The sequence below is a fragment of the Arvicanthis niloticus genome, chromosome 1, assembly GCF_011762505.2.
Source record: "Arvicanthis niloticus isolate mArvNil1 chromosome 1, mArvNil1.pat.X, whole genome shotgun sequence".
NCBI lineage: Eukaryota > Metazoa > Chordata > Mammalia > Rodentia > Muridae > Arvicanthis > Arvicanthis niloticus.
Window position 1 is genome coordinate 140,664,639 of NC_047658.1, and position 72,089 is coordinate 140,736,727.

The 72,089-nt window shown below is 37.5% G+C and overlaps 2 protein-coding genes across 2 annotated transcripts in view; one reads left to right on the forward strand and one right to left on the reverse strand.

Moving 5' to 3' along the window:
* Window positions 1-4,746, reverse strand: part of LOC117694810 (tear acid lipase-like protein) — an 11,749-nt gene extending 7,003 nt beyond the window's left edge. Inside the window, exons 1-4 of the mRNA XM_034485846.1 lie at window positions 4,648-4,746; window positions 2,839-2,956; window positions 1,904-2,102; window positions 129-238 (exon numbers count right to left, since the gene is read on the reverse strand). Coding sequence (XP_034341737.1) covers window positions 129-238; window positions 1,904-2,102; window positions 2,839-2,956; window positions 4,648-4,746 — 526 coding nt within the window. The remainder of the gene's footprint in view (window positions 1-128; window positions 239-1,903; window positions 2,103-2,838; window positions 2,957-4,647) is intronic.
* An 8,385-nt stretch (window positions 4,747-13,131) lies between these two features.
* LOC117694890 (tear acid lipase-like protein) lies at window positions 13,132-41,689 on the forward strand. Its single transcript, XM_034485925.1, is given in 10 exon segments — window positions 13,132-13,225; window positions 30,106-30,246; window positions 30,249-30,303; window positions 31,747-31,856; window positions 33,047-33,183; window positions 37,940-38,083; window positions 39,336-39,407; window positions 40,666-40,737; window positions 41,389-41,476; window positions 41,529-41,689. Coding segments are annotated over 10 exon segments (1,074 nt in total).
* Window positions 41,690-72,089: the final 30,400 nt, after the last annotated feature.

Here is a 72,089-nt window from a genome sequence, read left to right on the forward strand (position 1 = left end):
GACATTTTAAAGCAGGCTACAGTTGTCATCTGTCAGAGCTTCTCTGTGTTTTACAAAGCTATGCAATTTATACATATATATTTGTGTTTTTCAGGACAAAATTTCAACATTGTTCTTTTCTCGCATACCAATCAGGGTTCCTTGAGAATGGCCAATATAGTAAATCTGCTCTTGTCCTGTTTTCTCCAGAATAAAATTAATGGTGGCCGGAAGGTCATATTTTATCATTTGATCATAACTGCAAGGAAACAGAATGGAGAGAAGGTGATTTAGTTACTAACCAATACATAGTTTATTTCTGTTTTAAATGATATCTCTATGTGACCTATGTGAAGGGAGACATGGTTCACAAAGTGGTGTCAATTATCAATAACTACCCGTATGTTCACTATGTTACCACCTTAGGATCACCATTTCTCTGTGATCACAAATTTCCCACGACATTTGTCCACAATTATACACGTTGCACAGAATTGAGCTGGCATTACTACGTTTACAGTAAATGAACTGTTAGACTTAATTCAGAGCACTTTTGCTCTGGTGCCAAATTTTCAAAAATTCTAGGTTGTCCAAGTGAGCATTATATGATTTAAGATTGGGAAGTAGGTTACAAAATCTCCCCCAGGCTCACACTGGGGGAAAGAGAGGGAGAGGGAGAGGCAGAGGAAGAAGGAGAAGGAGAATGAGAGGGAGAGGGAGATGGAGGGGAAGAAGGAGAGGTAGAATGAGGGAGAGGGAGAGAGGGAGAGAGAGAGGGAGAGAGGGAGAGAGGGAGAGAGGGAGAGAGGGAGAGAGGGAGAGAGGGAGAGAGGGAGAGAGGGAGAGAGGGAGAGAGAGAGGGAGAGGGAGAGAGAGAAGGAGAGAAAAGGATTGCTAGAGGTACAAAGATGAATACGTAAAGGAAGTTGATTAAACAAATTAATAAGATAATATTCTACTACTCTGTGACACAAAGTAAACATATATACAATTAACCTTCTCTCTTCTCACATGCCTGGCAGTCTTTCCTCTAACAAAGTATCAACACTATCAGCTGAGGAGGCAGTTCAGTGAAAAACAATTAAGGAGTGAGTTTGATCCACACTGTCCATCTTAAAAAAAAAAAAAGCCAGGTATACCATTGCTTACCTGAAATTCCAGCAATGCAGGAGCCAAAATGACTAATTTGGCTGAGCACTCAACCTAACCTACTTAGAAATTCCCAAGCCAGGCAGACAAATCGTGCCTACGGAATGACACTTGAAGTTTTGCTCTGATCCTCACATGAACACCTGTACATGAATATACATGTTTCATACACACAAGCGTGTATACATACACACACAAATCAGAATACAAGCTTAAATAATAAGTAATTGAGAATGATTGTATGCCAATGTCTATGTTTTCCAAATCATTGTTGTAAATATATCAAATTTACTTCAGTGAAATTATTTTATACAGACATGAGTGAGCCCTGTGATAAGACTCAGTGAGCAAAGTCACTTGTTACCAAGCCTGTTGTACTGACTTTATCCCCAGGATCAACATGGATAAAGGATGTAGCCAACTTGCTTAAGTTGTTTCCTGGCCTCCGAACATATACTGAAGTATTTACACACATGTGCGCATGCACGCATGTGCGCGCACGCACACACACAATGCATAATTTTTAAAATAAATGGATTGATTAGAAGACTATTTAGTATTTCAGGAAGAGAAAATAGTCTATAATGAGAATTTCATTATAATTATTACGTGTGGTAATCATAATACAAAGGCCCAGACTATATCACCCAAATCAATCTTCTGAAATCACTCTAAGTGAAATGCCTTCAATTCTGTTCCACAAAATTATTTAGTCATTAAAATATTTGACATTCTTTTAGGGCAAAAGTAGAAAACACATGGAATTGTTCCCTACCTAAAATCCCAGAATTCTTCAGAATCTGGATTGAGAGTCACATGTTTCTTTGCCCAGGTACTTCCTCTGCTGTTTCCCAACCACACATCATACCCAGCATCTGCTAGGATGAAGGCCAGGCTGTTGTCAGGAGGATTGGAAACCCAAACACCAGCAGTTGAAAACAAGCCATGGAGACAAAATACTACCATCTTTGGGGCTGCAAAAACAATCATGAAAATGCTTTACACCATTAGCATCTACTGAAAATGTAAGCAAGAGCATCATATACTCATAATGGAACCAAAAGATTTAAAAACTAGCACACAGGGATGTGCTAAGACGTCGTTTCACTTATGTTATGTCAGCCAATGTTAATCAATATGGAACTGTGCGAAAGAAGAGTCATTTCTACAGGATCTTGGTCTCCCTTCTATCTCACCCTCCTCCTCAACCATGAATTTCTTTACATCTGTTAATCTTTTAGGTTTTATAGTTTGTAGTTATTTAAAAGGAATGCTTCATACCTTATAAAATCCAAGAGGCAAATATACAGGAATACGAATGGCTAAACATCCAAAGATTAATATGCTGTTTCTTTTAAAACTCACCAGACTCTAAGAACATCCAGGGCTTCTAGATGGATACGAGGAATGAACCAGGTCTCACGTATTACCATCTGGAGCATAAACTGTGAATGCTCACAACAGGAAACTAAGAGATCTCCCAGATGCAGTGTGCTTCAAAATTATCTAGGGAATCAGGGCCCTTTCTAGAAACACAGCGTGTCCTCATAGTGATCAATGAAAGCTGGGTTCCTTTAAGCCCCAGTTCAGCTATGGGAGTCAGGGAGCACCAATTGCTCTTTTGAAATGACTCAGTTTGGAGGTAACTTTTTAGTAAGTCATTGCCTCAGGGTGCTGATGGCTTCAGTATTCATCTTACTCAAATCTTACCTGAACTATCAGCGTTATTCTTCCCATGAGGAATGTGGTTAATTGGAAGAATGTAGCCATCATCAGTCACAACCTTATATTCTTCACTTGGATATCCCCAGTGTTCAATAATCTCACTCTACAAGAGAAAACACACAATAATGATTCTCATGAATTTTTAAAATACTTACTCATTTCTCATGATTCTTAAAATAGAATTATTTCTTCTTGGTATTAAGTCATCATTCTGATAACTGTTCAGATTGTAAGAGATGCAAAAATTTAGAAGGGATGAAATAAACTAATAGAGATAAAGCAAATGCATTTAATTTTATTAGTGATAAGAATAGCTTAGAACATTGTAGCTAGATCTACTTGAAGACCTATGTATACCACTCTTGGGCATATACCCAAAAGATGCCCACGATGGGCACACATTCCATTATGTTCATAGTAGCCTTATTTGTGATAGCCAAAACTTGGAAACAACCCAGATGTCCCACAAATAGAAGAATGGATAGAGAAATTGTGATTCATTTACACAATGGAATACTAGTCAGCAATTAAGAATGAGTTTTTCAGGCAAATGGATGGAACTACAAAATATCATCCTAAGTGAGGTAACTCAGACCCAAAAGAAAGTGCATTGTATATATTCACTAATAAGTGAATATTAGTCAAAAAAGTACAGAATGTGGATACAATCCACAGAAGTCAAGAAGGTTAACAAGCTGAAGGGCCCAAGTGAGGACACCTCAGTCCCACTTAGGAGGAAGAAGAAAGCAATCTCACGGAGGGACCTGGGTAGGAGGGAGAACAGGGAGGGGAAGAAGGAAACATGATAAGGTATTGGAGGAGCAATAAGACTGAAGCAGGGAGAGTCAACAGAAAGAATGGAAACAGGCAACCTCAGGAGGTAGGAGGTGGGGGGACCCTCTAGAATGTACCAGAGATCTGGAGGTGAGAGACTCTCAGGACTCAAAAGGAAGGACCTTAGATGAAGTGCTCTACAGTGTGTGTGTGTGTGTGTGTGTGTGTGTGTGTGTGTGTATGTGTGTGTGTGTGTAAACGCATAGAGTTCACTTCCAGTGGAGGGACAGGACATAAAGTAGAGGGATGGGGTTGCAATCCCACAGTTAAATCTCTGACACACAATTGTTCCTGTCTGAAGGAACTTCAGGGACAAAAATGGAGAAGAGCATGAAAGAAACAATGGCCAGTGACAGGCCAAAATTCGGATCCAGTTCAAGGGAAGGCCCTAGGGCCTGACACTGTTATTATTGTTGTAGTGTGATTGCAGGCAGAAGCCTTAGCATGGCTGCCCTCCAAGAGGCCCAACAAGTAGCTGAAAGAGTCAGATGTAGATATCAGCAACCAACCAATGGACTGGATGTAAGTCGGAAAAACCTGTGGTTGAACTGGGGAGAAGGTGGAAGAAGCTGAAGAAGAGAGTGGGCCTCATGGGAAGTCCAGAATTCTCAACTGATCTGGAATTGCCCACCCCCTGAAGATCTCTCCAACACTGAGACACCAACCAGGCAGAATACACCAGCTGATATGAGGCCTCTGACACATAATACAGCTGAGGTTTGCCTAGTCTGGCCTCAGTGAGAGAAGATGTACCTAACCCTCCAGAGATTTGATGCTCCACTGAGTGGGGAGGCCTGGTAAGATGGAGTGAGTGGGGTAGGGGGTGGGGACATCCTCTTGGAGACGGGGCAGGAGAGGAGGTAAGGGGTGGGGAGCAACGGGAGGGGGGCAGACCAGGATGGGGATGAAGTCTGGACTGTAAAAAATAAAGAATAATAATAATAAAAAAGAATAGCTTACAACATTCATGTGAGCTTCAGGATTCTTGTTTAGTTCAAGTAAACAAAATACCTTTCCAAATACATGGATAAGGCACATTGTTCTCAGTAGCCACTGCATTTTAAACCTGCAGGGAAATAGTTATTGTTATGAGTAGCTAAAGACACAGCACCAACTCAGCTTATTACATATATAGTATATCCATATGTTACTTCCCCTAACTGAAAGTTTTCATATTATATAGTAAGCATCTTAGATGAATTCAGTAACTTTAAAATGAATACTCACAGCAGTAAACTAAGGTACAACAAAAGCTTAGATATAATTAAAGTTCAGCATAGATATAATTAAAATTGACAGTATTTTTCAATAAAAGCTATCTGTCTGTCCCTTAGCTGTTCCTAAAAACAAAATAATTCTAACTAATATAGTGATAAATCCTCACTGGTGATGATTTGAGATTTATCCTAAAGGACTAAGATTAGTATATATTTTATTGGTTAATGATTTAAAGAAGTGATTTAATTCACAGCCATTTAGATGTTTGGCCACAGAGTGGGGATAGGAGGAAGGGTTAAAGAATGATAGCAGAGATGGATGAAAAGCAAGCAGAGTGGATTTCCACATGTAGAAGACGTGCGTTCCAAATGATCCTGTCTCCATATCTTTCCTTGCCTTCTTTCCTATGTGTAGCTCATGTATTCCACCACTGAATTTCTAAATTATGTGCTTAAAAAAAACAATAGTCATAAGCCATAAACATCACTTTTCCATCCCCTATAAACATTATTTTAAAGTGCTATTTGAACACACAATTTTAATAATCACAAGTCTGTTAATTTATGTGGACTCCACAGATAAAGTCCCTGTTTCTGTTCCAAGCACAGGATATGGCTTCCTGTCTTTCTTTCATTTTACTTTATGTTATTTTAATGTTCAATTCCCTAATATCAAGATACCAAGTAAGCTTAAAGAAATAGAGCCAAATAATCTTAGTAATAAAATCAGTATTATAAATGTCAAACTTAACATTGCACCCACTGTCTAAATACCATCTAAATAACATCTTTCTGTTTTAACACCTGAATCTAAAGCAATACAATTTGTAATCTTAGAGTATCATACTCACTTTTACCATATATAATTATTTTGACTTCTTGAAGTCCGAATGCAATTTTAATTGCTGCTCACTATAAATATACCATGAATGTATTTTTTGGATGACCTTTTCTGGAAATGGACAGGGTCTACTTTAACCATGAACTTGGATGCTTGTCAAAACGGAAGTCAAATGTTGCAAAACTCTCACAATTGACATGTTTTCTTAGCTCTGGGCTCATCTTTATCCTTGGTGTGAATATTAAAGCTTTCTTTAGATTTTAAGATGGACATACAACTCATAAGCTGTATTTTCCTCAAAATTATAATTGTAACCGTATCTCCTTACTGAATATTTTTGAAAACTACTATATACAGAATTACAAAACGAGTCAAGATACAGATGCCGATTGTGAACAAAGCTACTTTAAAGTCATTTTCCCCTGTAACTGACTTAAGAGCAACATATGTATAAATTTTGGAGATGATATCTTCAGAACCTGAAAATGACAAAGCGTGTATAGCAAGAATGTTTTAAAACAACCAAGGATACATAAAAATTTCAAGAGGAAAAAAAAATCAAACTTCTATCATGAAAAGATTATGAGAACACCTACAGGTGTATACTTACATTACATGACAGTAAACTGGAATAATATCTTGGGAAAATAAATTTCATTGTCCAGCAAAATTAATATATAAATTTGTTCCTTCACAACTGTCTACTCGTATGATTCTAAAAAAAAAATCTGGTGTATTGATAGCAGGAAATGCATACAGTACTGCTTGAATGTGACTTGTGTCTCAGGGTTTATTGCTGGAAGGTTGGTGTTCAGAGTTACAGTGGAAACACAGTGGAAACTTTGAAAATGGAACCTTGCTGGAATTACTAGGTCAGGAGGACCTCACCATTAAATGGATCAATGCTATATTTTAGAAGTAGGTCAGGTATGGGTAGAAGTGATGTTTCCAAAGGAAATTTTCTTATAACAATAACCAAAAAGTACATCTAGCTTGTCTCTGTCACTTGACTCCTAGATGTCTATGTGACCTGTTCTCCATACACTTCTTACTGTGTTTGTTGTCTGGCATTTTACACAGCCCCACCAGAACTGAGCACCCACCATGTTCTAAAATCTACAAAAGATTGAGCCACATGGACCCCTTTTTACAATGCACCCAATGTGTGGTATTTTCTTTCAGACTCAGAAATTGAGTAAGATCATTGTTCAAATCTATTCTAAATAAATATTCTTACTTAGAGTAAACATCTTGAGCACAATTACAGCCACTTGTAAACTACATGTGACAGCCAATGGCTTATAAAATTATTATATAAAAATTTAAGTAAAATGTACTGTCTCACAGGATAGTTTTACTATTGTTAACATTTCTATGTGTTACATTAAAGGTCTATCTTCTGGAGCATCTCTGTAGGTTTAGTTCACAAGTTATCTCTTGATGCATTCTCTCCTGATTTCTAATCTCTGCAGTTAGTCTCTTGCTCATAGCCAGTGACTATGAAATTTCTGAATTGCACAAACTACTTATTGGAGTATCATTCTGCATAAGTTTGTCTTCCTTGTTTATTTGTGTCCTCTATTTTGAAGCTACCTCTTCATTGACAGTTTCACTGACTGTACAACCACAGTATAGATTCTCAGTTGGTCTATATCAATGTTGCTGTTTAATCTAATTAAAATTTGTTTCAATGTGAAGCATTCCAACTTATTTTTGAAGTGGGTTATTTTGAATTTTATTTTATAATATATAGTTTTATATGGTTCTACTTTCTCTTTGTTTTCTTTAATATTTCCCTGTTATATAGGAAAAGCACCTGACCAAAAGGGTCCACAATGCTTGCAGAACAGAAACCTAAAAGTAGAGTGGTCAATAAAAGTATGAATTGATATTTTATCACAATGGAAATATACTATTCCTTTTATTAATTAATTCAGGGGACTACAGTTAAGATACTGGTCTAACCTCTTGATTCCCTGTAGGAATTAATTCTGAGAGCTGGCATGAGGAGTCTAATCTTCAGAGTTCTGATTTTTTTTAAGACAAACATATTTCTCTGGTATACATGGTATCAATAATTTCTCAGATCAATTATTATCACAAGCGATCCCACTTCTGTTTTGGAAACTTATCATCTCTGCCTTTGGTCCATCTGCTTTATACATATATTGGTAGGAATCTGGTTAGATAATAACTTAATCATGGACAAAATTTATCTGGCTTGTAAAATTGCTTTTCTGCCCTTTATTCAGAAGTTAATATAGAACAATTCCATCCTATGTCACAGAGAAACTGATAGAAACTGCTTATTCTACTATCAATATTTCATGTTTTATTTAAAGTGTTTCAGCAAACCATGCAGTCCAATAAAACTTAAAATGCAGTTGGATGAACTAATTATATCTTAAAAATAATCCATGGAGAAATATTGGAGGACAAAAAGTAAAGCTGATCATGGTAACTCATGCCACACTTAGGAGGTAAAGATAGGAGGATCACCCCTGGGTTCATTAGGGGCTTCACTACACAGTGAGGTCCTGAGTAACTATGGTCATGTACACTCATTCCTGCAAATAGGCAATAGAATATCTAAGACCCAAACTTTACGGGGCCACAGGGCTCATGGAATTTGTTGTTATAATCAACCTATCTCAAGAGTGTTTTCCTTTCTTTTTCTTTTTTTTTCCTGAATGAATAGATACTTTATTTTTTTTAATTTTATTTACATTTCAGATGCCATCCCCTTTCCCCATTTCCCCTTCCTAGAAAGCCCTATCCCATTCCTCCTCCTCCTTTTTGCTTTTATACGTTTTTTAAAAAATGTTAATCAAAGGCTTTATAAGTTTGGTAATGCTCAATCAGAAGTGTAACCCAATACCCAACCTAGATATATAAACTATCTTTGACTGGTGGAGACACTTGAACATCTGCCTCCATGTCCCCCCTCTCTTTCTCTCTCTTTCTCTCTCTCATACCCTAGCTTTACCCTTCCTGTTAAAATAAAACTTTTCTTAGATTTTTGTTTCCAGTAGAATCTGACCATGTCTCTATGATTGTGCCCAGTTCTTATATACAGACTTGTCTATGTTTTCATATATATTCTCAACTTCACCAAACATTAGTTTTATATGCATATGCTGTATCTATAGTTAATATTTGTCAGGAAAAGAATGCCACATAAAAAATACTACATCATCTTCTAAAATCAAGGTTAGCATACTCAAAACTGTTTATCGATATATAGGAAAATTTTATATATGTTCAAAATAACCCAATGAGGAATGAAAGATCATGCCACAATGCTTCTGTGGAACTATATATTGCCAGAAGTGATGCCAGAGTCTTGTATGACAGAGATAGGAATTGGGAGAAAGTGGGAAATACAGAGTAAGGAAATAAAATTCCCCATGTACCTTCAGCTAGGGTCAGGCATGGTCAATGCTATACTCTTGGCTAACTTAGTTAAGTGTAACTAAAAGCAGTGTGTGATACAAGATAATGTTGCCACTCTTATAACAACTGAGAAATATGGGTGGCTATCTTCTTTTGGAATGGTTGGAAGAGGATTACTTTCTTGCTCTTTCTAGGGTATAATTTCCCTACTTGTATTGGAGCTTTCCCGCTATTATCCTTTGTAATGCTGGGTTTGTGGAAAGATACTGTATAAATTTGGTTTTGTCATAGAATATCTTTCTCCATGTATGGTAATTGAGAGTTTTGCTGGGTATAGTAGCCTGGGCTGGCATTTGTGATCTCTTAGGGTCTGTATGACATCTGTCCAGCAGCTTCTAGTTTTTATAGTATCTGGTGAGAAGTCTGGTGTAATTCTGATAGGTCTGCTGTGTAGGGTGGGTGTTACTATTGAGGTTAAAGCTTGGGCCGAAGATCTACTCAGTGCTCAGATGCAGACAGGAAGGATTCAGTGCTCTGGGCCAGGAGTGACTTCCTGGGTCCTAGTGGGTTCCAGTTACTCCCTGTTTGGGTCCACTGTTGCTTTCTCCTTACCTAAGATACTGCCCAGGTTAGGACTCCTGGGAGGCCTGCTTCTTCTGGGTTCTGTGAGATTGGAGGCAGAGATGCCGCCTGGGATCTGCTAAGTGCTCGGGCCCAGACCGGAAGGAACCCGAGTATTTAAAATATTAATAAAGTATGTGGTTCTCATATGTAGCTACTCATTAATGCTTATGTGAACAAGTTCATTTGTATTCCAGCAGACTTTAAAACAATTTTAATAGAATAAAAATAACAACATTTATTTTAAGCCAGTAAAATATAGATAATAATAATTCATATGTTCAAAAACTAAAGTTATTTTATTATAAATAGACATTAAGAAGTACTGAAGAAAATGAGAAAAAAAGAGAGAGAGCAAATTTCAATTAAATGGATTGATAACAGAAAATTGATGAAGTGGACATAAAAGAAATTTAAGCTTCTTGTCACATCTCCATCTCTGTTTATTTATTTACACTATAGGACATCTTTTGCATATTTATTTAATCCATCTTACCCAATACATCACTTAAACATTGGTTTTTATTAGCCTATATCATTTTCTTTAAAGTGATTTTTAACATGAGCATGCTTTTCCAGTAGCACATCTCAACTTCACCTTGTCATGTTTGATGACTCAGTAGCTCCAAAAGATTAGTTTATACCAAAATCGACAATTGTTGAATTTTCAAAATGGAGGGGAGGATGTGGTATTTGAGATTCTCTGATTTTTTTTTTTTTGTCAGCTCTGAAGAACAGAAGATGCAGTGAGACATGTGCATTTAGGTCATGTGTATCTATGATGGAAGACACATGAGATTAAATAACCATGGTACATTTCCAAGTCCCAGAGTAAATATTGATTTTTGGGTGACATGAAACATTACCATTTTGTATAAGCTCGGAATTGACGCAACTGGTGTTCTTTAAGTCAATTGTATTGTTTAACCACCGGCTAGAGCTTACTCCTATGTTTTTCCAGTTGCTAATTGCTCATTTCACACTTCTTATGCCAACTTGAAAGAGACTAATGTCTATAACTGTCTCAAATATGCATCCTAAAGTTTTAAATTTATATATCAACATTAAAAATTTAGTATTATTAAAATTGCCAACCAATTCAAAACATGCTGGTCAAGTCCTCAGAAAGACTGTGTAGTAGAATACTGCTGAATGTCATGTTGAAAGCAAAGCCAATACCTTCCGTACACTCTAATAACCTGGCTCTATTCCATCTTCAGCTAAGTTCAACATAAGAAACCTGAATGTCCCTAAGGATAAGTTTGTGGCAATTATGAAAATAATCTTTTGTCAATGAAACAGTTGCCAACACCACTTTTGAAAAGCATTGTTAGTTATTCAGTTTATTAATGAAATAAAATATTTCAAATCATGAAAACATGGTTCTATTTCCATCCACTACTGAGTTAATATATTTAAACTACTGAATTTTGAAATGTGCATATTATTTTATTTTTGTACAATGTAAGATGATTTTGAAATGAGTAAAGTACTTGTTTTCCATAGAGTGAAAATATTTTCTCCATCACTACTGAAGGGATCACTGTAAATTTGTAAGCTATTATCTACCTGAAATTTTTTGAGGTCATTCCTACATATTTAAAATTTACACAGTTTAATGATGTTAAATACAAGATATTATTTTAATGTAATATAAGTAACTATATCACATAAAAGTATATCTTTCTTATACAAATTGTCATTTAAGGGAAATGGTAAGGTTTACATGTTGAAATAGAGATATTAAATTCAATAAATTGTTAAATGGACAATTGGAATATTACTCAACTGTATGCAATTGTCTTTAGTCTCAGCAGTCTTTCACATGTCCATGAAGAAGACATGAAGGTAAAGTGCCATTCTTAAACATTGCTCTGTTCACTAATTTTGATGATGGTGAAAAAGTCAGCTGAGGGGTATTTACAGTAAGCTAATAAAAGGTTATATCTTAAGTCACCATTGGAAAATTACTTAGGATAATTTCTTCCTGTTTGTGTTATACATGTTCAGTGAGCTCTGTAAAATACATGGGGACTTCAATTCTAATAAATTTGGAATGAAATTAATTCCTTCTATTATTCCACAACCACCTCCACCATTACCAACAAAATAAAATACCATTCTTTGTTTTATGGAATTATTCCATTGCAACTCCTCTTTTTTGAGAGGTCTTTTTATCATCTCTCTACTCAAATGTACCATATGTGCTAACCTACTGTGATGGTTTTCTCCTGATGATCATTATCATCATCATTATTATTATTTAATCTTTTTTTATAGTCCAGTCATTATTCCCCTCCTGATCTGCCCTGTACAGTTCCTCATCCCATTCTCCCCAAGCCCCATCTCCAAGAGGATGTCCCCTGTCCTGCTCCCCACCCCATCCCACCAGACCTCTTCACTTCCTGAGGCCTCAAGTCTCTCCAGGGTTAGGTGCATCTTCCATCACTGAGGCCAGACCAGGCAGTCCTCTGCTTTCTATATCAGCTAGTGTATGCTGCCTGCTTGGTGGCTAGGGAATACAGATTCTTAGTCTCCTGCTGTTCTTAATGGGTAGTGAGAAATGAACTGGAAAGAGATTCTGAGGTTTTTTTCTATCATGAGATCTGGTTGATTCTGATACCATTGCTTTTTAGCTCTTTGCTTGCCTTCAGTCACATAAAAATATAAATACAAAAGATGATAGTTTGCAACATTCAGAACACACATGCAAATGACTTTTAATAACCTGGAGCACAAAAAATGCATTTCAATGACTAGAACAAAAAAGCTACTGTACCAGAGTCAACTGTACCAGACAGGGTTCTCATATAGCATATTTGGTAATTGAGAAATGTTTATCCAAATAAGTTTCTTTAGTACTGTCATGAAATAAATGAACTAAAATTTTAGAAAAATGAAAAATTCATACTGTTAAAAATTGAAGAAGGACAAAAATAAGAAATATGGTCAACAAAATTAGAAAGAATCACACAAATGATAAATATGGTGGAGTTCTGGGAAGGTAGTCACAAGGAACAGGCAGGAGCAGATGATTTTTGAAAAATAAATCTAGAACAGAAACAGAAACCTAATAACTTTCCATTTATTCATTTAATTTATGTTATATTACACATAAATTACTTATATATATTTTAGTACATAAATATTATTTTAAAATCTATGCATGGTTAGTGGTTTTCAAACTTTTGTACGTATTTTATGATTTTTTTTTTAGATTCAAGTTTTGGTGGCTATTTTAAAGGTCTACACCAAAATTCACGGTGAAATTTATCTACATTTTAATATATTAAAATTTAGGCTATATACAAGTTAATTAGGTCATGAGAGTTCTGTCATCTTGAATAGAATTTTCCTATTATGAGTTAATGAATGGATAGGTCAGATTTGGACTATAAACTCCAGCTGGCTTGTGTCTCTGGAATGTACCTCTTTTACCGAGGAATCTGCCTTTCCTTAGAACCTGGTAAGTACTACCACCACCTGGGGTTGCCTAGCTGCATAAAAATGATTCTATGTTGAAGTCTCTTCCCAGAACTTTAAAGCAAAAGCCAAACAACAACAACAACAAATACAACATCTCTCTGTTCATCTGTCCGTTTGTCTGTCTCTCTATTTCTCCTCTGTTTCTCTCTGTGTCTCTTTCTCTGTCTCTGTCTCTCTGTCTCTGTCTCTGTCTCTCTGTCTCTGTCTCTGTCTCTCTCTGTAACAATTATTAATGAAATAGAAATTATGTATTTGAAAAAGACAAAACAGATTTTTTTTTTTTTTGTTTTTTCGAGACAAGGTTCCTCTACATAGCCCTAGCTGTCCTGGAACTTACTCTTTAGACCAGGCTGGTCTCAAACTCAGAAATCTGCCTGCCTCTGCCTCCCAAGTGCTGGGATTAAAGGCGTGCACTACCACTGCCCAGCCAACAAAACAGATTTATGTGGGTGAGTTTGGAGGTTGAAAGGCAAGGAGGGAGTGATAAATTTTGTAATAATCTCAAAAATAAAGAAAATAAATAGAAAATAAAACAAAATAGTAGACCTCAATCCCTTTGTATGTTTTAGTGCCTTGTACAGACATAGGAAAATTACCATCCTTTCTCCATTTATAAAGAGAGAACCTGAGTGGAACACACTGGAGATTTTCAGTTCAGGAGACAACTGCTTTCCAGATGTTTTCCCTAGGCTTTCATATGAAGATAGAATTAAAGAAAAGATGATGCTATGTAGAGTAACCCTTCTCAAATGTCAGTGTGCCTACAACCCACCAGTATTAAAGCACATATGCCAACAGAGTTTTCTGAGTGAGGTCAAGAGCTGAAAGCTTCTATCTGCCAGATGAGAAGTCTTTTGTTTCTCCCCTATTCTCACACCAAGCCAGAGGCAGCTTTTTAGAGCTGAGTAGTGAACTCAGATGAGTGTTTTCAAGCACCATGGAGCTCTCTCTTCTTGTTTCATTCCTGTATTAGTCTTGAATACAGAAACCTTGGAGATAAAAAATTTTGTAACAAAAACATCAAGGTTCTCTGATAAGCTCAGAAAATATTTGCCAGGCCACCCATAAACAAGACATACTGAAGGACACAGTCAGCATTCGTCACTAGCAGATTTAGGTAGGTAGGTAGGTATGTCCATGAGACCTATCTCCAAATGATAGGATGATTTTTAAGCTTGTTGAATGATGCTATGGTTGACTTAACAAGATTTTCAAATTGGCAGGTTTGATTTTAGTCCTCTACTTTGTTTGTTTCATGCTCTGCCTATTATTTCTTCAATACCATCATTAAACAGCTCATCTTATGTTGCCCTAAATAAACCAGTGGTCCAGTCTAGCCTTCCTGGAATCCATATTCAATTATTACAGATTGGCAGCACAAAATCAAGAATAGTTCCCATCTTTCTTTCTTTCTTTCTTTCTTTTTTTCTTTCTTTCTTTCTTTCTTTCTTTCTTTCTTTCTTTTTTTCTTTCTCTCTTTCTTTCTCTCTTTCTCTCTTTCTTTTTCTTTCTTTTGATATTATCACCTATGGTTTCAAAACAAAACTAAACCTTCCTCAAGGTTGGATTGGTTGGTTCTATTCCGTGATGAGATAAATCCAGAACAAACGAAGTCAAATGACTATAGAGTAATGTCTTGACATCTATAAAATACTCCTATCAATAGAACAGGGTAACAAAGTCATTAGTGGAGAATACTGGAGGTTGCCTAGTGTCTTCCTGTATAATACGCTTCCATTCCCTCTACATGCTGTTGGGAACTAAATTCCCTAATGAGTATAAATCCATATCAACTGTCTTAAAAACATAAGGGATGTTAAAATCTTCCAGTTAATAAACTATGGTGATCTTTGTATAATGAAAAGGAAAAAAATTTAAATGATTTCCACATGGAGAATTATCCATCTCCCTGCAAGTCACGTATCTAGAGACCTATTTTTCAGTTTATCTAAATTTAATTTTGTGTCATTCCTATATATTCTCAAAGAATTTACTTAAAGCTATAAAGTAGAATTCAAATAACTATTTTTAAATACTATGTATGTCAAAATGAAATAACACAGGAGATAATATGCTTTGAAATAGATTCTTTGTCTCTACACACACACCCACATCCACACACCCACACACGGGGGGGGGGGGACGGACTATGTTAGTGAACTAAAAAAGAATTAAGATGGAAAGATGGACTTAACATGACCTTCAGTGATCAGTGATACTGCATGTGAGAAATGGTACCCTAGATACCAGAAGGCTGCAAGATCTCAGAAGTTCAGAAAAGGTGTATGCCCTGAATCTAGGAAGCCAGAAAGATACTATGACAACCCAGAAAACTTCCTTCAGTGCTCCTTTCTAACCTTGGTGGTCTGTAAGAAAAGTGGATGACATATGGCTGACAACATCAATTCTTGGCCATGTGTAGCCACTGGAAACAAGACTGCAGTCTTTACAAACTATGAGCCTATTCTCAGGTCCCAAGAACTGCAAGCTGTCTCCATCACTCTTCCCATCCTCAGAGACAAATGAATAAGAGATGAAGGTTTCTTCTGCCAAGTCTTAAAAATAACTTATAAAAATAGCATGTTGAGCTGTAATAGATAAAATTGTAGCTTTGATGGATAATTTTACAGTTATAGATTATATATATAATATACATATGTACATATGTATGTATATGTAATATACATATGTACATATGTATATTATATATACATATACAAATAAAATATGTATATGTACATATACAATATGTATGTATACATATATGTATATATACATATACAAATATACAAATGTACATATGTACATTATATGTACACATGTAATATACATATGTATGTATATTATATATATATAACATGTTATATATCTAATATATATTATACTAATACTGTTAAAAGAGTAAGACATCTTAAAGAGACCCAAACAGTGGTTATTTTTTATGTTAATTTAATGCAAGAAACTATGCAGCTATGAGGCCAGAAATTCTAAACGTTTGTTTGTCATAACATCTGAACCTACCCAGGTGCAGGAGTCAAGGTCCCTTTCTCCCTGGCATCTATGACTCCGTTTTCTTTTCTAAAGATTTTTACAAACTTTAAGAAAATGCCACTTACTGTTATCTCGAGATACATATAGTATAACTCAATTTTGCATATTATTTCATTATTTTGAGAACCAAGCTGCCCCACGTTTGGGGGCCAAAAATGTTGCGGAGCACTCAGTCATTGTTGGAACCCTCACTGCCAAAAGCCTTGGGGCTAAGTTGTTAGAACCCACACTGCCCCAAGCTGCTCAGGTCCACAGGTCAGGGTTCAGCAAGAGAGAGAGAGTGAGGAGGGACCTGAGGAATGGAGACCAGACAGAGTGTGATTCCATCCCGTTTATTCTTCAGTCTCTCTTCTTCTCTCCAAGTCCCTAGTTTCTAGTTCCAAGTCTCAGGTCCCTAGTTCCTAGTACCAAGTTGCTAGTCTCCTTCCCAGTCACTAGTCCTTTTCCAAGTGTCTAGTTCCTAGTTGCTTTCTTCTGGTCTCAAATCTCAAGTACTCTTCCAAGTACAAGTGTCAAATCCCAAGTGTCTAATAATTTCTTCTGTCTGCCTCTCACCTTTTATATGTCTCACTTCTAAGCCACACCTTTACGCCTTTAAGTCATGCCTTTAAGTCTTATCTCTAAATCACACCTCTAAGTTACCCCTTTAAGTCTCGGTTCTAAATCTCACACCTTTAAGTCTCACACCCAAGGGAAGATCCTGGGTATCTAAAACAAGATGTTATCAGAGTGTGCTCAGCTGTTGTAGGCTATTGTAAACAATTCTCTTGTCAGCATATATGGCTCAAGATGGCTGCAAGGATAATAGCTGCCTTCTGTCAGCTCCCCACATCATTAGTTTTTTTCTTAGTTAATTCTTAATATCCAAAAAATTAGTTCTAGTGAGTTATTGCATTTTCGCCTTGGTGACAGCCTTTTTGAAGGGGGCAAGGTGGAATCTTGGGTTGTTTTGATTTACATATTTTTGGGCCAATGAGAGTGAATGCTCTTTCATGCGAGTTTTGGATTTTGTGCTTCTTTTCAGAAGTTTGTTCATTTTGTTTGCCTATGCACTGATTGGATCACTTGATGTACTATGGAGTTTCTATAGTTTTTTCTATTTTGAACTGTATCCTCACCAGGTACAGGGCTGGCAGCAACTTCCTCCATCCTTAAGATGACTTGTTACTTGCTTCTTTGTTCCTTTGCTGTGCTGGAACCTTGCAGTTTTTTCAATCCCCTTTGTCTATTTCCTGAGCTATCCTCCTCCTCTCAAGGAAGTCACTACCTGTGTCTGTGCTGTAAAGCTTTCCTGTGATTATTTTTTCTAGTCATTTACAGGGCTTACGTTAGGGTCTTTGAATTACAGGCATGAATGAAAGAGAAGAATCTCAGGTCAATGGCATAGGCCAGATTTCCCCTAACTAAGGAACTACACCATGGTAGACAAATACACAAAGCTAAAGAAGAAACTTTTGTAACATATTAAAGTTAAAAGTCTAAAAAATAAAAAAAAAGAGAGAGAAAAGAGGTGTGGGGTAAATGGAAATCACAAGTCACATATGAAGGAAAACCTGCTCTCTCAGTATTTATATCCTTGAGCTAGGTGCCATTTTCTCTATAAAGAAGACCCTGCCACCCTCACAATGTCCATGGCCTAATTATCCACTGGTCTGTGCCTTTGGTGACATGACTGCCATATCTGATTGTGGGTTTGGGGATAATCAAATTTCTTTTGAATATGTGAACACTTACTAAGGGGCAGTATAATGTGTTTATCAGATATTAATAAAACTGAATGACCTTTAAAGTTTCCCTGAAGGAATGCCTCAGGGATGTGATGACATCACTCACTTATGTAATCCATATTCTCCAAAATGTCACCTCCTCAGGGATGCGATGACATCACTCAATTATGTAATGCATATTCGCTACCATGTCACCTCACAAGCTCCATTTCATTCTCTGTGCACAAAATCTTTTTTTAAATTTTTTTTATTTTTTAATTAACTATTTTATCTATTTGCATTCCAAACATTGCTCCCCTCCTGGTCCCACTCCCAGAGTTCTTCAACAATTTCCCCTTTCCTTTGCCTTTGAGTGCTCCTCCATACACCCACCCACTCTTACCACTTCCACCCCTGGCATCTCTCTTTTCTGGGACATCAAGTCTCTATATGATTAGGTCCATCCTCTCCCACTGAGATAAGTCAGTCCTCTGCTACATATGTGCCAGGGGCCAGGGACCAGCTCATATAGGCTCCTTAGTTGGTGGCTGAGTGTCTGGGAACTCCCAGGGATCCTGGTTAGTTGACACTTAGTCTTCCTATGGAATTGTCACCTTGTTTTCCAAAATATTACAAGTGTGGTCTTTAATCCACTTGCCAATAGTGTTCTCCTCTGAGAGTCCTTGAGCTGGGCCTCCATTGTCTCCATATGTCGGTCCATGTGATGAAAAACAGGAGCAGCAACTGGCTCATGAGTTTAGCTTTCTGGACTGAACAAGAGGTCAGAGTCCCTGTCTGCATAAAAAGCCTAGGCTTTTTAGGTTGCCTGACTCTGTGTGGTGCTTTAGTTACTGTAATAAGAGTTCACCAGCATTATCTTGGTGACAATAGCTGACCCTAGTTCTATAGGTCTAGACTCTTATGCTCTACAGGTAACATTAACATTTCAGGTTTTGCTGTTTTATAGTAGTTATCCATTAAATAATCTGAATATTATTTTGTACATGTATTTTTATTTTCATAACTTTGAATACTTTAGAACTCTAGCTTGTAATTTTTATAAATCAAGAACACCTAATAAGAAACTTCATGTTTTATTCACATAATAGGAGGAAGAGTAGAACTAAATATATGTGATGATGCTTCCACCCTCAATAGAGAGGGATATATACTGACACCAGGTATAACATAGTTTCATCTATACAATGATGACTTACAAATCATATTAAACTTTTATCAGGAGAGTGGTAGGGTAAAAGAGAGAGTAGTATATGTGAACAATAGAATATTTCAATTATACATCAATATATATGTATATATACATATATATATTACCATAATGAGCCTTATTATTTGTGTGCTTAGAAAGCAGTAATAAATTATAAACATTTTCTTGTTTTCTTTCAGCTACAAAACCAGCCCTCATTTGCAGCACAAGTTGACGCTATCTCCTTCAGCTTGTATTCTCAAGCCCCCCCCCCCCCAGAAGAACCCTGGACTATCTTCTTATAGATTCTGTTTTGATGTGTGGCAGGGGAACAAGTGGGGGCAATAACTATGCCAAGAAGCATCTGCCTAGATCTAGATTCTAAAGAATCATGGGCTTTTAGGGACTGGTTGGGGAAGATAACTTTTACTGGAGATTTTTGTTTGTGTGTGGTTATTTTATTTATGTACATCTCAAATGTTGTCCTCCTTCCCAGTTTCCCCTTCATGAGCCCCCCTTCACCTTTGCCTCTATGAAGGTGTTCCTCCACCTACCCACCCACCCACTCCTGCCTCATTGCTCTAGAATCCTCTTGCGCTGCGACATCAAACCTCCACAGGACCAAGTGCCTCCCCTCCCATGGACGCCAGATAAGACAATCATCTACTACATATGTAGCTGGAGCCATTGATCTTTCCATGTATAATCAATCTTTGATTGGTGGTTTAGTCCCTTGGAGCTTTGGGTGATCCCATTAGTTGATATTGTTGTTCTTCCTATGGGGTTGCAATTCCCTTCAGCTCCTTCAGTCCTTCCCTTAACTCTTCCATTGGGGTCCCTGGTTTCATCCCAATAGTTGGCAATGAATATCTCCATTTGCATTAGTCAGGTGCTGGCAGAGCCTCTTGGGGACAGAGCTCTATCAGGCTCCTGTCAGCCAGCATTTCTTGGCATCAGCAATAGTGTCAGGGTTTGATGTCACCTCACCGGATGGGATGGATCCCTAAGTGGAACAGTCTCTGAATGGCCTTTCCTTCAGTCTCTGTTCCTTTTTTTTTTTTTTTTTTTTTTTTCACCTTACATCTCCTTAGACAGGAGCAATTCTGGGTTAAAATTCTGAGATGAGCAGGTGGTCCTGTTTCTCAACTTGGGGCCATGCCTATCAACTGGAGGTGGCCTCTCTAGTTTCTATCTCCTCTTTGATGGATTTTGCAGCTAATGTCATTTCCACTAGGTTCTGGGAGCCTCTTGCTTCCCTGGCATCTGGGACTTTCTATTGGCTATCCCTTGTTCTCCATCCCCTGCTGCTACATATTTCTATTCAATTTCCTGACCAATAGTACTTCTCTCCTGTCTCTTCCCATACCTGATCATGCCCCCTTTTCCTCTCTCACTCCTCTCTCCCTCCCAAGTCTGATCATCCCTCTACCTCCTGTGATGATTTTGTTTCCCCCTCTAAGTAGAATTGAAGCATCTACACTTTGGTCTTCCTTCCTCTTAAGTTTCATAGGGTTTATGAGTTGTATCCTGTATATTCTGAGCTTTTGGGCTAATATCCACTTATCAGTGAGTACATACCATGTGTGTTCTTTGTGTCTGTGTTACCTCACTAAAGATGATATTTTCTCCCTCAATCCATTTGTCTGCAAATTTGATGAAGTCGTTGTTTTTAATAGCTGAGTAGAACTCCATTGTGTAAAGGTACCACATTTTCTGTATTTATTCTTCCACTGAGGGACATCTGGGTTATTTCCAGCTTCTGGCTTTTATAAATAAGGCTGCTATAAACATAGTGGAACATGTGTCCTTGTTATATGTTAGAGCATCTTTTGGATATATGCCCAAGAGTGGTATAACTGGGTCATCAGGTAGAACTATTTCCAATTTTCTGAGTAACCACCAGATTGTTTTCCAAAGTGGTTGTACCAGCTTGCAATCCCACCAGCAAGTAACTAGTCATCCTAAGGATGGAGGAAATTGCTGCCAGCTCTGCACCTAATGAGGATACAGTCTAGAATTGAAAGAACATATAAAACTCCATGTGCATGAGCAAACAAAGTGAACATACATTTTAAAAGAAGTACAAAATCTAAAACTTGCATGAAAGAGCATTCACCATCATTGGCACTCAAATATGTAAATCAAAACAACCCAAGATTCCATCTTGCCCCTTCAGAAAGGCTGTCATCAAGGAGAAAATGCAATAATCTCACCAGAAGTAATTGCTTGGATCTTAAGAATCAAAAAAAGTAAGGAAAAATATCAAATAAAATAATATGCAAAAAATGAGGTATTCTGTATGTAATTTAAGAAATCAATAAGTGGAATTTCCTTAAATTGTGTTAAAACCTTTAAAATAAAAAAAAAAAATAAAACAAAGTGTTGCTGGTATGCATGCTAGAAAGAAAGAGACCCTGACTCACACATCTGGGTAGCTTTGGACATTCTGACAAACAACCGGTTAGAATGTCTGGCTTCTCATTGCATTGACTTAAAATGAAGCAAATCTTTTTGTATCTCTTTTAAGTTTTCTCACCATTTTATAGTAATAGTTCCATTACTACATATTTTTAAATGTCCTATAATTGCAAAATTATCCACTGAAGGATAATTTTAACTAAAGGAATTAAAGAGGTTATTAATATAGATTATTTTTAAGGGTTAGGAAAACTGCATCCTTTATTCATTGGACTCTGAAGCGGAAAAGATGGCTCTGACGGCGGCAGCTGCAGTTCTTGCAACCTGAGCGTGAGCTTGTAGTTTGTAAAGACTGCAATTTTGTTTCTAGTGGCTACACAGGGCCAAGGATTGGTGTTTTCAGCCATATGTCATCCACTTTCTTACAGACCACCAAGTTAGAAAGAAGTGTGTAAGTAAGTTTTCTGGGTTGCGATAGGATCTTTCTGGCTTCCTAGATTCAGGGCATACACCTTTTCTGAACTCCTGAGATCATGCAGCCTTCTGGTATCTATGGTACCATTTCTCACATGCAGTATCACTGATCACTGAAGGACATGTTCAGTCCATCTTAATCCTTCTTTACTTCACTGGCATTCTCTCTCTCTCTCTCCCCCCCCCCCCCGTTTGTGTGTGTTGACTTAGAATCTGTTTCCATAGCATGCTATCTCCTGTGTTATTTCATATTGTATTTAAAATATTTATATCTATTCTACTTTATAGCTTTAAAATTCATTCTTTGAGACTATATAGGAATGATACAAAATTAAATTTGGAAAAATTGAAAAGTAGGTCTCTAGATATGTGATTGCAGGGAGATGAATTACTTTCCATGCAGTAATCATTGAAATCTTTTCCGTTTTCATTATACAAAGATCAACATAGTTTACTAACTGGAAGGTTTTAAAATCTCTTATTTTTTAAGGCAATTGATATGGATTTATAATCATTATGGAATTAAGTTCCCAATAGCATGAGAGGGAATGAAAATGTATTATATAGGAAAAGACAGTGGGCAGCCACCAATATTCTCCACTAATGACTTTGTTGTAGTGTTATTTTGATAGAAGTATTTTAAAGATACAAAGACATTACTCTATAGTCATCTGACCTTGTTTGCCCTGGATTTATCTCAAGATGGAACAGAACAAACCAATTAAACCTTGAGGAAGGCTTTAGTTTTGTTTTTAAACCATAGGTGATTATATCCTGTGAGCAGTTTCTATTGAAAAACAAAAACAGTTTGATCTATTCTTAATTTTGTGTTGCCAAACTATAATAATTGAATGTAAATTCCAAAAAGGCTAGATTGAACCACTGGCTGATTTAGGACAAGCTAAGGTGAGCTGTCTCATGATGCTATTGAAAAAAACAACAGCTAAAGCTATTACCAGTTCAAGCTTGAAAGAAAGTGGAGAAATAAAAATCAAACCTGCCAATTGAAAAAAATTCTGTAAAGTCAAACATTGCATCATTCAACAAGATTAAGACTCATCCTAGCATTTGGAGATAGGTGGCATGGACATAGAAAATTCATCTAATAGTTCAGGTGACTGTTACTGCATGTGCCCTTCAGTATGCCTTCTATGTGAGTTGACTAGCAAATATCCTCTGAGCTTATCATAGAAAGTTGATACTTTTATGTCAAAATTTTTCAACTCCCATATTTCAGTGTTCATGATAAAGATAGAAATGCAACTGGAAGAAAGACTTGGGGCTCTGGGAACCATGGAGCCCCATGATGCCTGATAACCCATTTGAGTTAATTGCTCAGCTCTAGAAAGAGGATTCTGGCTTGGTGTGTGAATCAGGGAGAAACAAAAGATGGCTCAGCTAGCTGATAGAGAAACATTGAACTTTCTACCTCACTCAGAAAACTCTGTTGACATATGTGCTTAGAACCTGGTGGTTTGAAGGTGCATTGAAGTTTGAGAAAGGTTATCCTACATACCACCATCTTTTCTCTAATTCAGTCTTCAGATTGTAGAGTGAAAAATTATAAAGGCCATTTTATGAAATATGTGTAGATTTTTTGCCTTACAGAACTCGGAACTGAAAATAAGATTTCAGGCCTTCACATTCCAGGTGAAGGACACTTGCTGGATTACATTCCTCAAGCCTCTCCCACCTATGGGTGGGAGGGACCCAAGGCAGGAAGACACATTCCTGACCACAGATAAAAGATGCTGCCACCTAGGTGGGGCTATAGCCGGAAGATAGTTAATCTGAAATAGTTGGTAAATGGCAGGATAGGACACAATAGCATGGAAAAAACCACATTTTTGAGAAGAATGAGTGTGCAGTGATTTTCATATGACTCTAGATCATTTGGGCTAGATTATCTGAAATGTTCCACTGTTCTTGGTTACCCCTCCCTTGGTCTTCCCAGTGCTATGTTCAAAATTTGTAAAACAACCAATCATGTGTAAGCCCGCGAAAATGCAACCATTCATGTGTAAGCGCGCGAAAATGCCTTCCTTCCCCTACCCCATGCTATAAAAGACCCTTTAACCCACCACTCGGGGCCAAAACCTTGCTCTTGGAGCTAAAGAGCTTGTCGTTTTGACCTCCGGCTTACTTCCCTAATAAAGCCTCTGCTGATTGCATCCAGGTATGGTTTCTTGTGATCTTAGGGTGGTCGAGATTTCCAGAGGCTTGAGGAAGGGTCTCCCGAGTATGGGGGTCTTCATTATCAACATCCCCGCCCCCCCAAAAAAAACCTGGAAAGCAGCTGTCTCCTGAGCTGAAAATCTCTAGTGTGCTCCACTCCCATGCTCTTTGTAGATGATAAAAGAACTAGAATTTACTAGGTCAGTACAAGGCACCAAAATATAAAAGGGACTGTGGTTTATTATATTGTTTTATTTTATATTTACATTCTTTATTTTTGAGATTATAATAAAATATATTGTAAGGCTCGGGAAGCCCCCAAAGGGGACCCCACTCGAGTCACAGGATGGCGCTCACCCAAAGGAACCACGAGAGACCAACTTGCTGCAAGAACATGAGGTAGTTTAATGGTGGAACGTTCCAGGCCAACACGTGTCTCAATGTAGGAGACAGGGGCATCAACCTTGTGGCTCTGGGGTTTAGGGTTAATATAAGCTCTTGGTGGGGAAAAGGAGAAACTTTCACTCGGGTGCACACGATTGGTTGTTTTCCAATTTTTGAACATCTGGCCAAACCGGTCCATGGGGGCGGGGAGCAGTTCCTGCAGGAGGATGTTTATCTCTTATCTTCATTCCTGGGATGACTCAGTAGCCTATTGTCCTGTAACTCTGCATTCTTTGTTAACTGATTAACTGACCTTTGGTTGGCAAACCCCGAAAGTGGCAAAGTGGCGGCTTTAGCTACTCAGGTTAGGGAGAAGGAATCTATAAGGCTCTTTTCTTTTATATATGTTTTTCATGGGACCCATAAAATTTTCTTTTACTACAAAGAAGAAATACTAGTTTAAACTAATGGTGCATAGATTGCAAATTAATATACATACTAAAATATACATACATAATTTATATGTAATATAACAAATTAAATGGATAAACGGAAAGTCATTAGGTCCCTTAAATGATCATTTTTTGTCTGTTCTAGATTCATTTTCTACATCCCATACCTTCTACTCACCCCTTTTCTCCACAAGGATGTCCCCACTAACCTCCCCCACCCAACCAGACCTCTAAGCTCCCTGGGCCCTCCAATCTCTTGAGGGTTAGGTGCATCTTCTCTGACTGAACCCAGACCCAGCAGTTCTCTGCTGTATATGTGTTGGGGGCCTCATGTCAGCTGGTGTATGCTGCCTGGTTGGTGGTCCAGTTGTCTGAGAGATCTTGGAGGTCCAGGTTAATTGAGACTGCTAATCCTCCTAAAGGGTCACCCTCCATCTCAGCTTCTTTCAGCCTTTCCCTAATTCAACCACAGGGGTCAGCAGCTTCTGTCCACTGGGTGGGTGAAAATATCTGCATCTGACTCTTTCAGCTGTTTGTTGGGTCTTTTGGAGGGCAGGCATGATAGGTCCCCTTTTGTGAGTGGTCTATAACCTCAGTAATAGTGTCAGGCCTTGGGGCTTCCCCTAGAGCTGGATCCCACTTTGGGCCTGTCACTGGACCTTCTTTTCCTCAGGCTCTTCTACATTTCTATCCTTGCAGTTCTTTCAGACAGTAATATTATGGGTCAGAGTTTTCACTGTGGGATTGCAACCCTCTCCCTCACTTGACACCCTGTCTTTCTGCTGGAGATAGGCCCTATAAGTTTCCTCTCCATACTGGAGGGCACTTCATCTAAGGTCCCTTCCTTTGAGTCCTGAGAGTCTCTCACCTCTCAGGTATCTGGTGCATTCTAGAGCCCCCCCCCCACCCCCCCAATCTCCTACCTCCTAAGAAGGTTGTCTGTTTCCATTCTTTCTGCTGACACTCAGGGCTTCAGTCCTTTTCACTCACCCAACACCAGACCAGGCCCCACTATTCCCCATCCACTTTTTCTCCCTGGTCTCTCCCTCCTGCCTTGTGATTGGTTTTTACTTCCTCCCAAGTGGGGCTGAGGCATTCTCACTTTGGCCCTTCAGCTTATTGACCTTTTTAAGTTCTGTGGACTGTATCTTGGGTATTCTGTACTTTTTTATTTTGACTAATATCCACTTATTAGCGAGTACATACTATGCATGACCTTTGGGGTTTGAGTTACCTCACTCGGGATGATATTTTCTTATTCTATATTTTATCATTTAAAATATTTTATTTCATTACTATCTTAAATATTACACATTTTTTTTTCTTTTTGGACAATGGTATTGGCAACTGTTTTAATGACAGATTTTCTTCATAGTTGCCATGAACTTATACCTAGGACCACTGAGGTTGCTTATGTTGGACAGATCTGAAGATGTAACAGAGCAAGTTTGTTAAAGTAAGGAGGGCATTGGCTTTGCTCTCAACAGGACATTCAGTGATAGCCAACTAGGCACTCTTTCTGAGAAGCTGACAAGCATGCTTTGTATTGGTTGGAAGTCCTAGACACATGTGACCTAAACTACTGTATTGTCTGTTCTTCAGACTTGGCAAGAAAAGAATCAAAAAATCAATTACTACATCCTCTGCTCACTTTTGGAAATTCAAAACTTGTTATTTTTGGTAGAAGCTAAGCTCGGTGGCTATTGAGTTACCAAAACATAACAAGGTCAAGTCGAGATGTTCTACAGAAAAAGGCACACTCACATTAAAAATTATTTTATATTAAATGACATAGAATATATAACAATTGATATGAAAATGATATATTGGATAAAATTAGTTAAATAAATACATAAAATATGTCCGACTATAAATTAAATAAACACAAATGGAGACATGACAAGAAACCTAAATTTCTTTTATGTTTATTTCTTCAATTACTTGTTATCAATCAATATAACTGAAATTTCTCTCTCACTTTTGTTCTCATTTCTTTTAGTACTTTTTAATGTGTGTTGATAATAAAATACCTTTAGTTTTTTGAGCATATGAATTATTATTTTAAGTATTTCACTGACTTAAAATTTATGTTATTATTTTTATTCTCTTAAAATTGTTTTAAATTATGCTGGAATACAAAGAACTTTTCCACATAATCGTCAATGAAGAACTATATATACTATATGAGAATCACTTACATTATTAATATTTTAAGTACTTATTTTAATTTTATGTGTTAATATTTTGCCTACATTTTTGTATGTGTGCCACTTGGATTTCTGGTGCTCACTAAGGCCAGAAGAAGATATTGGGTACTCTGAATCAGGAATTGCAGGTGTTTGTAATCCACCATCTGAATGATGAGGACCAAACTCAGGTCCTTTAGAAGAGTTCTTAACTGAGATTTGTTCCTTTAGCTGAAATCCATCCATCTGCTACATCACATAAAAAAGAAACACAGGCAGATGTTACCTCTTGAAAATGTTAACATCTTGCACCATAGTTATAATTGTTTAAATGAAAAGTAAGAAATAGCGAAGCTGAGAGCCTTTATCAGGGATGGGGAGAACAGGACCTCTAGAGCAGTTCTGTTCTGCCTCACTCAGAGAATAATCAGGGAGAAAAATGTATCTGTCAGTATTAAAACTAGTATTCTTGAGGAGGCAGGAGACATTACGATTTATCAAGGAGAGTTCTGTGGTTTGAAATCCTATTTAGTTCTTTTTTAAAAATAGAACTAAGATATTCTACACCTTAGAATGAGTGACGTTGTGCTACTTAACTTATCAATGGGAGCTCATTGTACTGTTTTCTCTTGTAACATAAAGTAGCAAAGTGGATTTAGACATCGTTAGCTCCAGTGTCATCCATGCTATACAGTGACCTCTCAGACTTTAGAGGAAGTCTCTCTTTCATCTACCCATTAAATTTTTTGATCACTTGTGTATATCTAGAAATATTAAATACATTTCTACACTAAGTAAATTAATTCAATTTAATGGAGCCATTCAAAATAACAGCAATTGGGCCAAGGGTACACACTTGACAAGTCAGTATTCAGAAAACTGAGGCAGGGGAATTATGAGTTCTGGACCCTGCATATGGCTCTGAAGACACTGGAGTATCTTTCATTCCTCATTGGCTTATTTTGAACATATATAAAATTCTCCTATGTATTGATAAGCTTTTTTTGAGTGTGTTAACGTTTTGTTTTAGAAGACAATGTTGGCGAATCTGCACAATCTCAAAGATTATTAATACTGCAATGAATTTGTCAATCACAAGAGTTTTGCAACATTTGACTTTTGATTTGACAAGCATCCAAGTTCATGGTTAAAGTAGGCAGTATTCATTTTTCTGAAAAGTCATCCAAAAATACATTTCCTGATATATTTATAGAGAGCAGAATGGGAAAACTAATTAAAATTTCATTCAGACTACTAGAAATCAAAAACCTTTATATCTGGTAACAGTGAGTATGATACAACTGTGAATTGTATTGCTTTAGGTTCAGTATTCAAACAGCAAGAGATGAAGTTATTTAGACACTGGGCACACCATGATTGTTGAAATTTACAATATTAATTTTATTGCCATGATCATTTGGCTAATATGTATTTCCCCCCTTTCAGCTTACTTGGCATCTTAATATTAGGGCATTGAAGAAAAGTAAAATAAAATGAAAGAAAGAATAGAGGCCATATCCTGTATTTTGAACAAGAGCAGAGAAGCTATATGTGGGGTCTATCTCTTCTATAGCAACCTAAATTGATAAATATGTGATTATTAAAATGTGTGATCAAATAGCACTTTAATACATATAGAGGGTGAAAAAGAGATGTTTATTGCTCATGTTTGTGTGTTTTTAAAAAACACATACTTTATAAATTCAGATGACATTGGTAGAATACATATCTACACATAGGGGAGAAGGCAAGGAAAGATATGGTGGCTAGACAGGATTCATTGGAATGTTCATCTTCTACACATAGAAATCTACTCGCCTTGCTTTTCATCCATCTCTGCTGTCATGTTTTAACCTTTCCTCCTATCCTCACTCTACTGCCAAACATCTAAATGGCTTTGAATTAAATAAATTCTTTAACTCATTAACCAATAAATTATATACTAATCTTAGTGCTTTAGGATAAATCTCAAATAGTCATTAGTGAGTATTTATCAGCAAATTTAGTTAGGATTATTTTGTTTTTAGAAACAACTAAGGGACAAACAGATAGCTTTTATAAAAATATTGTCAATTTTAATTATAACTAAGCTGATCTTTAATTATATCTAAGCTATTCTTTGTCCCTTAATTTACTGCTGTATTTATTATAAAGCTATTGAGTTCATCTAAGATGCTTACTTTATAATATGAAAACTTTCAGTTAGAAAAGGTAACATATAGACATAATATATATGTAATAAGCTGAGTTGGTGCTGTGTCTTTAGCTACTCATAACAATAACTATTTCCCTGCAGGTTTAAAATGCAGTGGCTACTGAGAACAATGTGCCTTATCCATGTATTTGGAAAGATATTTTGTTTACTTGAACTAAACAAAAATCCTGAAGCTCACATGAATGTTGTAAGCTATTCTTTATTATTATTATTGTTTATTTTTTACAGTCCAAACTTCATCCCCATCCTGGTCTGCCCCCTTCCATTGCTCCCCACCCCATACCTGCTCCCCTGCCCTGTCCTTTTAAATAACTACAAACTATAAAACCTAAAAGATTAACATTTGTAAAGAAATTTATGGTTGAGGAGGGTGAGATAGAAGGGAGACCAAGATCCTGTAGAAATGACTCTTCTTTTGCACAGTTCCATATTGATTAACATTGGCTGACATAACATAAGTGAAACGACGTCTTAGCACATCCCTGTGTGCTAGTTTTTAAATCTTTTGGTTCCATTATGAGTATATGATGCTCTTGCTTACATTTTCAGTAGATGCTAATGGTGTAAAGCATTTTCATGATTGTTTTTGCAGCCCCAAAGATGGTAGTATTTTGTCTCCATGGCTTGCTTGCAACTGCCGGTGCCTGGGTTTCCAATCCTCCTGACAACAGCCTGGCCTTCATCTTAACTGATGCTGGATATAATGTGTGGTTGGGAAACAGTAGAGGAAGTACCTGGCAAAGAAACATGTGACCCTAAATCCAGATTCTAAAGAATTCTGTGATTTTAGGTAAGGAGCAATTCCATGTGTTTTCTACTTTCGCCCTAAAAGAATGTCAAATATTTTAATGACTAAATAATTTTGTGGAACAGGATTAAAGGCATTTCACTTAGAAGATTGACTTGGGTGACATAGTTTAGGACTTTGTATTACTGGTAAAACACATAGTAATTAAATTAGCATTAGAGCCTTTTTTTCTGCTCTTGAAATACTAATTACTCTTCTAATCAATCCACTTATTTTAAAAGATTGTACTCATTCATTTCGTGTGTGTGTGTGTGTGTGTAAATGCTTCAGTATATGTTTGGAGGTCAGGAAACAACTTAAGGGAATTGGCTATCTTTTTTATCCATGTTTGTCCTGGTGATGAAACTCAGGGTAACAGGCCTGGTAACAAGTGCCTGTGCTCACGGAGTCTTCTTACAGACCTCACCCATGTCTGTATAAAATTGCTTCACTGAAATGAACTTGATATATTTAAAACAATGATCTTGTAAATGTAGACATTTGCATACCTCCATCCTCCATTACTCTTTACTTTAAGCATGTATTCTAATTTGTGTGTGTACACACAGTTGTGAATATGAAATATATGTATATTCATGTACATGTGTTTAGTGAGAATCAGAGTACAAATTCAAGTGTCATTCCTTAGACACACTGTGCCTGTCTGGCTTGGGAATCTCTAAGTAGGATAGCTGGGTGGTCAGTAAAACTGCTTATTTTTACACATGCATTGTTGGGATTTCGGGTGAGCACCAGCAGAACGTTTTTTGTTTTTGTTTTCTTTTAAAGGTGGATCCTTGGGATCAAACTCACTCCTCAATTATTTTCCAATGAGCTGCCTCCTCAGCTGATACTGTTGATATTTTGTTAGAAGGAAAACTGACAGGCAATGGAGAAGGAAGCCAGTTAATAGTACATGTGATTACTTTGTATCATAAAGTAGTAGCATATTATCTCATCAATTTGTTTAATCATCTTCCTTTATGTATTCATCTGTGTACCTTTAGCAATCTCTGTCTCTGTTTCTGTGTCTGTTTCTCTGTCTCTCTCTCCCAGTGGGAGCTTTGGAGGAGAGTTCCTATTTCTCAATTTTAAGTCATGTAATGTTCATGTGGCAAACCTAGAATTTTTAGAAATTTGGCTCCAGAGCAAAAGTGATCTGGATTAAGTCTAACAATTCCTTCACTGTGGACATAGCAATGCTAGCTTAATTCTGTGCAACGTGTATAATTGTGCACAAATGTCATGGGAAATTTGCGATCACAGAGAAATGGTGATCCTAAGGTGGTAACATAGTGAACATATGGGTAGTAATTGATAATTGACATCACTTTGTGAACCATGTCTCCCTTCACATAGATTGCAGAGAGACATCATTTAAAACAGAAATATACTATGTATTGGTTAGTAACTAACTCACCTTTTCTCTATTCTATTTTCTTGCAGTTTTGATGAAATGATAACATATGACCTTTCGGCCACCATTAATTTCATTCTGGAGAAAACAGGACAAAAGCAGATTTACTATATTGGCCATTCTCAAGGAACCCTGATTGGTATGCGAGAAAAGAACAATGTTGAAATTTTGTCCTGAAAAACACAAATATATATGTATAAATTGCACAGCTTTGTAAAACACAGAAAAGTTCTGACAGATGATAACAACAGTAGCCTGCTTTAAAATGTCAAATGTTGATGTCATAGTCTCTAATGCATAAAATATTTAAATAAAGAACATATATGAGTTATCCTAGGGTTCGCTATACATAGAACTTCTGAGACCAATAACTCACTGAGTCTCTCTCTCTCTCTCTCTCTCTCTCTCTCTCTCTCTCTATATATATATATATATATATATATATATATATATATATATATCTGTGTGTGTATAGTGTGTGTGTGTTCTTTCTCAAATGGTATTGTATGTGTTGAAAATCAGAGTGTTCATTTTTCTTAGAAAACACTTTATGAATCTGTCTCCACTGTCTTGGTCAGTTCTCACACAACTTTGATTGATATTGTTTGGGTTTGGACAAAGTATATATTTTCAAAGAACAAATGTGACCAAGGATAGATGGGTCCAATGGTCTGTCCGGGAAAATATTTCTAACTAATGCAGCCTACTAAATACTATACTAAATACTATAAATGTTCAATTTATAATGTAGCAGACAGAATGATTGTAAATAGATGAGTAGATAGATTTGTATATAGGTGCACCTGCATGCATGGCCAGGAGATGCTACATAGAAGGCATGTGAAGTTACATCACTAAAAATCTAGAGATCATTAAAACCAATGTGTGACATTTTGGGTAGGTGTCTCTTCCAAGAATCAGGGAAGGTTTTATTTTTTAAAAGTTCTGAGCTGATCCTTAATTACAGTCAGTCTCAAATATGTGAGCCAGCAGTCAAAAAAATCAGAGGCCATCTGTAAGTCTTTCATAAATGTCAATAAGCTTCCCATTGGCGAGAAGACAAAACAAAATAAACTAGGTGAAATTGCCCAGAGCAGAAAATGCCTAAGTAATGGAATTCCAGAATTTATTAAAGGCAGAATATTTTTCTTCTTCCAGACTGGCATTTTCTAATGGCGAGTCACAAACAGCATCATTTACAGTAAGTGGTGGGTGTGACAAGCAAATTGAATGGAATGTAAAGAGTTTAACATCTTAGCACTGCCATATATATATATATATATATATATATATATACATATATATCATGATATATCTCATGTCTTTCAGCTATTGGGGCATTTGCGACAAATCAAGTGCTGGCTGAAAAGATTAAATTCAACATTTTTCTGGCTCCAGTCTATAGTGTTCAAAATACCAAAGGTTCTGGACACCTTGGATCTTACCTCCCTCCGACGACTATCAAGGTTTGTGATGAGCTCAAAGTGGTATATTTACATTTTTCAAAGTTAGATTGCTAAAGAAGAGATCTAGCAGTACAGTCTAGTGCTCACTCACCCGCATTACCTCCCTTGATGGCTACAGTGAGTCTCCCCTCAACGCTGGGCAGCCTGCATTTTGTCCTGTGCACTTTCTCTAGCATGTATGTAATTTTTAAATCTATATTTGGTCTTTTATCTAGTTCTTATTAATTTAAATTTAAATGTTTCAGAATTTTATACGTTACTACTGTATCTATATCTTTCCCATCCCTCCCTATGCTCTTTCAACTCCTCTGTGACCCCCTTCCCTTTCAAACTCATGATTGTCTCTTTAGTTATTATCATTACATACATATATACATGCTGCATGAAGAATATAAAAGGCATCCACACTAATGTCGGCTAGCACCGGCAGACAGCCTCAGTCTGTTTCCAGCCTGGCGGACAGGCCAAGACCACATTCCTTCCTTTTAGCCAGGACTCTCTCTCCTCCAGTATCACTAAATTCCCATTGCTAGCTTTTGCCACACACGCGCTGTGCTTCCAAATTCCAATGGCTAGCTGGGATGTACCCTTGCACACTATAATCTACTGCCGTACCTTTCTCTGGAACCCACTTGAGTCGCTGCATGAAGGAAAACATCACACAATCTTAGTTTAGAATCAACAGGCAACACAGTATGGGCACAGAATCTAGCATCCTAATTTTACAAATTATTCTATGTTAGAAATCCTCACGTGCTGGATCAAGGTGGATCCGCCATTAGAAACAACAGCCTCTGGCTTCCTACATTCTGTCAGCCTCTCTCGTTACCGCCCTCCAAAAACCAACCCCCTTCCTCTCTCCTCCTCTTCCTCTTTCCTACCTAGAAGTCCCGCCTACTTGCCCAGTGATTGGTCCCTTGTAATGTTTATTTATTATGGGGAGATCCTGCCACATATACATGGGATCATCTTTTGACATGTTTCCTAATGTAGTTTATCTTATATAATATTTCACTTTCAAGTTTTCTACCACTGTCTTCCTATAACCTGCACACTAAATTTTATTTATTGTACATTTTCCTTTATACTTGTCATTGTTTTGCCTCTGTATAGACTAAATTTTCTTCATTGTTCTTAGTATCATTATTCTAGTTACAAAGCTACTGCTATAATATTGTAGAACCATCAAGATATATTTTCATTAAAGATAAATAAAGTCATTACAAATATCACTCCTCAAGTGATAGAGGGCAGCTTTCCCTTTTCTCAGTTTGGGTTTGCTCTTATGACAGCATCTGTCTCTGATATTATTTGCCACCATCAAAGTACAATGGTAAAATTCCGGTACATCCTTGCCATCACTTAAGGTTCTTAAACGCTTTTCACTGTCTGCTTGATTTAGAGTGCCAAGTGCAGTTTCATTGACATTTACAGTGAGATTGCAGGTAAAGCATCTTTTCAATTGTAACCTTAGACTTGTGCCATCAACTTCTCTTTAGAATGAACAACTTCATTCACTTCTTGTTTATGTTTTCATGTATTTTAAAGTTTTTCATATAAAAATTTTTCATTTAATTTTAGGATGATTAATCCATACGTATAAATGCAGAAAAAAAAAAACCCAAAACAGTTGTGAATTTATGGTCAGGCTGAGCTACATAGGCAGTGTCAGGCAGGCCTAGGATACACAGCAAAATCAAATAAACATCAAATAAGAAAAACAGGGAGAGATTAAATTGCCATGTGCTTGTTGTATTTTCTTTTTTATAATAAAAAGTTAAATCTGTGCTTGGAAATATCATTAACATTAGAAGCAACTACTTTCTTTTCTTCAGTTGTAACTCTCCTGGCTTTTTAAGGATTCTGAGAAGGCTACTTGGGCATTCTATGCTATGAAAGTATGCACAGTATTCCTGGATGGCAGGTGTTCTGAATCACATTTGTTTTGTTTCAGAAGTTAAACCAGGATCCTAATTTACATCAAGCATACAAGGAAAATAAAACAGAACAAATAACTTGTTCATTTTCTCTGTCATTCATCTTTCCAAACCAGAGTGCAACTCTACTCAGGGTTTTGTTTTAAATGATATCTGTTGTTCATTACATCTCAAATGGTGTGTGTGTGTGTGTATGTGAACGTATGTGTGTGAGAATGTGTACGTGTGTGTGTGTGTGTGTGTGTGTGTGTGTGTGTGTGCTTGGTCCTGTACCCTGTAAATTTGCTCAACACAATGACTGATTTGAGACAGTTGTTTTTTGTGCTTTTGTAGATTCATTACCTTTGATATATAGATTATGTTTATTATACAGTACAGACTTCTCTTATTCCCTATTCATTTGACTACTTCATTCATGTTTACAATGTATTGATTATACTAAACCCATTATCCTCTCATATCCATTCTCCTGCCTCTGAATGACACATACTTTCCAACTCTACTTTCATATCTGCCTTTTTGTTTGTTTGTTTTGTTGTTGTTGTTTGGGAGGTTTTTTTGTTTTGGGTTTTTTGTTGTTCTTTTTGAGTTTTTTTTTTTTTTTTTTTTTTTTTTTGGTTTTGTTTTTGTTCTTTTGCTTGTGATTCACACCCTATTTTAGTTTCTGGTATGAACATGAGAAGGGGCTGTGTAGAGATGGACAAGTCACCACTAAAGAAAATGGCTCCCATTCTCATGACCACAATTTTTTTAAAAAATTGGCTCTTATATTTGCAGTCTACTATAGAGTAAATGTTCATAGATGTAGGAAGAGAAGTGTTGTATTATACAACTATGTACAAAGTATTTAATCTGTGAACTTTCCCAGATGGATGGTTTCATAGTCACAGGATGTTAACCTTTATTGCTAGCTGTCAATGAGATATGGTGGACAGACATTGCTGTATGCTTTCTCTATATCTACCAAGATCCTGCATTATTTCTTTTATAGTTTGTTAACAAGTGAATTACAAATTTTCTGAGAATTAAAACAACTTTGATTCCAGAGACAAACCTCACTTTTTTCTGAATTTATATCCTTTCCATAAATTATTTTCTATTTTTGCCAAGTAGGCAGGACAATTGGGTTCACACTTACTATTTTAACATTTACATTTATTCTCTATTTTAATTTATTTCATTTGCTTTTTGAGATGCAGTTTCATTATCCTAGGCTGGCTGTGAATTTGCTGTGCATCTCAGGACAGTCTTGAACTGTTCGTGATTCTCCTTCCTTTACTTCTTATGCAGTGGTACTTTAGGTGTTTATTACTATGTAGGTTTTATGCAGTGCTAAGTAACAAACCATCTGAGCTGCTCAGCCAACTGTCAACTTTCTGAGTGTCATTTCTGAGTGTGTTTCCTTTTTGTATGCTCTTTTCTAAGTTTAGTGTTATAAAAATGCTGACCTCATAAAAGGAGTAGCAAAATATTCTGTTATTGCATTTTTTTAGAAGATAAATGTTTGGTCTATTTCGCCTGTAAAATCATGTGACTCTGAGATTTTCCTAGGAGGAAGCTTAATTATAATATATTTTTCAAACAGAGAGAGAACTGCTTAGATTATTCATTTTAAAATTATTAAAGATACAATTTGCCTAAAAAACATGACTCTATTTTATTTGTGTCACTGGCTTTATTACCATAAAGTATTCCCGTATTATTTTATTAATAAATACAGAATGCCAGAGTATAAAGTTTACAGAAGTCTAATTTTACCCTCTAGGCTAGTTACAGTCTAATTACTACTAAAACATTTAATTCTTGGGCTGCTTGGAGACAGCCTCCTCGCAAACCTTTAAGCACTCCTGTATCTCCCCAGTTGTTCATTGCCTGGCCTTGAGTTTGTTTCCTCAACTAGAAGTGCAGTTCATAGAAAGCTGAAAATCAGATTAGTTTCTCTATAGATCTTTGGATTTTAAATCCTTCTTTTTTGACAGAAACTTTAGCTGCCTTGGACTTCTCCAAATCTTATTTGTGTATAAAGAAAACAAAGCTGGGAATTATCTTTGGGTAACAGATGTGTAATGTAACACTCAGCTAGTTAGTCATATTTTTCATGTTACGCTCTCTCACAGCCTGCCTAATATGCAGTGTTTGAGAACTCTTGTTTTGTATGTATTTTGTATGTGTGTTTCAATTAACACTATCCGTACCATTTCTAAATGAAGCCGACACTGTCTCCTTCCCACAGCATCTCAAATCATCTGTGTGTCTATTAAAGCTGTTGATCTTAGTCTTTTCATCTAGATGGAATCATGTGCTTTGGGGTCCTCTATCTTGGCTATCTCAGTTGGTATAAATATTGTTAGTTTGCCTATGGTGTAGCATTACAGGAACTTCTTCTGTGAAAGAATAATAATCTCTTGTGTAAATGTAACACATCACTTAATCTGTACACCACTACTGACAGAGTTTTCAATGTTTTTTTTTTGGTTTGCTCATTTGCAAGTTTTTGGGTGGACCCGTTTTCATTTTATGCTAAGCATATTTCAAACTATAGCCATTTCTATACAGTGTTCAACAAACCCACCAGGTATTAACCCTGAGTAAAACCTCCCCAGTAAAGAAACAGAAAGATTGCTGTCACCCCATGATGTTCATGATTCTCAAATCATGTACTCAAATCGTGTACTGAATATCATAATCAGTGAACTAAGGCAATCCACCCTTCAGTAACAGTAGTGTTCTCTTATGTCTCACTCCCTATAAACACCGTTCTTCTAACAGACAAACACTTTCTCACACTAAGAGCTGCTCTTTACATTTGTCAATTTCAGTTTCTTTTTGGTGAAAAAGAATTTTTACCTACAGTAATTTTCAGTAAGCTGGGTGGATATGCATGCCATATTAACTTGGTCAATGCAGGATGTGCTGCGGTAATAGGATCGATAGGTGGATATTCTCCAGAGCAGCTAAATATGGTAAGTGTTGTTTTCTTTCAAATTCAGTGTGTGTGTGTGTGTGTGTGTGTGTGTGTGTGTGTGTGGTGTGTGTGTGGTGTGTGTGTGGTGTGTGTGTGTGGTGTGTGTGTGGTGTGTGTGTGTGTGTGTGTGTGTGTGTGTAGTGTGTGTGTGCTGTAGAGATAACAATTCTATCTGGTAAATTAAACTTTAATTCATTTGGTATGGTATACATTAAAATCAAAGTGTGCTGTGCATACGATTCCAAGTTCTCTATGTGAGAACACAGATCTGTTGTCCACCAGTTAAGAATGAATAGCTGAGTATCAGGTTTGGATGAGTTCCATCTTTTCTCCCACTCAGTTCAGTGAATGCATCTGCTGTCGTGCATTAAGTAAGTGATCACCCAGTTCAGCACTTGTGATCCAGAATGAAGGCTAGCTCCATGTAAACCACCACACAGAATATGAGTCATTAACAAAAAGAAACTCTTTAAGACATGAAAAATAAATGAAATGGCTTAGATTTTGTTAATATCTAAGCATTGCTAAATCTTTTACCCTCATAACAAATCACATCCTCCGAACTACTTAACAACAAAACATACAAAAATATATATGTAATGTTAAAAGAACTGGAGTCAACTCTTGAGATAAGCTCACACCAAACTATTGGTGTGAGTACCATTTCTACTTAAATCAACCCAGTGGTGAGCCCTGAAATCATAGACATACAAGTAACATTTTATGGCTTAAGAAGATTGTATTTGTGTATTTAAGAATATGTAACAAAAATTACAGAAAAAGACTTCATAGTTCACAAATTTTAGAGAGAGCAAAGGAGTAGAGATGGTAGGGGTTGGAGGAGAAATAAAATGAAAATAATGTAATTGTATTTTTGTTTCAAAAAAGTAAAAATGAAAATCTTTCGTGTTGAAACAAGAATATTTAGATTCCTTACTGAGGTCAAAATCTAGACTTTTTATTATAAACTGATTGGAGATACATAGCTTTTTTATCTTTTTATTTTGTGTGCATGAGTGTTTTACTTGTATGTGTGTCTGTTCACATTCTGTTGCACATAGGGGTCACCAAGTACCTGTGAACTGTGGCTGTGAGACTCCATATGCATGCTCAGAATTGAATGTGGGTCCTTTGCAAGAACCACTGTTTTTTCTATATGAAAGTAATACAGCCTCACTCTTTGGAAGATTTGTTTGTGTGGAAGGAAATTAAATATTTACAAATATATATTGTGTCTGACTTTCCCCTAGAGCTGCATTGATGTGTATGTAAGGCTCAATCTAGCAGAAACATCAGTAAAAATTTTAATACATTATGGGCAGGTACGCCTTTTACAATATATCTTTCTTTCCTTCTGATTTGGAGATTCCCCTACTTTTTAAATTTATATTCCAATTAGTAAAAATTTTAGTAATTAATTTCACAACTGATGCAAGATAAGAATTGTAGATGCCCTTGAGGTCTATGAGTAAACTGTGATAGATTTTATATGTACATGATGTGATTGGACTAATGTTATTTGACAAGATGTAAACTGGTACCTCCACAGAGCACAAGCATCTTACAAGGTTCTTTTGTTTTGTTTTGTTTTCAATTCTATTCAAACATATACAACTTAAATTATATACATGAGGGTGACTACTGAATATCCTGTGTCTTTTCTGGTATGAAAATTTTCATTCTATTATCCATTAACAATTAGTCAGAATATGTCACATCCTAAGGGATGCCACTTTATATTGCTTTGTTGGTAAAATTCTATTCAGGGTTCTGCAATTCTCTTAACATTTGTTTCTGTTATTTACTTCTGATCACTATAATTTCTTAAGTTTTTCTATTATTTAGATACAAAGAATATTCAATTTAACTCTATCTTAATATTTTTTGAAAATTGTGTTGTGCAATATGAAAGAACAATTATGTAAATGAAATTATATACAAAGGGTACAAATTTTATTACATAAAATATTGATCCAAACAGCAACCAAATTACTCTGAAGTATATTCTGAATTTATTTGAATTATAGAGTAATAAAGTAACTTTTGCATGTACTAATTTGAGATTTTACATTTTATTCTTCTTATAAGCAGTAATTTAGATTCTTATAATTAAACAAATAGGATAATTTGAAATAAACATAAAATGAGATTTCCTACACACTACTAAAACTAAATTCATCATAGAATGATACATTACTCTGCCTAAATAACTAAGCTTTTATCATTCATGGATGATATTTTCTCAGCTTCTTATTAACTTTTCCTGCTGTGGAGTATATATTAACTGATACATCTGAAGCATTATTAAAATGGTTGTAAAGTATACTTTGTTTGAGCTGTAATAAAAATAAATTTATATTTGAAGGTTCTTTATATACATATACTTCATATGTTGTATAATTCTCAAGGACTTTATTAGTAATTGATCAAACAATACATATCATTAGGATAGAAAATGTACTGGGCTGATCTGGGCCCACTATGTCATTACTTTAGAAAGAGGCAATAGAACTCAATAAATGTTGGTTCTATCATAATCTAAGTCTTTTTAAGTAATGGTATGTTTTCTCTGTATGTAAGGTGACTAGAAGTGGTGTACTTTGGGCTTATGATTGGGGAAGTCCATCTCTGAATATGCAACACTACAATCAAGTAAGTCTCTTTTTTCAGATTTAATGATCTGGCCCTTACAAAAGGTATATAGTCCAAGAAATCTAACCAAAGTCCTCATTTCTAAATAAGACTTCTGGACATTTCATTTTTCTTAGGAAGGGGGACTGCACAGAACTTTGAGAGGAATCAAAATGAACAGCATTATCTTTTGTATGATGATACTGTGACAAGGTTCTGTCTAACACATCATTTGAATCTTACAAAATTATGTGGGATTTGTCAGACACTTATGATATAGTCATTTCACATGCAGAGATCCAGGTTCAGAGAACTTGGGACTTGTATGATTTCAAGCTTGGATGACAGACCACTATAATAGGTGTGGGTGGCACACAGCAGTAACCTCAGGATTAAGGATAGCGAAAGGGGAGGATTCTGGAAGAGAGCAACATAGACTACATAAAGAATAGCTGTGACAAAACTACAGTAAATAAATATATAAATATAAGATTAATTTTTACCTGTCAAAGGCCAAGATCAATGATTTCTATGAACACAGTAAGTGCATCATTACAATTATCCTGTCACAGGCGAGAATAAGCCATGCAGAGTTTGCTATTTTTGTTAATGTCTTGTTGGATTTTTTGTTAATTTTTTGTTACTGCATTGGTCTTTGTAATTTTCCTTCAGATTACTCCTCCAATATACAATGTAGAAGACATGAAGTTTCCAACTGCCATGTTTACTGGTTTAAAAGATTTTTTGTCCGACCCGGAAGGTTCCAACTGCCATGTTTACCGGTTTAAAAGATTTTTTGTCGGACCCGGAAGATGTTGCAATTGTGAAACCCCAAATCTCCAACCTCACATACCATAAGACTATTCCTGATTTTAGTCATTTTGATTTTATACTCAGATTAAATGCTAGGGAAGAGGTTTCCGAGGAAGTTTTAACAATGCCTAGGAAATATGATGGTGACACTCAGCTTTAGCTTTTTGCATGATTTTAAACATTTGTGAAAGTCTCTTGCTTTTATAAGTGCAAATATTTTCTTGCTTGGTATTTTATCTCCTTAATTATCTTTGATTATCAAGCTGTTGTTTCATTTGTTAAATCATTGGTTTTAGTGAAAATTATGACCATCAAGAGATTGTCATCTTGTGACTGTTCAAAATTAATCTAAGTTTATTTTTTACATGATTGCTCCTGAAGAAAACACCAGCTTTTAATTTGCAGTAATAAAACCCTAAAATACTGATTAAGGAAGAGGCCTGGCCCATACTGTGATATCAGATATCATGCTGTCTGAAGAAAGCATCATAACACATTTCATACATTAGAACCAAGGCTCTAGAAGGGCAATCAATCTTTTCACTTAGATTAAACAAGTCTTAGTCACTAGTCTCATTTCAAACTTATCTTGTCATACTACCTATGTGGACCAGGCACTGTTTGAATAAGATACTTGAAAGGAAGATGAAAGGAAAGCCCGGCCGCCATACAGAATAGACTACTCCAGACCACATGGTTCCAAGGGGGGGGGTAGGTTTATTCAGGGGAAAGGGCAAAGGTGAGGAGAGATAGGTGGGAGAGATAAGAGGTTAAAGAGGGCAGGAGTCCGGTGTACTGCCTGTTTTATATGGGCAGTGACTTAGTATCTCCCAGGTATAGGTGAGGGAGCCAGGTGGATTCTGGGAGCGTGGGGCTGTTCCCTCGGCAAAGATGTGGGTTCGCCTTGGGTTCGCCTAGAAGTGACATCACTGGGTTCGGAGGCTGATACCAACATACCTCCCTTTTTCTTATTATAAAAAAGAGAAGAAAAGTGGAGGGGAAGTCGATGGTGAAACGGGAGTTGGGTCGTAGTGTCTCTTAAACTACTTCCTGCTGTGTAGGGGCGTAGTCTATTGTGGGGAGTAGCTGGCTTTCACCATCCGGGTCCACTCGGTAGATACGTTTATCAGGTTCCTCTGTGGACAGCGGCTGGTAATCCTGTAACAGGAACTGATTCATAATTTGGTTAGAAATAATAACACCAGGAGGATGGCAAGAAAGGGTGTTATAAAAGAGAGTATCTTGTTTTTTATATGGGTTTTTTCAAGAAATCTTAGAATTGGAGATCTCACGTTCCTTAAAAGCAGTATTCTTCCTGGACAAACCGGCAGAGACCATTTCAGGACATCTGGTCCTCGTCGGTTCTGAAGCAATACAGCTGGAATCTCGCAGGTCTTATGGCGTTGGTGGAAATGGTTGGTCTGTGACCTAGCATATGTATCTGACAAGACCAATATGGGCAGCCCCATAATCATCTGGTCAGTTTCTACAATAATCTTTTACCTGGTCAAGGAGAAAACAAGTGTAGAGAGCATGATATTTAAATGAGTAACGGGTATAGAGATGATAACAGCTTGGACTGGTTCTTGTTGGACTGGTTCTTGGCCCCCGGCTATGGAGCAGTTTCCCGACCCTGGTAGAGTCCAGTAACTGGATGACAACAGGAGAATGGTGTTTAGTAACAGAGGGGTTCTGGACGTCCCAAACTCGGGGGTCCACCTGAGAAGCTGGTAAGGGAAATAACATGTTAGTGTTAGTAGGTTGACTGGCTAGAAGAAGGAGCAGAGGAACTGCTGGCGAGCTTGGGTTTAGGCGAATTGGGGGAGCAAAGGAAACAGAGGCTCCCAACTTATGTCAGCATTCTCTGCCATGAGTGGAAAAGGAAATATTTAAAGTGATCTGAGATATTAAAAATAATTCACAGGATTGACCATTCATTGAGGCCCCTGTATAATATGGTATTTTGAAGTCTCCTTGCAACACAAAGTGATCACAAATTCAAACATACAATTTTAAGTTTATTATTAAAATTTTAATCTAATTTAGATTTTTGAATCCAAAAGTAATAATTCTGGACATAGTGTGAACAATATAAGGAGTAGCCATGCCCAGTCTCAAATGTATTTTTCTTACAATCTTTTCCATAATTATAAAAATGTATATATGGTTGTGTGTGTGTATGTGTGTGTGTGTATACATGTGCACATGTGCCCATGTATGTTAAATTCCTTCCATTCCAAATTTCTGTGGGACTTTTACTTGATTAAATATTGGAATTCTGTCAAACACCTTTTCCCATCTATTGATTTTCACATGATTACTGTCTTTAATCCATTTATGGGATAGTTATTACCTTTATTGGCTTGGAAATGTCAAATCATCCCTGTAATATTTCTGGAATAAAATCAACTTATTAATGATGAGTGGTTTTCTATTTCTTAAAGTATTTTTTATTTTTCTTTAAAACATTACAAAGTGACTGTAGTTTCCATTCCTTCCACTCCTTCCAGTTCCCTGCTCCCAACTTCCTTCTCATCCAGGTCCACTTCTCTTCCATTTTCCTTCAGAAACATACAGGCTTCCCAAGGTATCACAAGTTACAGTCAGAGTAGGCACAAAAGAAAGGGAAATAGAATGGGTTTGGTGGGTGGACTCTGGGAAGGTGGAAATGAGAAGAAGCATCAGATGAGGAGGAAATGGAGGGATAGAGCACTGGGTGAGACAACTGGAACTGGAGGCATTTGAGGGGAAGAGGTAGAAACTTAGTGCAGTGGGAATTTACTGAAATCTACAAGGATGTCCCTAGCAAAGACTCCTAGCACTGGGGGATATGGAGTTAGACCCTGCAGTCCTCTGTAACCAACCAAGGCATTTCCAGTGATGGCGCTAGGATATGAAGCCAGCTACAAAACCTTCAACTTTCAACCTGTCCTTGGCAGAGGCCATGCAGGAGAAGCTGCAGTGGGCAACTAAACTCTCTGTAGACGGCCCACCAGTTTGCATGACTATAGTGGGTGAATCCTGGAAAGGCATGGCCCCAGAATCTGCATCCCAGGATTGCTTCTTGATGCTGGTGTGCCTTCTCATGTTTGTCTTTGCTGTATTCCTCATCTTTCTGACATGGTGTGATTGGGCAAAGAACGATTCTTTCTGCCTATAGTCTGTTATGACTCATTCCTGCATATTGGCCCAGCCTATTGTGTACAATTTCCTATAGATCAAAATGAATATGAATTTTTATAAACTTCTGCTGTTAGATGAATTCACATTTTTATAGAATTCCTGAGTTGATTCAAATAATTTTAAGAAGTCAGAGTAGTTAGTTGATAGAAAATTTAAGAGATAGTTTAAATAAAGATATAATAATTTTAAATCAAGAGCATGTTGTGCTCCCTCCTCATAGAATACCATATAAAGGCTGCATGAAAAGAAATACAATAATCTTTTACGTGCTATGAGCATGTAAAATGCAGTAGGTAGGAAAATGGCCTTGGGGAGATTAATAATCAATACAAACATTCATTTTAGATAAGGACCAGGAATGAAGCCACAGGTATTAACCATGGTAAAATGATGCTGAGATTGGGTAATTGTCTAAATATAAACTACTAATTTGACCTTATGAAATGAACTTATAAAATGAAAGAGATCAGCCACTGATTTGAACTTATAATCAACAATTCTGCTTTAACTCACTCTTGTGTAACATTTTATCTGTTGTTGAGTGAGGTAATTTTTTACTACCTAGAGAACTTTTGCAGGACTATGCTCTTTCCCCAGGCCTGAGAAGGCCTGCAAGTCTTTTATCACAATAGACCAAACAACAGTAGGACCTGAGATGCATTGCATTACCAGCCTTTGTGCTTTATAGTTTGCTACCTGAGCTAAGAAGAATGGACTGCCTGCTGGGCTAGCCTTGACACCTTCTGGACTGCTATTTCCTTGCCCAGCCCCTGGGCTGAACCAAGAAGAGACTCTGGGGGGTGGGGCTTCCCCTTTATATGTGAAAGCAAAATATTAAACTTTGGGCCTTGATCAGAATACTTTGTTTTGGCCCCACGTTTCTCTCTCCCTCCATTCCCATTAATTCCCAGGCTTCGTCTCAGGAGAACCCAGTTACTCCTGGCTGCAAGCAGCTACAGAATGGTGCCCACCTGTGGAACCTGAGAAGAGAAGACCAGTAGAGGGAAACACTGTCTTGGTGGAGCTCCACGGAAAATGGAAGAAAAAGTAGAGTATCCGGAGTACTAGGTAAACAAGGAACGCCATTGATGCTAGCTAAGTTATGGCTGTGTTTACAGGAAGTGCGTGTAAGGTGGATACGGGTCTAGAATTGAGTAAGCATTGAACCGATGCTAAACTCATCTAGGGGGTGACAGTGAGTTGGGGAAAGAAGAGTATTTGGCAGGCCCAAGAGAGGCGGCCTTAGAGGAGAGGAACTGGGTTTAAAAGAATTTGAAAAACAAAAAAAGGGCAGAGCACTGAGTAGTATCCATAATTCTGCCTTCTTTGTTTGTCCCTTGGCTTGCCAATGTCCATGTGTCTCATTGTGTGTTTTTGCCCACGTGTCTCATTTTGTGAATGATTGGAGGTCTATGTTTTATGTTCTATGTTTACTGTTCAAAAGATCATTAAAATTGCTTGATCCAACCCTTGGTCTAGTTTAACTTGGTTTTCAAAGGCAGTTTTAATATGCAGAGCAGCGGCTGATAAGTTTGCTTAACACCTGTAGCTAAGAGCTGAGCTGGAAAGCCTTTGTAACTGTTGATTGTCCTTATAAGCTACTTTAAAAAGGACCAGCAGGTTTTTTGGATTCAATAAGGAAGCTAAGAGTTGTTTGCCCTAGAAAAATCTCTGTGATAAGGTGATTTTATCTTGAAATTACAGCTAGAAAAAGCGAGAAACTTTGTTTGCTCTAAATATATAAGATGTGCTGTCACTTCACTTTTGTTTCTGATTGGTTTTAAGGTATAAATACATTCTACATGTCTTGGTTATAGATCATTGGCCTAAAGCTATTGGGTATGATTAAAAAAAAAATTACAATCTTGGTAACAAAGATTAAGATTGGTAATTCAGGGTTAGAGTCATTCAGAAACCAGATGTATTGTAGAAAAGATAAGATTTAAAAACAATGTCTCTTTAGTGAGATATTAAAACTAGCAATATCATGTATTCATATATAAAAATTGGCAGCAAAACTTTGTAACATAAAGGTAATCTACTTGGTGTTGATTTTAGAGAAAATAGATTGCTTACATCATTAAAAATTGGTTTTGTTTCTCAAAATTATGGTTATATATATTACAAAAGAAACATAAAAATATAGTTAAACTGCCAATATTCCATTGGCTACAGTTGGCAGTTCAATCGAGAGTTTGAACTTATAGAAACTTATAGAAAAAAGATACAACACGTATCTTTTAAAGCTTAAATTTAAAGTTAAAAAAAAAATGTGCAGTTCAGGCCTAGCCAGGCCTCAGAGAACAGGCCAGAGATTAAGAGCATTTACATTTGAATTAAGACAATGCAGAATGAGCTCTGCAGCTCAGGTGCCAAGAGTTCCTTTTGTCCTGGGTCTTCAAGACCAGATCCTAGAAATGGGTGAGGAATTTGTCTTTTGCCTTCATTGTTTCTTGTGAGAAGAGGGATAAATCTAAGACCCAAAGACTTTACAACAGTCTGTAGGCTGAGAGTTATAATTATGCTGGAGACATTAAAATTATGCCTAATTCCCTCCATGAGTTATAACTGTACCTGCTGACAAAAATATTGTTCAGTTTGTTTTGTTCCTTTGCATCTACTTCCTTCCAAAGTTGTTAAAAATGAGATGCTTTTCGTTCCTCTAATGTATGTAACAATTATTAGAGGATAAGGTTGGCCTTTATCTGATATTCTCACTCAGCTAAAAAAGATTGGTTATTAAATTAATCCAAAACAAAGTTCAAACTTAAGATTTATGAAACTAATGGGGCATTACAGCCTAACTTGCTACTCCAGCTGCCATTTCAGTAAATGCTTATAGAATTATTATAAATCTAAAAGATGTTTTTATACCATTCCTTTACATTTCTGGTAAAGATGGGAGGTTTACAGTCAGTAAATTTATTTGTAATTTTTAAGAGCCCATGAAGTGATATCGTTAAAAATGTTTGCCTCAAAAAATGGTCAATTGCTTTAATATATATATATATATATATATATATATATATATATATATATATATAATATTGTTGTTGCTTTAATACAAAAATTTAAGAGTTTAAATCTTTTAATGTATATTATTCGTTGTGTGATACTTTATTGGCGAATTTCTCTAAAGAAATTTTTCTACAAGCCTTTGCTCCAATATAATGAGCTTTAAAATTTTTTGGAGTACTCATTGCTCTAGAAAGGATGCAAAGGCAGTATCTTTTCAATATTTGAGACCTCAATTATATCCTAAACAGATTGTGGCACAGCAAATTCTAATAAAAAGATAGTTGGGGCTAGAGAGATGGCTCAGCCGTTAAAGGCTAGACTTATAATTAAAAATATAAAAATTGAATTCCCAGCAACCTCATGGTGGCTCACAACTATTTGTGGTAGAGATCTAGCGCCCTCTTCTGGCTTGTAAGTGTACATGCAAAAAGAAAATGGTTTGCTTTTAATCTTGATTTGCTTTTTAATGATTTTTAAAAGTTGTTAAGAGATATTATTTGGCTAAAATCTCATCTTAAGTTTACTATAGGAAGATTTAAACCTCTGTTTGATATTTTCAAAGGGATACAAGTCCTAATTCACCTTGACAATTAACTATAAAGGAGAGACAGCTTTGCTAAAAATAGAGTAAGCTGTTAGTTATCAACAGATAAATTATATAGACTACAATAAATTGTTGGCTGTTTGTGTTGTTACTACTCATAAGCCCACAGCAGCCCTTTGGAAAAAGAAACCATTAATGTGAATTTGTCTTTCTTCATTTACAAATGAAGTTTAAACATCCTATTATAAAATTATAATTGTGTTAATACAAGATTATATGATAAAATCCTAAAAGGATTTTGGATAAAAGGTTTATTCCTTATTCCAAATATCAATTAAATTGGTAATTGAATTATTAAATTTGGCCTATTACATGACAAGCATTTTAGACAAATTTGATAATCATTTACTATACTTTTTCTTTATGCATGCTTTTATATTTCCTAAAATTCACTATGCATGCAGCCCATAGAAAAAGACGTTTGCTATATTTACTATATTTACAGATGCCTCATCTATTGAGAAGACAGTATATGTAATTAAATCACATGTTTATTTCTTGAGTTTCCCCTGCTTCAACACAAATAATTAAATTATGTGTTGTAGCCACTGTTTGAAATGCTAAAAAATCAAGCTTTCAATTTATATACTCATGGCCAGTATATGTCTCATGATTTATAATTGCTTAAAATTGTTTCTTTCTTAGATATAGCTAATTCTCAAGTTTTATTTATAAAAAATACTATTTCTTAACTTTATAAGGCATTTAAAAGCTCATTGGATTGTCTGAACCACAGGACAATGCCAGAGAAGATTTATATACTAGACATATTCTAGGCCTTTCAAAGATAATTGGCCATACAGTCTTATTCTTTACAATATCAAGAGTAATAGCTTAAGACAACAATTTGGCATTTCTAGAAAGTCTGTAAGTTAAAATGCAAAAACTTGCCCTCAATATCTTCAATTTTTTCATAATGGTCTTAAGCCTTGAGGACTTATATATAATCAATTTTGGAAAATAAATGTTACTCATTTTTGATTAAAAAATTAAAATATGTACATGTGAGTTGACACCTTTTAGACCTTTTAGTTGCAACTACTTTAACAAGAGAAGCAACTAAAAATATAATTAGTTGTTGCCTATATTATTTTCCTGTGCTTGGTGTTCCATATCAGACTAAGATAGATAATGAAACTGACTATTACAGTTATTTGGCTACAATCAAACATTTGAGATGTTTGTTGACAATTTAATATTACTGATATTTCCTTATTATCCTCAAAGACAAGAAATTGTAAAAGAGAGATTATGAAACTTTAAAATAATATCTTCATAACTCTCTGAGTGTGGAAAAAGCATCTAATGGTGCTTCTTCCCTTGTTTTACAAGTAATTCTAAAAAATTGGCTTTTGTAAAACTAGAAAGGGGGAATTATACCCCACAAGGTCACCAAAAGCACACCTTGCTTTTGTCTTGTTTTAAATTTTCTGCAAACTGATGCTAAAGGTCATTCTGTAGCGAATCGCCACTGGCATCTAGTTACTTCCAACTTATTTGCCAGGGTCTTGTGGAAAGGCCCCTTAACAATACTTGGTGTGGTCCCAATCCTGTTCTAATTTGGGGTCGTGGGTCAGTCTTCATTTTTCAGGAAAAGAAATTGGAGCCTGATGGCTGCTTTAAAGACTGGTCTGTCAAGTGGACACAGATCTTGAGCCTAATAATTATGATTCTAATGATAAAGATGGCTCAAAATCTTTATCAACCAGCTTATTTAACTTGGCATATAATCTCCACTCTTAATGGAGAGTGTTTTTTATCATTACTTAAAGCCACCCACTATATACCTGGTGGCTAGACTTGTGTCTGATCCCTGTTAATTAGCAGTTGGATTAGATACTGAAATACTTCCACTTCCAACCTTATTTTCTACATTGCTTGGGTAATCATGTTGCTTTTAACCTTTGAATCTTGTATTTTAAGCAGATTGGTTGTCCTCACACAGGATCACTTTCAACAAGCTCAGCTATTCATCATGGCAGTTACACATCTCTGTAAAGAACTGCATCTAGTGCATGCCCATAGGTCCTTTGGTCTGAATGTGGTCTTGGTCTAAAGAGTGTGCCAATGATGGCCGGTTAGTCAATGATGGGTAAGAGTGTTTTGAGCTCCTATAAACCTAAGACAGAGGCATACATCATTATGCTATGTATGTTTTCCTCAATGATAGGTAATTATAGGAGTAATTTTTAGCTCCTATAAACCTAAGACAGAAGCATACATCAATATGCTATGTATGATTTCCTCAATGACGGGTAATAGAGGAGTAATATAAATGCCAACCTAAGCCAGGCATGGTCGCCCGGCCATTCTAGACCCTAGACGGGATGAAATATTGTGCCCTGTCCAGATAATAGCACTGCCATCTTAAAAAATTAAGGGGGAACTGTGCCATTCCCCCAGGCCTGAGAAGGCCTGCAAGTCTTTTATCACAATAGACCAAACAACAATAGGACCTAGGAGAGGCATTACATTGCCAGCCTTGGCCCTTGGAGCCTGCTACCTGAGCTAAGAAGAATGGACTGCCTGCTGAGCTACCCTTGACACCTTCTGGACTGCTATCTCCTTGCCCAGCCCCTGGGCTGAACCAAGAAGAGACTCTGGGGAGTGGGGCTTCCCCTTTATATGTAAAAGCATATTATTAAACTACAGGCCTTGATCAGAATACTTTGTCTTGGCCCCATGTTTCTCTCGCCCTCCATTCCCATTAATTCCCAGGCTTCGTCTCAGGAGAACCCGGTACTCATGGCTGCAGGCAGCTACACAGGAGATATAAAAAGGATTAAAGGAAAAAAAAAAAAAACTAAATTTGTCGGAGTTCCTCTCCATCCACCAAATATTTATAAATATGTAAAATTGATGGAATCAGCTGGTTGGACTTTCTCTCTGTCTCCCAACTGTGTGTATATATGTATGTATGTGAAATGGTTAGAGACTACTCATTAGAGCTTTGTTTATCCATCAAATGTGTATATGTGTGTATATGTAAAAGATTGGATCCTGCTTTGTTCCATCCACTGAATGTGTATATATGTGTCTGTCTCTCTGTGTGTATGTACATATGTATGTATTGTGAAATTGTTGGAGCTTGCTTGTTGGAGCACGCTTTATTTCATTCAGTGTGTGTGTGTGTGTGTGATTTCCTCTCTTTCTATCTTGCTGGCACCTAAAGAGTTAAAGTTCAGAGTTTCTTCTTGTTCACAGAGAGGTACCAATTCCAGATCATAGAGTTTTGCTCACTTCAGCACTTACAATGCTTACCTTATAAATTGCTTGCAACTGTCAATAGGGAAGTCGGAATGGGGTTGTGATTGGTTGCTCTCAGCACTAACTAACAGTAATCTTGTTTTCAAGCTCAAATAGCCTATGATCTCTTTGATCTGATATATTGATGAGACTTTCCACAGCTGTTTTTATTCAATTTATTGTGTTCTTCATTTCCGGTATTTCAGTTTTGTTTTTTTATTTCTTCATTTAACTTCAGTTTTAAATCACATTTTGAATTTTTGTTTCCTTAAGTTTTTGTGTCCTTTTGGCATTAGTTCAGAGTTTGTTTTCTCAATTAGCTTTTAAACATTTCATTCTTTTTATTTCTCTGCCCAGGATTAATTTAATTCACTCTCACATCAGTAATCTGAGATAGGTCTTTCACATTACTTGTGATTTTGCATTTGTATCACCCTGTCACATCTGGAGGTAGGCCACCCAATTAACTTATCTAAGTTCATCTTATTTACTTATTTCTACATTCAGGTAGTGAACAAGAATGCAATTGGGAGATCTCAGTGATCTATGAATCAGTGAGTTCCCTGGGACCTCAAAATATGTCTGTCCTCGTTGCTCAGCCACAGGAAGTTGTTTCTCTTGTTTTTCTGTGTTTAGTCAGTAAAGGAGAAGCGACCGCTCAACTAGATTTCAATAGAAACTTCAAACTGATAACCACACCCAAACTACACTACCTAATCTCCAGTAACTTGTGGGCACATTAAAAATTGAGAAATGTTATTCTATTCTATATTGCCTTCTTTCATCCGGGAAGCAGTTTTCTATTGAGGTGAAAACCTTGTGTGCCCTCCTGTCAAAGTTTCTTTACAGATATTCTAAAGAGTAGTGTCGGAAGCAGTAACCTACATAAGGTATAAGAAGGGGGTATAAGGTATAAGAATGTTTTATTCACATTGTAGTTCTAAAGACTGGGAGACCAAGGCTTTAGACCACATCTGGTGATGTGTAATGTGCTCTTTGTTTGTTTGTTTTCTTCTTTTTTTGTTTTTTTTCTTCTTTGTTTTTGTTTGTTTGTTTTCTTCTTTTTCCCTTGCAATGCTGGGAATAGATGGCACATCAGGGTCACATGAACAGTAGACAAGTGATCCACTGAGCTGTATGCTTACTTGGGTGAAAATTCTTGCCATGGGAGTTCTCACCCAGGCACCTCGTGGGAAAACAAGCATCTCAGATATAGACCACAGCTGGATATTATAAATGACTCAATTCTAAATTAACCCAATAATCAATCATGGAGAGAATAATGTATTCATGAGACTTCATGAACAAATGGCCTCTTCCAGATCCCATATCTAGGTATACTGTAATGTATATTAAATTTTAAAGTAAATTTTGGTGGAGATATTTAATAATCACTCCTAAAATTTGAAACCTGAGGAAATATCCCCCCAATGCATAAAAGACTATACAAAGAATATTAGGAACAATGTAAATCAAGGACTACAAAATATAAACTCTAGTATATACTGAATGTTTGAATTTAGAATTAATATGCACAAGAATATATCATCTAATTTGAATTCAATGAATAAATGAGCAGAAATTTCAACACATTTAAATTCCTTGATTTTCCCTTTTCTTTTTCCCATTGTGAACTTATATTTTTTCCATTCTTCTGTTCTTTCTCCTTATGTTATTGAACATTGGGTCACAAACTGTCATCCATAAGCTAATTTAGAGTTAGATTAAAAGTTGAAAACAAGTCTAGGTGTTGGTAGCACTTGCCTTTAATTCCAGGACTCCGTAGCAGAGGTGAGCAGATGTCTGTGATTTCAAGGCCAGCCTGGTCTATAAAGAGTTCCAGAACAGCAGGGGCCACATTGTGAAACCCTGTCTTCAAAAACAAAAACAAAAATGTGACAAACAGAACTATTCACTGTCACCATATTGTGAAGAGGAACAAGGAGATCAAAGAGATGTTCTAATTTCATCCTAGTAAGTAGATTCTAGAAAGGAAATCGGAATTATGTTTGTGTTGTTCTGCAAATTCAGTGATATATTCTCAAGTTCACAATACAATTATGATGGAATAGAATGTAGATTAGAGGAAGATAAGAATAATGATTTTTTTTCTTATTGGTAAAAGCTAAGCTGTCTTGCACAGGAGACTGGGGAAATCTCATCACATGTCTTTGCAGGGGAAAGTGAGACAGATGAAGCTGAAGGAGAAGCCCTTAGCCATCCACTTGAGAGTAATATAAAGCTGTAATGTTCCATAATAGCCAATGGAAATAATATTTATTTTAGAGCTTGGACACAGGCCACAAAGCAATTGAACATTCAACATTTTCCTTGCAGCCAACATGTGAGTGAACTTGCATTTGCACCATAGAATAGCATTTTCTAGACAGCTGGTGATTTTTCTCAGAGGTCACCAAAACAGAATATCAATGTTTGTAAACTTCTGTTTGCAGTTTCAAATTTTACCGTCTTAGTAATCGAATCATTTAACTAGGGAAACAAGAACATAGCTGGAAGGAAGTTGTTGGTGTTTTACACAGCAAAGGGCCCTGTGATGTGCAGTCATACAAGGAACCATAGAGTTGGCCTGAGCTTGCTCCTTTGATGCAGCTTCAGTTGTGCTTTGGCCCCTCCAACCTGACTTAATTCCCACAGCATAATTTAATTCCTTTCTGCATATCAGGTAAGCTTCACCCAGTAAGTAACACTTACTTACTGGGACACTTCCAGGTCATAACAGGAACAAGAGCCTGAACTATGGGAATTTAAGAAAATAAAAAAGGAGGAAAATTTTAAAGTCAAGGAACTCCTGGGAATTTGGTGTGCAAAGTTTAATAATGAAGAAGCATTCTTTGAAGGTAAAATGATGGGGCAGTCAGGATGTAAGGAGCAACATTTGTTTGCAGAAGTTCTACAGAGTTTGCTTCTTGAGAAACAAGGTAAATCGAGACCCCATCAGTTGATGAACCTCCTGGAGTTCAGTAGTGAAATTCAGCCTTTTTCACTGAAGGAGCATCTCTGGATCCTAGAATTTGGTCCCAGCTGGAAAGAACAATTTACTTCCAGTCTGCAACTCTATCAGGGGCAGTCTGGCACTTGGGCCCTCCTGCCACCCTCCCATGCCCAGAGATAGCCTGTCTCCCAGGAGGTCTGTCATAACCAAAGTCAGGCAAGACCTTCTGCCCCAAAACCTGTCCCAGGTGAGATTCCCCTGGGGCCCAGTGGACATGAGACCTGTCACCTTGCCAGACCCCTATTTTTCGTCAGGTCTGCAACTCCATTCGGAGAAGAGCTTAAACTCTTGCACACCCCAGAGTCTGTCTGTCTACCAGTAGGTATGCTGTAAACAGGGACAAAGCTTGCCTGTCTCCCAGGATATGTACTGTAACCAGTGACACAGGAAGCCTGCCTTAACTAGGCACACAGGAGGCTCCCTTAACCAGGGACAGACTGTCTGCCTCCCAGGAGGCTTGCTCTAACTCAGGTCACAGAATTCTACCTGTTTACAAGGAGGGACATGCTCAAGTTAAAGACAACCAGGCCAGTTAACACCAAAGATAACCAGATGGCAAGAGACAAGCATAAGAACGTAAGTGAAATGAGAGATAATTAGAATATGGCACCTGGTCAGCCTTGTTTCTGGGCAGCCGCCATGTTCCCACTGTTCCCACTCAGTCTGCAGCTCCTGCTATCTAGAAACACCAGCCCTGGTACCCACGAGACAGCGGGCTGGCTCTGCCAATCCACCACGCTGCCCCCGCAATGCTCGACTGAGCCCAGACCATTCCCACTATGCTGGTGGTACCCGGTAGAATAAAGACTTTTAATGCTTAAAGATTATCCAATAAATTAATATATTTGGAAATGCTCAATTAACAAGATGCCCACGCAATTAGAATTGTTACCCAATACCTAACCTTTTGATAAGTAGCTACCCAAGACTGCTCTAGAACTATCTGTCCTCCTCCATGGTTGCTAGCCTCCCTCTTTTTTCCTCCCCTTCCTCTTTCCACCTGCCTTTCACCCTTTCACACTGGCCAATCACCGAGCTCCACTGCATAAACAATGTAGCAGTAGCAGTGGCAGTGGCAGTGGCAGTGGCAGTGGCAGTGGCAGTGGCAGTGGCAGTGGCAGTGGCAGTAGCAGTAGCAGGAAATTATCCCGCTACACATAAGCAACAGAAACAAACGCCACTTGGACCATCAGAACCCAGTTCTCCCATTACAGCAAGCTCTGGATACCCTAACACATCTGAAAATGAAGATTCTGACCTAAAATCCCATCTCATGAAGATGATAGAAGCCTTTAAGAAAAACAGAAATGACTCCCTTAAACAGAAGTCGTGACCAAGCTATTAGAAATCAACAAAATAATGTGCCCATAACTTCTGAAATGACAGTAGAAGGCAGTGTGCTGCGGCTCAGTGGCAGTCTGCATATCCACTTTACAAATCAATACTTTTGCTTTACAGGGGTGGCATAAGTTACCGGATTCTTTAAAAATGACTGGGAAGATTTCAACAATTAGTCAAAGGTTTGATGAGCCATATCAAGAAACTGTTTCCTGCCTTTTGCAGGCGTTGGTTGCCTGATGCATGATGGGGAGGCAGAAATGATTATTGCTAAACGACTGGTATATGAGAATGTTAATGTTAGTGCTGCATGCCAGACTGCTATTGTCCTTTTAGAAAAAAAAGAGAGACATTTATGGCTACAACCACCTCTATGCTGATAGTTGTCTTTCATATACTCAAGGGTTAACTCTGGTGAGGCCCTCCAAAACCAGACAATGGTTCTACTAGTGGTAGTTACTGAACAAAGAAAAAGAAATGTAAAATGACTAATAGCCAAACTTTATGTCAGAAAATTCTTGCTACTGCTTTAAAGAGAGCTAAAAGTTGTTTCCTCTTGCTTTTATTATACATTATATGGATAGTATTTTACTTTTTACTGAAAATATATTAAATATTTATTTACAAAAGTAAAAATTGAATTATGAGTATCAATTTGTATTCCTCAAAGAAAATATACAACAAAATTTATTTCAATACTACTGATGACTTAACACGGGATATTACTATTTTATGATCCTGTATAATATTTTAAAAACCAATGATGCTTCTACATACATTGCCAAGCCTTTTTAGGAATTTTGCCAGAAGTCTAATATAACCCACATCACAGGCATCGAATCTTTTGTGAAAAGAGCTAATGGACAGCTTAGATGTTATTTAAAAATAAAGAATGGGGGTGGGGCAGGAGAGATAGCTCAGTGGTTAAGAGCACTTACTGCCTTTCGAAAGGTCCTGGGTCCATTTCCCAGCAACCACATCATGGCTCACAACCATCTGCAGTGGGATCTGATGTCCTCTTCTGGTGTGTCTGAAGATACTCACATACATAAAATAAATAAAATCTTTAAAAATAATAATAAAAATAGAGAACAAGAAGTGGAATAGTATGATTACTACTCACACCATTTTATCTTCTTTTTTATTGTTTTATTTTATTTTTTATTGGATATTTTATTTACACTTCAGATGGCATCCCCTTTTCTTTCCCATTCCTCCCCCCCTTAGAAAACTCCTATCCCATGCCCCCTTTTTCTTTTTGCACTTAAACATTTTTTTAAAAAATGTTAATCAAAGGCTTTATAAGTTTGGTATTGCTCAATCAGAGGTGTAACCCACTACCCAACCTTGATATAACAACTATCTTTGACTGGTGGAGCTACGTGAACATCTGCCTCCCTGTCTCCCCCCTCTTTCTCTCTCTCATCACTTCGCTTCTCCTCTCCTTCTTCTCCTCCTCTCCTTACTCCTTCTCTTCCTCTCAGTACTCCTCCCACCTTAGCTCCTCCTACATATCACTCTTCCTGTTAAAATAAAACTTTTCTCTCAAAATACAGTTGTTTAGACTGTAGTTTAGACTGTAGTTGGTTGTTTAGACTCTGGGAGCTCTGGTTGGTTGGTATTGTTGCTCTCCTCATGGGGCCACAAACCCCTTCAGCTCCTTCAGTATTCCCTCTAACTCCTCCATTGGGAGCCCCATGATCAGTTCAATGTTTAGCTGTGAGCATCTGCCTCTGTATATGTCAGACTCTAGCAGACCTCTAAGGAGACAGCCATATCAGGCTCTTGTCAGCATGCACTTCCTGACATCTACATCAGCATCTACCTTTGGTGACTGACATGGGATGGATACCCAGGTTGAATGGTTTCTAGACAGCCCCTCCTTCAGTTTCTGTCTCACACTTTGTCTTCGTATTTGCTCCCTTGAGAATTTGTTACTCCTTCTAAGAAGGAGGAGGGGGATGGGATAGAGAGTTCCTAGGCAGGGGAAGGGAGAAATGGGGTAAGGAGATAACATCTGAAATGTAAATAAAATATCTAATTCAAAAAAGAGAGAGATTTAAAAAAATGATTGTTACTTCCTGTTATTTTAGTTATTAGAGGTGTAATTATGTTTGTGTAGCTATCTTCTTTTGGGTTTGTTGGAAGATTACATTCTTGCTTTTTCTACGTTGTAGTTTTTCTCCTTGTGTTGGAGTTTTCCGTGTACTATCCTTTGAAGTGCTGGATTTGTGGGAAGATAGTGTGTAAATTTGCTTTTGTCATGGAATATCTTGGTTTCTCCAACTATAGTGATTGAGAGTTTTGCTGGGTATAGTAGTCTGGGCTGGCATTTGTGTTCTCTTAGGGTCTATATGATATCAGTCCAGGATCTGGCATTTATAGTCTCTGGTGAGAAGTCTGGTGTAATTCTTATAGGTCTACCTTTATATGTTACTTTACATTTTTCCCTTACTGGTTTTAGAATTTTTTCTATGTTTTGTGCATTTGATGTTTTGATTATTATGTGATGGGAGGAATTTCTTTTCTGGTCTAGTCTATTTGGAGTTCATCGGCATCTCTTTCTTTAGGTTAGAAAAGTTTTGCTCTATAATTTTGTTGAAGATATTTACTGGCCCTTTAAGTTGGGAATCTTCACTGTCATCTATACCTATTATCCTTAGGTTTGGCCTTCTCATTGTGTCCTGGATTTCCTGGATGTTTTTGGTTTGGAGCTTTTTGAATTTTGCATTTTTTGACAGTTGTGTCAATGTTTTCCTTGGTGTCTTCTACACATGAGATTCTCCTATCTCTTGTATTCTGTTGGGGATGCTTGCATCTATGACTCCTGATTTCTTTCCTAGCTTTTCTATCTCCAGGGTAGTCTCCCTTTGAGATTTCTTTATCGTTTCTACTTCCATTTTTAGATCCTGGATGGTTTTGTTTAATTCCTTCACCTGTTTGGTTGTGTTTTCTTGCAATTCTTTGTTTGTTTGTTTGTTTTTTTGTTTTTGTTTGTTTTTTTGTTTTTTCGAGACAGGGTTTCTCTGTGTAGTCTTGGCTGTCCTGGAACTCTCTCTGTAGACCAGGCTGGCCTTGAAGTCAGAAATCCACCTGCCTCTGCCTCCCAAGTGCTGGGATTAAAGGTGTGTGCCACCACTGCCCGGCACTTGCAATTCTTTAAGAGATTTTTGTGTTTTCTCTTTAAGGGCTTACCTGTTTACCTGTGCTCTCCTGTATTTCTTTAATGGAGTTGTTTATGTCCTTCTTTAAGCCCTCTATCATCCTCATGAGAAGTGATTTTAATTCTGAATCCTGCTTTTCCAGTGTGATGGGGTGTCCAGGACTTGCTATGGTAGGAGAACTGGGTTCTGATGATGCCAGGTAACTTTGGTTTCTGTTGATTATATTCTTGCTCTTGCCTTTTGCCATCTGGATAACTCTAGTGCTACCTGCACTCACTGTCTCTGACTGGAGACTGTCTTTCCAGTTATCTTGCTTGAGTCAGAACTCCTCAGAGTCCAGATGTCTCTGTGATCCTGTGATCCTGAGATCCTGGGTGGAAGAGCTCCTGGGACTCCGGCTTCCTCTGGGATCCTGAAATCCTGCTGCTCTGAGTACAGTGGTTCCACCACTGCTCTATGATGGTTCAGGATATGGTGTCTTCATGGGAGCAGACCTGCCAGTTGTCTGCCCCAGCCAAAAGGCCAAAATGCATTTTAATTGAGTATAATTACATCGTTTCCACTTTCCTTTTCTTCTCTCCAGCCATTCCCACATTCTCCCACTTCTCAGCATCTTCTCTCTCCCTCTATCTCTATTTCTATAAATATGAACATTATATATGAATGTGCATTATAAATATGCATAAATATGTAAATATACCCTGCTGTGTTTTGTTTTGTGTCTTGTATGTATATGATTTCAGGGCTGAATTTTGTTGTTAATCAATAAGGGGTTTCACTTCTGTGCGAGTTCCAGTTTCCCTTTTCCAGCAGTCTTCAATTACATATAGCTCATTGACTAGGCATGGGAACCTATGAAAAATTTCCTGTTTCAAGTCTTGATTTCTATATCATTTTGATATTATTTATGCACTCATTTCTAGGAGAGACGGTTTCCCAGTAGACTTCTCGATATCCTGGCTTTTAACTGCCCTCTTCCCAACTCCCATTGTATTTCCTGAGCCATTGATGTAGGCTATGGCACACAAATGTAAAATCTTCATTCTTCACAGACATAGAAAAAAAATCAAAATCTTTGTGGGGCTGAAGAGATGGCTCATCCAGTTAAGGGCTCTGCTGTTCTTGCAGAAGACCAACATCCAGATTAGGAGGCTCAGAACCGCATATATCTCCAGTTATAGGAAATCAGACACTCTCTTTTACCCTCTGTAGTTATCAGGTATGCACATGATACACATTTATAAATACAGACAGTCACATATTCATATAAAGTAAATATATCTATAAAGATTATATAGAACCATAAAGATGAAGGAAAGTAAAATTCTGAACAAAAATAATGTACTGGAAAGTATTATCATGTTTAAAATTTTAATTATAGTACAAAGCCATAGTAATAAAATTATCCAAGTACTGACACTAAAGAAGACATAGAAATCAATGGAATAGCTAAATAATTCTGAACAGTGATTTCAAGCTGTACTACAGAGCAATAGTAATAAAAACGGTATGATAATGGCATAAAAAGGACAGGTTGATCCATAGACTAGAATCAAAGACCTATCAATAAACCAACATACCTATCGAAACTTTTTTTTGACAAAGAAGCCAAAACCATACAATGGAAAAATGAAAGCATCTTCAAGAAATGGTGTTAGTCTAACTGGATGTGTGAATGTCAAAGAATGCAAATAGACCCATTTCTATCGCCAAGTGGACCAAAGACCTCAAGGAAAAAAGAAAAAAAACAAAAACAAAACCAGAAACACTAAATCTAATAGAAGAGAATGTCCGTTCTACCACAGGGCTCAGGCCACTCAGGGAGGCAGGAGGTGGGAATTTTGACTGTGCCAGGAGGGTGTCAGGCGATGGGAAGCCGAGGGACACCCCTCTGGGCATGGGAAAGCACAGTCTGAGGTCCTAGGAACAGGTAGAGCTGGCTCAGGGGTCCCTGGGCCTGCAGGGAGGCTGGGTTCCTTCAGGCTCTCAGTCACCCAGGCACCGCTGAGAGCCATGGAAGAGCTGAGAACAGAATGGGGGCACAAGGCCTGGATCTAGCCAGGGACCAAAGGAAAAAGGGGGAGCTCCAGCTGGATCCTGCAGGGTAGAGAGTCCTGACTTGTCTGTGGGTGGCTGGCTTGGCATGGCAGAGGCCATTGCTGGGAGAGCTAAGAGGCTCTCCAGGAGATTAGATGGTCCACAAGAGAGAAATGATACATTAACCCTAATACTTTACTTGAACATTGTAAATCCAGTCACTCAGTCAACCAATTAATCAAGGATGTGCACGTTTTAATGCAGAAACAAATGGAGGGGAGACTGGTATTGTTAAAGTAGAAAACTTTGTAATTTCACAACAGACGTTAAGAAAGAGGGATCAACTCTAGATCAACTCAGGGAGCTTTAGTTGAACCATGAATCACAAGATGTGCTTTGAGTCACCTGCAGCTTATGTCACATGCAGCCTCAGGGGAAATTTATGAATGCTTATTTCATTGAGTATTATTGACAAAGACTAGAATAAATATTAGTTCTGTTAAATGACATGGAACATTTGACTTCACAAAACTTTCAGGTTGGCAAGGTATGACCTTCCCTCTCCCCTCTTCCTCCTCCTTTCTCTGTTCCATAGCTTCAAATAGCAAGAACTTTAATTTAGATTCCTGTAGTGGAGTGTTTGAGAAAGCTTGTCTTATTTCAATTTACAAGATTCAGATTTCCATAGCCTCTTGACTCACATCTGATAATCTCAAATGGTATTGGAAAATTGAGAATATATCATTGAAATTTCCAAATACCGTAAGCCACGATGTTTTGGTATTTCTTCAAAGAAACTGTTAACAGAGTTCCCACCTTCCTCTAATTTTAATATCTTTTTTTTTATTCAATGTTGAGCTCAGTGCAACACAGGAAATGTCAGATGTTCTTAATTCTAATTTAATGGCACCTATAAAAGTCTTCTTTAAATCAGTTCTGTTGTTGAAGAGCCATGTGGATATTAACAACTGAAATAGTATTCCCCATGCCTACTCTCCAGGACAACATATTGAATCCATACACATTAGACATGGCTGTACTTTGAAGAAATGCTTCTCTTTCCTTCCATTCTCTGCTTTCTCTAGACCCTTTCCCCCTTTCTTTTAAAATACCATAGCACCAAATGTCTTCCATTCTCTTCCTTCTCAACAGATACAGTGCTTCAATATTGGCATATTTCTTTGAAGTTTAAGATGATATCAGTGCCTACATTAAGAAACCATCATAAGTTTTATTAGTAGGTTGATGTCCCCTCCCTCCACTGGAAGTCTCAGCTGGCTACAGGAGGTGGCCACTTCAGTCTCATATGCCCAGCTGCTAAGAGCCTCAGCTAGGGTCACTCCCATAGACTTCCAAGAGCCTCACCATTTCCAGGTCTCCAGCTAGTTACAGAGATGCAAGCCTCTGGTTTCCATTCTCACTCTTTTCTCTCTCCTGCCCATCTTGTTCCCCCTCTTCACCCCCTCTCCCACCAAGATGTATCCTACTTTCCACCTCTGTGTCTATTTTATTTATCCTTCTGAGTAAGATTCAAGCATCCTTCCTCTGGCTTTCCTTGTTACTTAGTTTCTTTGGGCCTGTGGATTGTAGCATGGTTATCCTGTACCTTATGGCTAATGTCTATGTAAAATATACCATGTGTGTCTTTCTGGGTCTGGGTTACTTCACTCAAGATGATATTTTCTAGTTCTATCCATTTGCCTGCAAATTTCATGATGTCTTTTTTTTTTAAATACATAGTAGTTCATAGTAGTTCATTGTATTTAATACACAGTAGTTCATTGTGTACCACAATTTCTCTATCCATTCTTCAGTTGAGGGGCATCTAGGTTGTTTCCAGTTTCTGGCTGTTACAAATTAAGTTACTATGAGCATAGTTGAGCAAGTGTCCTTGTGGTATAGTGGGGCATCTTTTGTGTCTATTCCCAGGAGTCATATAGCTGTGTCTTAGGGGTAGAGCTAGTCCCAATTTGAGACACAGTCAAATTGATTTTCAAAGTGGCTGTACAAATTTGCACCCCCACCAACAATGGACAGGTCTTCCCTTTGCTCCACATCCTCACCAGCATGTGCTGTTACTTGAGTTTTTGATCTTGGCCATTCTGATGGGTGTAATGTAGACTCTCAGAGTCATTTTGATTTGCATTTCCCCGATGACTAAAGAGGTTGATCATTTCTTTAAGTGCTTCTCTGCTACTAGAAATATTCTCCTCTGTTGAGAATTTTCTGTTTAGCTCTGCACCCCATTTTATATTGTGTTATTAGTTTATTGATGTCTAAATTCTTGAGTACTCTCTATATTTTGGATATTAGTACTCTGTCAGATGTAGTGTTGGTGAAGATCTTTTCCCATTCTGTAGGCTCTATTCTCTTTTGTCCTGTAGATTGTGTTCTTATCCTTTCAAAAGCTTTTCAGTTTTATAAGGTCCCATTTCTCAAGTTTTAATCTCAGTGCCTGAGCTATTGGTGTTTTGTCTAGGAGTTTGTCTCATGTGCCAATGTGTAAAAAAAAAAAAAATGCTCATTTTCTCTTCTATTAGATTTAGTGTTTCTAGTTTTTGGTGGTTGTAGTTTTTGTTGTTGAGGTCTTTGGTCCAATAGGAGATAGAGATAGGTCTATTTGCATTCTTTTACATTCAGACCAGTACAATTTCTTGAAGATGCTTTTGTTTTTCCATTGTATTGTTTGGGCTTCTTTGTCAAAAAGTGTCCACATGTCTGTTGCTTAATTTCTGGGTGTTTGATTCTACAACGTCTTTGTTTTTTATGCCAATACCATGCAGTTTTTATTACTTTTGCTTTGTAGTATAGCTTTGAGTCAGGGAGAGTGATATCTCCAGAAGTTCTTTTGTTTGTACAATATTATTTCAGCTATCAGATATTTAGCATCAGACATCTTTCTATCTTTTGATATCTTCTCACTTTCTTTCCTCAGAAACTTGAAGTTCTTGTCAGAAAGGTCTTTCACTTGCTTTACTAGAGTTACATCAAGATATTTTATATTATTGTGGGTATTGTTGAGGGTGTTGTTTTCCTGATTTCTTTCTTAGCCTGTATATCATTTGTGTAAAGGAGGGATACTGATTATTTTTAATTAATTTTGTATTCATCCACTTTGCTGAAAGTGTTCATAAGCTATAGGAGTTATTTGATAGAATTTTGTGGCAAATTATATATATATCATATCATTTATGAATAGTGATATTTGACTTCTTTCTTTCCAATTGGTATCACCTGGATCTCCTTTAGTTGTCTTGTTGCTTTAGCTAGAACTTCAAGTACTATATGGAGATAGAGAGCGAATAGACAGCCTTGTCTTATCCCTGAATTTAGTGGAGCTGCTTTAAGATTCTCTCTGTTTAATTTGATGTTGGCTATTGGCTTGCTGTATATGGGTTTTATTATGTGCAGGGATAAAGAGGGAACAGAAATTGAAGGAATTGTCAACCAATGACTGTCTCAAATTAAGACCTATCCCATGTGAGAGAGCTAACCCCTGACACTATTAATGATACTCTGCTATGATAGTGTACAAGGGCCTAGCATAACTGTCTCTTGAGTAGCTTTATCCAGTTGGTGGAAACAAATGCAAAAACCCATAGATGAACATCAGGTGGAGCTTGGGAAATCTTGTTGAAGAGTGAAGGATAGGATTGTGTGTGCCAGAGGGGTCAAGAACAGCACAAGAAGACCTACAGGGTCAACTAACCTGGCCACATGGGTGCTTACAGAAACTGAACCACTAATCCAAAGAGCATACATGGGATAGACCTCAGCCCTCTAATTATCTGTAGCAGATATGCAGCTTGGTCTCCATGTGGGTTCCCTAAAAATTGGAGCTGGTGCTGTCTTGGTCTCTGTTGCCTGCCATTTGCGTCTGCTCCCCTTAGGTGAACGGTTTAATTGGGCCTCAGTGGAAAAGGATGTGCTTAGTCTTGCTGTGACTTCATGTCCATGGGTGGGGAAATGACATGCAAAGCGGGCTTCTGTTTCTTTGAGAAGAACTGGAGGGGCTAATGGGCACAGGTATATATGAGGGTGGTGTTAGGAGGAGATGAGAAAGTAAGGGCTGTGATCAAGATGTAAAGTGAATAAATAAATAAAGAGAAAAAAGAAACCATCTTAAACTTTGTATAGTGAAGTTAGCAAAGGATGAAAGACTTTTAGATACATAATGAATTAATTTTTTGTTCTCTACTGAAAGTATCATTTACAAACTTACGTGCTTTTTTCTAAAATACATTTAATGGGTATTTGAAGACATTCTTAAATATCTAATATTAAATATAAGATGTCTCAGTATAATATAATAAATTACATTTCCTATAATTGTGTCTGTCATTTATTAGGAGCATTAGTCTTATACCTACTGACATGTTGCTCTAGAGAAGGGAAATTCAACCAAAGAGTGTTCACTAGAGACAACCAGCATTTCTTCTACATGAGTGGGTATTCTGTCTGCAAGAATGTAAGGACACCACCTGTGTGCCTGGAGCTAAAAGTGGGTCTTAGATCCAGTAGAAATGAAGCTGTAGATAGTTGTATGCTACCATGTAGGTTCTGGGAAATGAACCTGGACACACTCTCTCCCTGTTTGATCGAATGCTGTATCAAGTTTCTATGAGACCATTGTAAGCCCCAAAACTATGAAGCCCTCAGCAGAGCTGAGGCACCATCGCTGCCATACTCTCACACCTTCAAAATTATAAACTACATAATTCCTTTTTATAACACACAGGGATTTTACAAAACTTAAAAATGAAGCAGTAAAACTTAAATATAAAACTAATAAAACTTAAAAATAAATGAAGAAAAATATAGTCAAAACAGCATAAGATAATTACCTATAAAATAGAAGTATATTTTATGTGACTGATAAAACATTTTATTTTAAATAATAGGAATTTTAAAGTTTACATTATGCACTGGTTATTTTATATATTTACTTTGACATTTAATTTAATAAGTAAATCCTCTACTACGTGTGCTCATGCCAAATTATATCTCACAATTCATATCATATTTGATTCTTCTAAATCCTTCAGTTTCCAACAATTAGCTTTTGGCATGTAACACAATGCTGTGAATGTGCAGTTTCTGTGAAAATTTTGTATCAACACTTACCTCGACTTGAATGTCATTCTCTATAATTTATTTCCACTTCCTGTGATGTGAGACTCTTACTCAGAACATCCTTACCTGTGTATCTCTCTCCCTCCTTTTCTGTCTACTGGTTTCAAGGCATCAGGTCTCCTGTTTAGATCTTTGATCCAGCTGGGGTTGACTTTTGTGTACCATGAGAGATAAGAATCTTGTTTTATTTTTTACACAATGACATCTCAGGACCATTTGTTGAATATTTGTTTTTGCAGTATATATTTTTGGCATCTTTTGTGAGGAGCAGGTGCGAAGGTGCAGCCAGCTATAATGGCACCTGCAAAGTCTCCAGTGCCACTTCTTGGCGGTTTGCGCACTGCCCACCTTTCCTTGTCAGAGCCACGACTGCAGAACTACTGCGCTGCAGACTCGCTGCCACACAGAATCGGGCTGTTTGAGGTACACCAATGAGGCAGGCCCACGTGGCAGGTGCTGATTGGGACAGGCAGGGGTATAAAAGGACAGCCGTTAAGGGGTTAGGGGAGAGGGGCTTCCAGAGAGATAGAAGAGAGAGGCTTCCATAGAGAGAGGATGGTAAAGGATCCTGAATAAACTGCATTGAGAAGAACTCCAAGTTGCGTTGCTCTTGTCTGCTGGTCGGATAGAGAAGCGACAAGTGGTGGCCCCTTAGGGGAGTTCAGAACTTAACCCAGTCAGGGCAGCTAGCTGGTAAGTTCCCAGGTAAGTGGGACAAAAGAAAGCTCTCGGTTCAGAGACTATAAAGTTCCCAGGCAAGTGGGACAAGGGCAAGTTCCCGGTTTTGGGATAAGTTAAAAGTGAAAGTATAAGTTCCTGGTTTTGAAACGAGTTAAAAGCAAAAGGAAAAGTTCTTACAGTCCGTGGATACGGTTTTGGTTTCGGGAAAGGACCTTAAGATGGCCGAGGAACGAGGGGTACTAGTCATGGGAGTCTTAATATTTCCATGCCCCTCACAGAAGAAAACTAAATAAATATTCTCCATATTTTGGGGAGATGATATTCCTTACATTATTTCAGTGGTGATCAAAGGAACGAGGTCAGCAAAAGTTTGGGTGTTTTTAAATTGGCTTAAAAATTTACTGGAGTATAAAGATTTTAATATCCAGAAGAAAGGGTAGTGAATTGATGCACCCCTCTTAATTTTCAGTAAACTTTGGTACTAGCCTACCCCTTAAATAAGAAGAACACACAGTATTTAAAGGATTTCTTTTTTAAAAAATTGCATTAAAAACAAAAGGCTCTTGTGCTTCTAATACAAACATTGCACCAAGCAGAATGGAAAATTCATCGTCCTCATAGTCACTGCAGCATGCTATTCATGGCTTGCTAAAGGTTGGTCTTAAAAGGGCCACTGTGGAAAAAGTTTTACAGGCTATAGATGAGGTTGTACCCTGGTTTTCAGTTTCGGGGCACCTCACACTACCCAGTTGGGAGAAGTTAGGAAGAGATCTTAAGTCAGCTGAAGAAAAAGGGAACTAGCCAGCGGAGTAAAGCCTATGTGGAAACTGGTGAGATCTTGCATTGAGAATAGAGAAGGGAAATGCACTGCAGAGTTAGAGAAGAGTAGCGATGCACTAGAGCAACTGAAAGAGGAGCGATCTCAAAAGTCTGAGAACGAAGAAAGTTCTGAGGAAGAAGAGGTTTCCGAAGCTAGGTTAGAGAGGCTGGTGCAAGACCTAGAGGAAGATTTAGAACCCACTGTGCCGGGCCGTATTGACCACCTCCGTATGCTCCTACCGGAGAATCAAGATGGAGTTTTTGCCCTGAAGCCTGGAGGGAACTACAGGCTCAGTGTTTCCCAGTATTTCAAGACGCCCAAGGCAATCGGCACCATGGGCCTCTTGATTGGAAGGTCATTCAAAGACTGGCCGAGGGGGTCAGAGCATATGGCATTAGTGCCACTTTTGTGGTTTCTCAACTGGAGTCCCTCCATAGATATTGCATGACACCCAGTGATTGGCAGAATTTGGCTAGAGCTTGTTTACCTCCTAGCCAATACTTAGATTGGAAGGCCTACTTTATAGAGTTCTCAGCAGAGCAGGCTGCTGAAAATGCCACTAATGGCCAGCAGGCCTGAGACCAGGACATATTGTTGGGCCAAGGCAGATTTGCAAATCAACAAACAAATTACCTTTTGCAGGTATATGAGCAAATCAATTATATAGGGACTAGAGCATGGAAATCTCTTCCCAATAGAGGTGAGGTGTCAAGAAACCTAACCAAGATTTTTCAGGGATCAGCAGAGCCATTTGCAGACTTCGTGGCTAGAATGGTGGAGGCAGGGGGAAGAATTTTTGGGGATCCTGACACAGCCATGCCACTATTAAAGCAACTGATTTTTGAACAATATACTAAAGAATGTAGACAGGCTATTAATCCTTATAAGAGCAAATGGCTAGAGGTGTGGATGAAAATTTGTAGAGTGCTGGGGCGCGCGGGGGGGGGGTTGGGGGGGGCTCTTTCTAATGCTGGGTTGGCAGCCACTGTTATGCAGATGACCCAAGGTCAAAACAACCCTAAAAGTGGAAAATGTTTTAAATGCAGTCAACCAGGACATTTAAAACGACAATGTCCCCAATTTCAAGTCCCAGATGGCCCCAGAGCAAGGGTGCCTTGTCTTTGTCCTAGATGTAAAAAGGGGAACCACTGGGCAAATGAATGCAGATCTGTAAAGGATATCAATGGACAGCCTATCAATGCTGGATATATAGAGGAATCAGGCCAAAAAACTTGCCACTGGGCCCCCGACCTCAGGGCCCTCAAATATATGGGGCAGCAGCCGAGAGTTGGCCAAGCCTGAGGCCTCCAATGCAATGGGATCACCACGGCGAGCCACAGTGGGAAGTGCAGGACTTGACCTCTGTTCCACCTCCAGACTCATATTAACACCTCAGATGGGCCCCCAATTGGTTGACACAGACTTTCAGGGACCGTTACCATCTGGCACAGTGGGTTTGATTATAGAAAGGAGCTCCATCACTTTGCAGGACTTAATAATTCATCCTGGGATGATTGATCCAGACTATACAGGAATAGTAAAGGTTATGGTGTCCTCCCCTAGAGGAGTGTCCACCATTTCTCCTGGAGATAGAATAGCACAGATGTTACTATTACCCTGTTGCCATGATTGATTTCCTGCAAAGAATGTTGAGCAAGGACCCAAAGCTCTACTGGAACCAATTCCATATTTTGTTCCCTGAATCTTGATTCTTGGCCCTTAATAAAATTATTTATAGAAGAAAAATCAATTTCTGGCCTTTTGGATACTGGCGCTGATCGCAGCATAATCAGTATTAAGGATTGGCCAAGGGGTGGCCTAAACAAAACTCAAATCAGATGTTAAGGGGATTAGGATATGCCAAGGAGCCTGAGATGAGCTCTCGGTTGTTACACTGGAGAGATGATGAAGGACATTCTGGAGTTTTCCAGCCTTATGTTATGGGGCTTCCTGTTTCTTTATGGGGAAGGGATCTCCTGAAAGAAGTGGGCTATGTGTTAACTAATGAGAAGGAATATAGCCCACAGTCTCGTCACATAATGTCTGGCATGAGTTACGTTCCAGGAAAAGGACTGGGGAAAAGATTGCAGGGACGAACGTCTCCCATGCCCGTAAAACAGAAGTAAGATAGAACTGGAGTGGGTTTTTCATAGTGGCCACTGAGGATGTTCTTCCCGTGTAGTGGAAATCTGAGGAGCCCATGTGGGTTCCTCAGTGGCCACTCCCTCAGAAAAATTACAAGCTGTACAAGAGCTGGTAAAAGAACAATTATTGTTAGGCCATCTGCAGCCATCTACATCACCTTGGAATACACCCATTTTTTGTGATAAAAAAGAAATCAGGAAAGTGGAGGCTTTTACATGATTTGAGAGAAATTAATAAACAAATGATGCTTATGGGACCAGTACAAAGGGGGTTACCTTTATCTTCGGCTTTGCCCAAACAATGGCTTGTTATAGTTTTAGATATTAAAGATTGTTTCTTTTCAATTCCCTTACATCCTAAAGATACAATGAGGTTTGCATTTACTGTTCCTTCTTTGAATCATGCACAACCAGATCAATGGTATGAATGGGTTGTATTACCCCAAGGGATGGCCAATAGTCCTATCATGTGCCAGATATATGTTGCTGAGGCATTAAAAGGAACTCGAGAGAAGTCAGTTTCCAAAGATAAAATGTTATCACTACATGGATGATATTCTTGTTGCTGCCCCTACCGAACAGATGCTTGATGATGCCTATAGAGCTGTTGTGTTAAGTTTAAGAAAGAAACAGTTAGTAATAGCTCCTGAGAAGGTACAAAAGGGCTCTGTGGTTAATTATTTAGGAACAAAAATATCTTTAGGATAAGTAATTCCTCAAAAAATCCAGATTCGCACAAATAATTTGCGTACCTTGCATGATTTTCAAAGATTGTTGGGAGATATACAGTGGCTTAGACCCCATCTCTCATTGTCTAATAAACAATTGCAGCCATTATATGATATTTTACCAGGTGATTTGGACCTCAACTCCCCTAGACATTTAACTAATGAAGCTAGGATGGCATTAACATTAGTGGAAAAGGGCATACAAGATGCAGCCTTGAGGCATAGAGATGAATCCCAGGATATTACATTATGCATATTGCCAACTGAATGTCATCCTATAGGAGTATTATGGCAAGGGGCCCCTTTACTTTGGGCGCATCCGAAAATTTCTCCTGCTCAGACACTCACTCATTATCCAACTGCAGTAGCCCAATTAGCCATGCTGGGAATTCGTCAGAGTGTTCAACATTTTGGCATCCAACCTACAATCCTAATTGTACCATATACAGCCGCTCAACTTGAAGTATTGATGGCCACTGTGGATGATTGGGCAATTTTGAGATGTACTCTTAATGGGACAATGGATAATCATTTTCCAAAGGACCCTATATTACAATTGATTAATGCTCATCCTGTGGTCTTTCCACGGATCACCCATAGAAAGCCTTTGTTAATTTGCCCTACTAGTTTTACAGATGGTTCTAAGACAGGATGTGGAGCGTTTTTGGTTGCAGGATTGTTGCCTGTAACCATCCAATTTCCTCCAGCGTCCCCTCAAGTTACAGAATTACAGATTGTAATAAAGGTTTTTGAATGATTTTCTCGTTCCTTTAATTTGATATCTGATAGTCAATATGTAGTAAATGCTATTAAACAATTGGAAATTGTAGGTAAAATAAACCTAAAGTCCACCATAGGAGAGTTACTTACCCAATTGCAATTTCTTATTTGGAATAGGGAACAACCCTTTTTTATTTAACATATTAGTGCCCATACTGGTTTACCTGGTTCATTGTCTGAAGGAAATGATATTGTTGATAAAGCTTCATAGACCTATTTTAATGTTGCAAATTTTGTGCTCTATGATTCCCTGGAGTTAGCAAGACACTTTCATAGCCAGTTTCATGTAAATTCTAAAACCCTATCATCTCGCTTTGGCATTCCTTGTGCTGATGCTAGAGATATAGTGAAAACTTGTCAAGCTTGTGCCCATTATTACCCCAGATGGGAATCTGGGTTAATCCCTGAGGCCTATGCCCCCTACATTTATGGCAAATTGGATGTCACCCATTTCCCTGAGTTTGGACCGGCATACACCTCTACTTCCTTTGTGTCCTTTTGTAAGACCATGGGAGTTCACCTTAACCATGGTTTGCCTTATAATCCTCAGGGACAGGGCATTGCTGAGCGGGCACACTGCACCCTAAAAGATGGAAGTCTCACCTTTGAAAGCTCAGTATTTCTTTTATGTGTTACCTCTGTGCCTTTTCAGAATATAAGCCATGCTCGTA